This window comes from Mesoplodon bidens (assembly GCF_964165515.1).
Source record: "Mesoplodon bidens genome assembly, chromosome: 3".
NCBI classification, from domain to species: Eukaryota; Metazoa; Chordata; class Mammalia; order Artiodactyla; family Ziphiidae; genus Mesoplodon; species Mesoplodon bidens.
This window is the reverse complement of record NC_138178.1, coordinates 36,464,812-36,525,759: the sequence shown is the minus strand read 5'-3', so window position 1 is coordinate 36,525,759 and position 60,948 is coordinate 36,464,812. Positions and strand designations below refer to the sequence as shown.

At 48.3% G+C, this 60,948-nt stretch overlaps 1 protein-coding gene across 1 annotated transcript; it reads left to right on the top strand.

Moving 5' to 3' along the window:
* Positions 1-7,863: 7,863 nt before the first annotated feature.
* On the top strand, positions 7,864-56,921 carry ALPK3 (alpha kinase 3; the record flags this gene model as incomplete). Its single annotated transcript, XM_081227920.1, has 13 exons — positions 7,864-8,006; positions 16,996-17,117; positions 27,679-27,796; positions 28,402-29,629; positions 44,398-46,474; positions 47,126-47,273; positions 47,649-47,776; positions 47,931-47,966; positions 50,193-50,473; positions 51,033-51,121; positions 51,923-52,146; positions 54,485-54,533; positions 55,140-56,921. The coding sequence occupies 13 exons, from the start codon at positions 7,864-7,866 to the stop codon at positions 55,483-55,485; spliced, it is 4,989 nt and encodes a 1,662-aa protein (XP_081084046.1). The 3' UTR covers positions 55,486-56,921.
* Between the last annotated feature and the right edge of the window lie 4,027 nt (positions 56,922-60,948).

The following is a 60,948-nucleotide window of genomic DNA, read 5'->3' as shown; positions in this document are numbered from 1 at the left end:
GTCAGTAGCACCATCTCGTTTCATGGGTGGGCATGGTATTATTTATAGATAGATAGATATAGATAGACTAAAGTCTACTAGATATTACTTCTAAAACTTAATCCCATAGTCTTTGCCTGTATTTTCTGTGAAAACGGAGAAAGTTGATCATATCTGTGATGCTTGAAGTGAGTAATTTAGCTGCTCTTTGATATTTTAAACTAGGATGCTCCACTGTTTCCAGGCCTCCCTTTTCAGTTATAGCCCAGGGCACACTGTATACAATTCCTATTTTCCTCTGGGGTTTTCTAGTCCTTAGACCAAGTTGCTTGAAATTTTGCCCTAAGACCCATTGTGCATATAGACAAGGTTGCATATTTTTGGTATCTGAGGAGGAAGGTGAGTTCTGCTTTCTAAAGAAGCTCTTTGCCTGAGAAGGAGGTGTTGCATTTCTACCCTCGGCTGGATCTGAGGAGGGTTTTGGATATGATTTTTAAATGGGGAGAAGGAGAACATGAGGTGAGGGGAGTGTGGAGGTGATGGTAAGGAAAGGCACAGAAAGTTGTGAAGGAGCAGGCAGGAGAGTTAGAACAGGCAGAGAGTTTAGAACCTGGAAATAACACTTGACTTTTAGGATGGGTGATGCTGGTGGTGGTGGGGTTAGAAAGTAGGAGTAGCTGATTAGGAGGAAGTGTGGCAGGTGCTAGCAAAAATGGAGGCAGTGGCTTGGTTTGTCAATGGCATCCCTTGCGTTGAGCAGTAATTGCAGCAACTGTTGACAGGAGGTATTGGCATGTTTTAAAGAATGAGAAGATATAGCTGTTGTGGAAAAGGAGGGCCGGCTGAGATACAGAAGGACCGTTAAAAAAAGACTTGAAAGAAAGGAAAAGGACCAGTTCACTCTGCAAGAAGACCCGGAGAGGCCTGGGCTGGGATGGTGTCTTTCTAAGAATGTGGAGTTTGTGTCCTGGGCCTGACCACCTAATTGCTGCCTCCTGACCACAGAGTCACCCTCTCATGTAATGGTAACTTTATTCTGGAAAGGACCTACATTTGAGGCAGAAATTCCTGGCCCCTCTAATCGGATGTTGAATCAGAATAGGTGGACTGGGGAGGGCACCTGGCCAGGGCAGCTCTACACTTGAGTCCCAGATTCCCTGTCCAATCAAACCAGAATCAGGAGTGGCTTCTTGTTGCCAGTAATCCTTTAATTGGGGTCCACTTACCCCAGCACAGCTGTGGCCACATCTCCAATCCCTGGAGTGCCAGAGTGGCCAGCTCATCCCAGAGCAGCAAGACCTCGAGTCTCCACCCTCCAGGATTAGGGACTCGGCTGCCTTGGGCTGGGAGCTGTGGGAGCTATCCGAGGGAGGTCAGACAAGCAGTCTAGAGCACTGCCGATTGGCTGACAGGAAGGGCAGAAGTTTCCTATAGGAGGGCAGGGCCGGCAGAGATCTAGGGCTTTGTTGAACTCAGGGCTGAGACCTTTAAAACGAGTGGAATCAAGAGAAGGAAAAATAGAGCAAACTGGGGGGATGGACATGTGTTTGATTAACTTACTATGCTACTAATGACTTGCACTGAGATGGGCCATAGGTCTGGGGAGCTTTGATAACTGGTGTGGAAGCTGACAATGCTTCATAAGGAAGGTGTCATTGACCTCTGACCTCAATTCCTGTGCCAAAGCTTGTGAAAAAGGGTACTTCAGCCTGAGTCCACATAGGTGCCAGAAAAGCAAAATAAGATCTTGAAAGTCCACTGACCAGAGTGAGGTTGATGATAGTTGTACTTTCCCTTGAAGAGCTCACCTGTGAAGTGTGACATTCATGGCACAGTAGCTTAAGGTGGACATTGGCAAAGTGGACATGTTCAGAGAGGACCATCCAGCTTGGTGCGAGACCCTCAGTGCCATTTCACTCAAGGCGCTCTTGAAGGAACTTGAGGTTCCATCATGAAAAGAGATGTTTCATGATCACTTTTTTCATACCTTTGCAGGGCTATTATATCAAAAAGGAGTCTAGATTTCCTCTGTGTGGCCTCAGAAGGCAGAACAGAATTAGACTCCATAAAAGGAAGCTCCTCCTAAAAATAAAATGGGCCACCTGGAGGAGTAGCATATTTCTAATCCCTGGAGATGTCCATACACAGTCTGGGGGGGACCCCCAAGAGAAGTGTCCTAGAGAGTGCTGAGGCTTCACAGTGGCAGGACAAGGCTAGAGGTGGAGGCCAAGTTCTCTTCCTGCCAACCCTGAGTGGTCCCTGCCCCCATTTCCTCCCCTTCTCACAGCTGAGGCCACATGTGCTTCCACTCAGACTTCTTCCTACCCCCGGCCAGGGACCTCTTCTCACCCCTAGGAGCTCCATGGTGACACTCAGGCACTGGCATCTGGCCACTCTTGTTGGGCAGGCCTGGCTCTGACGTCTGCTTCAGCTCTCTGGTCATGGGGACGCTTCTGCTTTGTTCAGGAGGCCAAAGTTTGCACTTTATCACCCAATTCTGGTAACCCATTACTGCTTGAAAACGTGACTGGTTTCCTTTGATCTCTTTTGAGAAGTAAAGGTAGTAAAGGGAAGTGAAGATAAGGTAAATATTTCAGGGAAAACAAACGTGATCATCCTCACAGGTTGTGAGGAAGGAGGCTGGGCAGGGGAGGACAGGAAGAGCTGATAGAGCAGAAGTTTAGTGCAACTCAGGAGTGATATAGATAGCCTGTCCTCCTTCAAAGTGGAAGTTCTCACCAATGGTCTCACTTTTCCCTGTATTTTGAAGGAACAGTTGACCACTGCAAGCGAGGAAGGCAAGGGGAGGTTGGAATCTTGTTTGGAACAGTTGCTATAGGGAAAGGAAAAGGTCAGATTGGGGAAACGTAAAAGGATTGCCAAGCTGCCTGAGATCAGACTCTGGTTGGAAACCAGAAATGTTGGCCAGCCTCAGAGCAAGAAGCCCACAGCCAGACTCCAGGTTATGAACCAGCAAGGCAAACTTAGTAGAAGGTCAAGGGGCAAGTGAAATGAGATCCCTGAGGAAAGTATAGTTATAGTTAAAGTTATTGTCCACTCTACACTGTGTCTGTGTGTAGATGGGGATGGGATGGGCATCATAAAGAAGTCAGGAAGGAACTCATGAGCGGAGAAGTTATGGGGGAGTTGGAGTCTGGAGTTGCCCTAAAGCTGAAGGCAGGCTTGGTACATGGAAGGCTAACAGGATGGCATTTTAGAGGTGGAGAAATTCCTCTGACAAGGTTCAAGTGGTGGACATTTGATGGGGTTGCTAAAGGGAGGGGTGGTGAAGGTCTCTGAGAGGATGAAGCCAATGGACCTGCTGCCAGGTTGTTGGCTGAGTTATTAGAGAGGCAGGGGACCAGATCCTGCTGCACGGTGGCACTCAGTGTGAGGTGGCCTGAATTCAGTAAGTTCAGGTAGAAGATGATGAGAAATGTGGAATGGAGTCCTGATAGCTAATAAATATGAGGTAGCATATGCCCTTGGTCAGTGCTTCAAAGGAGGGTGGATTGTTCCCTTGGAATTTTGTTAGTATTAGAAGAGAGAGAGCTGAGTAGGAAGGGCAGGGATGGGACTAATTCAAAATAAAAGTCATGTTCAAACTCATCCAGACCTTGATGAGAGGAGCTAATGTAGTTGAGTCGGAATGTTCTGGGAGACCCTGTCGTAGTCTGAGAGTAGCTTTCCTTGTTACACTGAGCTAAGGATGTTAATTAACAGTAGCCCAAGATTTTCTTACCACGGGCACCCAGTTTACTCTGGGGCCCCAGGAAGCTCAAGACAATCGGGAGAGGGCATCCTGGCACCAGTAGCAAGTTCCTACAATGCTTCATCAGTACTCCTATTTAATAGCAAACACTGACTGCCTTGTATTATGGTTATTTCCAAACACAGAACCACAGCACGCGCTCCTCTGCGCTCTCATGTGCAAACCTCTATTAGAGGATTGATGGCGATTCTGTTTTAATTTTCTGTCTTTCTTTCAGGCTTGAGAGGTTCTCAAGGGTAGAGACTATAACATTCATTTCTGCACCCTCAGTACTGCCATAATGCCTGGCGTGTAGTAGTCAGCAGTGAGACTTAATAAATACTTGCTGAATCAACAGCTATGACCTTCAGGATCATAAAGGATCATGACCTCACTCCTGTTAACAAAGGAGAAAGATAAAGCTCAGGGATGGTGAGCCACTTGCCCAAGGTCACACAGCCACTCAGTGGAAGAGCAGGATTACAACCTGAGTCTCTGGATTTCTAGCCTAGTTCTTGTTAAACAACACTTTACATATCCTCTCTCTCCTGCTAGGCAGTAAATCCAGGAAAGAGACCGTGCCTTTTCCATCTCTCCATCCTTGAATGCCTTGACACTCCTTACTCAGCTGTGCCTGTATCATCATGAAAGTCTGCTTGTTAAGTTGGCATATAGCAAGAAGCTGGGAAGGACAGATTATACAATGGATGACAGGAGCAGAATTCAAAAAGAGATAAGAAGGAAAGGGAATGTGTGATGAAGAGCGTGAGATTTAACTTAAAAATAAAAAGGTGAAAGTTTGCACTTAGGATATAAAAAGACTTTACAAGCAGGAGTGGGAAAGACTTAGAGGAACAGTGGTTCATGTTGAAAATTTACAGGCTCTGGATCAGTGAAATAATTTGGCTGCCAAAAAGGTTGTTGCTGGGACTTCCCTGGTGGCGCAGTGGATAGAATCAGCCTGCCAATGCAGGGGACACGGGATAGATCCCTGGTCCGGGAAGATCCCACATGCTACGGAGCAACTAAGCCCGTGCACCACAACTACTGAGCCTGCTCCCTAGAGCCCGTGAGCTGCAACTACTGAGCCTGCAAGCCGCAACTACTGAGCCCACGTGCCACAACTACTGAAGCCCGCGCACCTAGAGCCCGTGCTCCACAACAAGAGAAGCCACCATAATGAGAAGGCGGTGCACCGCAACGAAGAGTAGCCCCCACTCGCCACAACTAGAGAAAGCCCGCATGCAGCAACGAAGACCCAAGGCAGCCAAAGGAGAAAAAGAAAAGTTGTTGCTAATTGTGTGGAGCCCAGACCCAGAGAGGTGCTAATTCAATCGTGGGCTGCTCTGGTTTGACCTCTGTGTATGTGTGTAACATTTTCAAAAGGAAATTGATAAATTGGAGAGTCACTGGGGTAACTAGCAGCACCATATCCACTGTCATGAGAAATGGCCTGAAAGGGAATTCTAGGTTCTTCATTGTACTAGGCAAGGCCTTCAGGATCTGGCCTCTGCCTAATTCACTTCCTCTCTGTTTGCTCAAGTCCTTTACACTTGAGTGACATGAATGCCAAGCTGCTTCACACCTCCATATCTTTGTGCATACTATTCCCACATCTGGAATATTCTGTCCACCTGCCCCCACCCACAAGAGTCTATTTGTGAGTGCCTACACAATTATCAAAACCCTTCTTCAGCTTTAGTTTCTTCCTTGTAAACTGTCCTAACCAAATCCCCAGACAGAACTAACCACTCTTTCTTCTATACTTTATGCTCCCCTATGCATGGCTTTATAATTGTACATTTCACCTTGCATTGTATTTCACTTATATTCCTGTCTCCCCTATGAGACCATAAGATTCTTGAAGGCACAGATCCTGTGACCCTTGCCTCTAGCACACGTGCTCTAGCCTGATACATGGGTAATCACTTAAACAAATGAATCAAAACTCCAAGCAGGCTTTCAGATATGTGCAGGACTGTCCTGTAGACAACTGAAGAGATTTTAATATGCCCACCTCCAGAGAGCCAAGAACAAGGATGAATGGGGGCATGTGGTCAAATTTGGCAAATTCGGGCTCAGTAGAAGACAAGCCTTTAGTATTGGTTAGGACTCTTAGATTCCACTAATAGAAGCCTAACTTGAATCGGCTTGAGCAAAGGGAGAACTTTTGGGGTATGGATTCCAGGAAATGGTTGAACTGCCAAACTGCAGGAAGGCCATGGACAAAGGCGGATCACAGGAACACTTGCAACAGGGCACCTGAAAGCCATCAGGACGCTGTACCCCTTGCCTTTGCTTCTCTCTGTGTCAGCTTCCTTCTTCCTCACTACAGACTGGCCTCCTCCACACAGCAAGAAACATGGCTGCTAAAAGCTGGGACCTTGCAGCTCACAGTTTTCCACCACAGAGGGACAGGTTTTCTTTCCCAATTCCAGGTGAAAACATTTTGGTGAAGAACCTTGACTGACACAGCTTGGGTCTGATGCTTGCCTCTGTAGTCAGGGAGATGGGTACCATGAATAGACTGGCTTGAGTCAGAAGGGAGGGTGCGGGGAGTGGGGGAAAGGGAACATGTGGGATCAAGGCAGTTGCTACTGGAACCACACAGTGAAAGTGAAGGAAGAGCCATTTCCAAAAGGAGTGGGGATGTGAGTGTAGCTTCTATAACAGAGGGGTTGTACTCCTTTGCTCCAACTTTCCTTCTTTCTTTCTTTCTGGTTGCATTGGGTCTTTGTTGCTGCGCACGGGCTTTCTCTAGCTGCGGCGAGCAGGGGCTACTCTTTGTTGTAGTACACAGGCTTCTCATTGAGGTGGCTTCTCTTGTTGTGGAGCACAGGCTCTAGGTGCATGGGCTTCAGTAGCTGTGGCACTCGGGATCAGTATTTGTGGCTCATAGGCTCTAGGGCGCAGGCTCAGTAGTTGTGGCGCACGGCCTTAGTTGCTCTGCGGCATGTGGGATCTTCCCGGACCAGGGCTCGAACCCGTGTCCCCTGCATTGGCAGGCGGATTCTTAACCACTGTGCCACCAGGGAAGCCCTCCAACCTTCTAATAATTATAACCATCCAGCTCCAGGTACTTTCTGGATGCTCTCAAGGATGTAGGAGACGAAAGAATGGGTAAACAGACTGTGGTCATTCTCAATATTTACAACCAGGTTTACACAGTGCTTAGAATTTTGCTCTCAGAAATTGTTGAATGATTGTTTTTCTGGGCATTAGGACTCAGCCCATTTCCCCCTTGGGTGCCGGGAAATCGAGACTGAACAGGGTGGAGAAGGAGGTTCAATTATTCTAGAGGTGTTTACTGAACCCCTAATCTACTAGATAACGGAGAGGAACATTCTGAGGAGTACTGGCCTTCTCCGGAACTGAGGTCACTTATGCAGGTATGTGGGTTTGGGTTTGTCTAAGTGCTGGATCAACAGCCACTGGCAAGGCCAGAGTCAGTCAGGGCTGCTGCCAGCAAGAGGGGCGGGTCCCTGGCTCCCTGGTCTCCCACTGGATCCAGGCCCCCAGGTTCCGAGCAGCTTTTCCGCCCCCTCGCGCCCCCGGCCCCCGGCTTCTTTGGCCTTCCAGGGCTTTGGGTCGCACACCCCACGCAGCTCCTTGGGTACTTCTGCACCTTCCCCTTGGCAAAGGCCGAAGAGCCTGAGCTTCCACACCTGCGAAACGGGGTGCGAGCAGGAAAGGAAGGTTGGCAGGAAGCCTGGGTCCTAGGGACCTGGTGAGGGGCATATGCTTGGTCTCCTTTCAAGAACCGCACCCCCCTTTCCCCTCTAGCTCCGGGAGGCCTCCCCGGGCAGCTGGCCCCGACGCCAGGGCGGCTGCGGGGGCGGAGGGGGCGCTCCACACACGTCGGGCAGTGGGCTGAGGGAAAGAATAGACGGACCCTCGGGCAGGGCCTGGCGGGGCTGACGAGGCCCCCGCGGCCCGGCGTCCCCCGGCGCCTCGGAGGCCGCGCTGGCCGGGCCGGGGGAGGGACAGCAGCAGGTGACGACGGCCCGGCCCGCGGCTATAAATAGGGGCGCGCGTCTGCCGCGGGCGGGAGCGGCGGCCGGCGGCGCGGGCCTGGCGGGCGGGGGGCCTGGAGAAAGGGCAGAGGCCGGCGGCGGGCGCGGGCCGGCAGCAGCATGGGGTCGCGGAGGGCCCCCGGCCGCGGCTGGGGCTCGGGCGGACGGTCCGGGGCGGGGGGCGACGGCGAGGACGACGGGCCCATGTGGATCCCCAGCCCCGCCAGCCGCAGCTACCTGCTCAGCGTGCGGCCCGAGACCAGGTGAGTCGCGCCCTGGGGGCCTGGCCGGGCCGGGGCGGCGCGTGGGGAGGGCGAAGGCCTTCGGATGGGCCCCTGGAGCGCGGGCCCGGGGCCTGGGGACACAGTCAGGCCGGACCGGCCCTCACGGCCCCTCACGGCCCCTCACGGCTCCCCTGATCTCTCATGGCCCGTGGGCCTCTAGCCTCCGGCAATGCGAGGCTCTGGGGACGAGGAAGGCCCTACTTTGGGGTGATTTCACAGGGGCCTGAAGGCTCTCCTTGTCTCCCCTACCTCACTCTCGCCCCTCGCTCAGCTACTCCCGGGCCTTGGATTCCACAGCTTGCGATAAGGAAAGCCAGAGAGGCTGACATTCCTGCCGGCTGGAAGGGAGGGGGAGAACATCCTCGGGGGTGGGCAGGGGAGAGGGGGAGGTGGGGGGCGCTAGGGGCACTGCCCTGAAGGGGGCTGTTTAGCCCCGGATTCAGCGGAAAAAATAAACTCTGCAGAGAAGGGTCTTCCTCTGGGCCCAGGACTTTGGTCTTCCCCGGGATCTCGGTGGGGGCTGGTGAGGTGAAGGGGTTGCTCGAGGTGCTTGGTCGGCCCGGCCTGAGGATTCAGAGCTTGTGGCTCTGAGGAAGCCAGTTTCCCTGCCCAGTCTGGGGGACTGGGATGCCAAGGGAAGGGGCCGAAATGATGAGCCCTTTACTTCTCTTCCAAGAATTAAAGAGGTGTGGATGCTTTGTTTTGGGAGCTAGGCTACCCACCCGTGTAAAGACTTGCAGACAATAGAGGGGCATTTTGGCACTCAAAGGCACCCAGACACACAGGGACACGTTCATTACCATGGAGACGGATACTTCCTGTCCCCTCTGGACAGCTTCGTTTCCCTCCAACTCTGGAGTCTATTCCAAAGGGAATTGTGATGGTTGGCTATTGGGTTAGTGGTTGTGTCCCAGCCCCAGAACTTGTCTTACCATAGGTTACACAGAAAACAGCCAGTCCTTTGAGAAGCTGTCTGGAGACTTCTTGTCCTCCGTTCTTAAAACAGCACAAAAACAGACATCAAGGACATTCAGGAAAAGTCCCAGGCACTTCCTCGTGGATTGGCTGAGTTCTGTTGACCTTGGAGTTGGAAAAGTTCAAATGTAACCGGAACCGGTTTCTGCATAAAACTCGTCAAATGGTGTCACATGTCTGGGGCAGGGCTGAGGGCTGGTGTTAGTGATTGAGTCAGACTCGACAAGGTCCCTGGCTGCCAGAAAGAATGCCCCTTCCTCCTAGCCACTGGCTCTATGGAAAAACTGGAATGACATTTGTATATTTACTCCAGTCCATGGTGAAGCTGATTGCCTTCCAGGAGCCTCACGCTTGTCTCACACTTGTCACAGTGATTGGTCTGGGCTTTGCCTCCTGTGTCTGGCCTTTGTCAATACCAGTGGAACAAGGAGAAGCCGGAAGCAGGGCCCTTCTCAGAGACAGCATTGGGGTGGCTTGAAAACCAGGCAGAATTGGGAGGGCAGGGGATCTGGGCTGTTAGGAAAAAGGCTGGAGAGTGGACACATGTCCACTCTCCAGCTGCCACCTGAGAAGTTGTATGGTAGATACAATTGCACATGTGATGAACGCAAAGCAGTGTGTCAGCCTGAGAACTGCAAGTGGGTTAGAAATGTCTGGCTTAAGTCCCTTTGGACCTAAGTGAGAATGTTCTTAAATGGAGACTCTTTTCATCAAGTGTTTGGAGGGGCAGGGCTGGGGCCTAAAAGAGTTCTTAATGATACCTTCATTAAGAGAGAGGGTTTTCTAGCCCAGGACTGTGGGCTGTGGTTTTGCCTCTGCCAGCTGGCCACAGACCCCCGCCCCGCCCCCGGTCCTGAGGGACAAAGAAGGCTAGGTTTCTCTTACCTCTGGAAAAACCTCTGGCCAAAGAGGGGAGACTGCGAAAGTGAATGGGGCTGTGTTGGGTACTTGGGGCGGAGGCAGTTCACAGCTGTCTATCAAGGCCTGATTCCTGTGTTAGAGCAGGCAACCATAGAGTCTTCTGTCTCTCAGAGCAACCTGACTGCCTGTGGGTGTGGGAAGAGGGCCCAAGAGATGGAGGAGAAAGAGGGTCCCTTGAGGACTTTGCCAGTTAACCCTGGCTCCAGCCTAGATGAGCCCTGAATATCCAAGAATTCTGATCGAGAGGCAGGTTCTGTCCCACTCACTCTTGACTTCAGTGTTTTCAGGTCTACCTTGATCACAGAGCTGGTGAGTCATCATTCTCATGGGATCTTGGGAGGGTAAGCTGCCCCTGCGAGCCGATGGACAGCTGGGCTGTGAGCCAGGCCACCAGAAGCCTTGGCCCATGTCTAGAACCTGTCTTCCTGTGCATACCTTTCCTTCCTCCAACCCTGGAGGGATTTCCACTCCATAGTCAGCTCAAGGATATTTCCAGTACCCCTGGGATCAGAGGTTCAACATGCAAGTAATCCCCCCCAACTGTAGGCCCTCCCTCCTAGGGCATCCAGCCTCTAGGACCTCACCCCTATAGGAAGGTGGGGCATGGGTAAGCTAGAGTAGGTTAAGGAACCACAGTCGGGTGGATGCAGTTAGTACTAACTTGCTTCCGAGGGACACTTAGAAGTTCCAGAAATCTCTGACCCCTCATTTCTTGGACGCTCTGGTCCAAGTGGGCTCAGAGGAGCAGCAGAGCCCATGATATTTGCTATAGCTTTGTGACACCTCTTCTGTTCTGCTTGGGTCAGGCAGGTTGTCTAGGGCTTTCAGGGAAACTGAGGCAACAGGCCAGGACTTTCTGAGGGCCTTTTATGTCCCAGAATATGTGAAAGCCAGGAAGAATGGGAGGCCCCAGCTACCAGGGCCAATCCTGGTCCCCTGCGCTGCCGCCCCCTCTCCCCGCAGGCCTACTTTTCTCCTTTATGAAGAGACCTTTCCTTCCTGGGCCCTGAATTTCCATTCTAAGAAATGAAGGTATCATTAAGAACTCTTTTAGCCTTTCTACCCTAACATTCGATGCCTCTAATTCTGACCCACTCACAGTCAGTAAATGGGGAGTTCCCTCCCTGGGTGAGAGCCCTGAACCTACCTCTGGCCCAGTCAGCAGCGCACAGGCACCTTCTGAAGACAAGGTGCCTCCACAGCCCAGGCCTCCTCCTGACACGGCTAATTATGTAAGGGTGAGGCCTAGAGAAAGCAGGATGATGGAGCCAGGAAGCAGAGCATCACCACCAGCCCTAGAGAGATCCAGGGAGGGGCCCCTCTCCCAGTTCAGACCCTTGCCCACTTGCAGGTGGAACCTATCGTTTTCTGTCTGAATTAGAGAGCTGATTTTCTGCCTCTCCTTCCTAGGGAAGAAATCCAGACCCAACAAAGGGGAAACCTCTCCACTCTGAGGAGAAAAGCAAAGGAAGTTCATGGTCAGGAAAGAATGGAGTTGGGTAGTGCCTTGAAACCATGGGAGGTGTGCCCTCTTGGCCTCCAGAGGATTTTTTAAAGCTGTGAGCAAAGGCAGCTGCATTCTGGAGCAGCAGCTCCCTCTGGGGGGCAGGACCCTTCCAGGTTGAAAGAAATACTTCCCTTCTCTCCCTCCCTCCTCTTCCCTCTTTCTCGCTTTTTCTTCCATAAAACAGAGGTTGAAGACCCACTGTATGCCTAGCACTGTGCCAAGAGCTACAGAAGCGACAAGAGCTAGGTTTGAAGGCCGGGTAGGCAGGATTTAGATGAGCAGAAAGAAAGAGGGAGGGCTTTCCAAGCAGAGAGGACAAAAGTGAAGTCTCAGAGACCAGGAATGGACCTGTCCATGCCAGTTAGGCGACAGGTCTGGTTACAGTGGAACCTGAGTATTGGGAAGTAGAGAACCGTGTGTGATGGGGTGCGAGTAGGTGAGGGAGGGGCCTTAAGTGCCCAGTCAAGGAGTTGAGACTCAATATAATGCACAGTGGGGGGATTGTAGCTTTTTTTTTTTTCAGAGAGGTGGTGTGATGAGGGGTGAAGGAGAAGGGTATGGTGTGCTCATCCAATATAGAGCCACGAGGGTCTAGATCAGAACACAGCAGCAGGAATAGAAAAGGAGAAAGAAGGGCCTAGAATTATGGACTAACTGGACTTGGGAGGGAGAAGGAGGAGTCCAAAATGGCGGATTTACAGCTTCAGGAGAGTGCTGGTAGTATGCACAAACCCAGGAGCACTGGAGTGGAAGCCATGTTTTGGGGTAGAGGTTGAGTTTGGTTTTTTTGGTTATAAAGATACAGGCTGTCAGTGGTCAGAGATGCACACAGAGTTCCATTGAGCAGACTGGACTGCTGATAACGAAGGGAGAGCTATTCTCATGGTGGGGACAGACTGAAGGGAGTGAGTGTGGTTGGGTGGCCCCTGAGATCTCCCAGAGAGCAGTGGAAGATCGTGGCCCTAGACTCCACTGGAGATATTTGTGTTAGGAAAAGTGGAGGCAGAGGCAAAAGTTGACTCATATCAAGTGGGCTGGATCTCCACTAAGGGGCAGCTCTGTGTGAGTCCTCACCCCTCAGTGGCCTACACAGCCCCTAGCTGGTGTCCGCTTTCAGCTGCCCCGGGGCAGGAGGGATGATCAGGGCCTCTGAGTGTAAAGGGCCTTGTGCTGGTCTGACCAAACTGGGTGCCTCCTGGCTCCTGTTGAATTAACTGCTTTGTTCTTCTCCTCTTCTTCACTCTCCCAGCTGGTTTGCCTTGTGTGGTCTCTTTAACCATACTTTAACATATTAATGGGTGTTCTCCAAGCCACCTGTCTCCTTCCCAGCCTGTGAGGGGATTTCCAGGAACGGAGGTTCTTCTCCCCATAAAGGCAGACGGTTGAAGCAGGAGCTGCCCCCAAGCTGGCATGCTGCGGAGTGGGGAACCCTGCCAGGAAGCTATAAGTGATTCAGGGACCTGGGACACACCTTTCTCAAAGCTCGGCCCCTGGGGGCCTTCTTCCTGCCTAACCATTTCCCTGGACTCTGTTGCATTTAACGAGCTCTTGGTTTCAGATACATTGTGTCGGGTGGTGAGGCCACTTGCTAACTGGAGCAGGCCAACTAAGACAGCTGGTCCCTTTTAATAGAAAAGCCCCTGGGCCCCAGATGGTGGCCGATTAATACTTTGCCGACTGTTGTTGATTTCTTCTCCTCCTCTCCTTGCTTTTTTGACCTAATGATTCCATTTGCTGTTTTTGCTTAGCTTATCAAGCAACTGGTTGTCTCACCCCAGCTCTGGAAGGTAAACGCACCATTGCATTACATTTCTCTGACTGCTTTTTTTCTTGTGTCTGGGCATTGAGGGGCCTCTGGGTGACTGCTTTTGCACTAACCAGGCTGCATGGGGTGAGGGGAAGGTGGAGGGTGGTTGGGGAGGGTGTGAGAGGGCACTCACATGAGCATGGGTCTCACAGGGGCCAGAGTTGATGCCTGCATGCACCATCTGAAAGGGGTGCTGGGACCCAGAAATAGGCAAGGGTCCCTGAGATGCCTGCAACTGTATCTCTGTGCCCCTGGGAGAGGCACCATGGGACCAGAACAGAGAACCACCAGTCATGTGCCCCATTTCTCCCCGCATCCTAGGCTTTCATGGTTTTTGTAACCACGTATCTAGGTTTGACACCTTATTGTTTATCTTCTAACCATGGCTACTTCCTTAAAAAAAATTTTTTTTTCTCAGTCCCATAAGCTCTCCTTCTGTCATCTCTTTCTCCCAATTTCCCTCTCCTTTGGCTCCTCTCCACCTCTGCAGACTGTGAACCCTGTAAGGTCAGGGAATACCATGTTAGCGTATTCCTGCATTAACTTGTCCTCTGAATCTGCTTCAGAGACAGATCGGGACCTGAACAGGCCCACGGTCCGGGTTTGCCTGTTGAATGACTGTCCTCTTGCCTCCTTAGCTGGGGACAGCTCTCCACCCCTGGCTGAACTGACAATTATGATCAAAATGGGAACGTTTCCTGGCTACTTCCAACCGCTTGGGCTTCATCCCCGACTCTGGTAGATTTGGGGAGAGTTGGCTACAGTTTCTTTACACAGAGAAAGATTTCTGCATAGCTAACTGGTTTCGGAATAGCTAATAATTAGTGCCTACCATGTACGTTTCCTGTGATAGGCAAGAATACTGAGAGACCTTTGTTCTGGGTGGCTCACAGTCTGAAGGGGTAGAAGAGAGGGTATCACAACTAATTCAAAGCAGAGTGTGGTAAGTGCTCAAAAAGAGAGGGTCTTGGAAGTCTACTTAAAGCAAGGTAAATAACCAAACCTAAGGGCAAGGTTAGGTTCCTTTGAACATGTTGAAAACCGGTGGTGATTCTGGTGTTCTATAGAGACACATGATTAGGCTGTGATATCCTTATGAAGTCATAGAATTAGAAGGACCTGGAGGTGTCAGGGTAGGACCAGACCATTTTCAGATGCGTGGACTTCCTGGCTTTCCAGGGCACAGGAAGCAGCAGACTCAGAGTCCATCCCATGTCTGAGTGGTTTGGAAAATGGGAACAGAAAGTGGGTGACATTCAGTAGAATATGATAGTATATGCAGTGACTCTCCCTGTCCCCCCAAATGTACCCCAGATCCACTCTCCTAGAGGACATTCTTCTAGCTATACTTTTCAGCAGTTAATATAGTTAATAATATAGTTAGGACCTAGTCTGGAAAGTTTGAGAAGATAAGCATTCTTTCTTATTCAAAAAAAGTAATGAAATAACATAACTACCTGTTGTTGAATATCTAGTGTGAGCACTGCAAATTTTCTTTTTTTTTATTATTATTATTTTTTTTTTTTTATTTTTTTTGTGATACGCGGGCTTCTCACTTTTGTGGCCTCTCCCGTTGCGGAGCCCAGGCTCTGGACGCGCAGGCTCAGCGGCCATGGCTCACGGGCCCAGCCGCTCCGTGGCATGTGGGATCTTCCCGGACCGGGGCACGAACCCGCGTCCCCTGCATCGGCAGGCGGACTCTCAACCACTGCGCCACCAGGGAAGCCCTGCAAATTTTCTTAAAGCATAATGTTCCTGTTTTCTCACTTACCCAGTAGCTTATTTTCTTAGATCTGTCCAAGCGGCTTCATCCCTAAGAGTCTAAGCTGAATATGAGATCCAGGCTCATGTTCATGAGTAGGGTAGGATTCAAATTATGTCGGGAGGACATAATTAGGTATGTTTTGAATTCGTTGCAAAATCATAGAAGTCTGATTACTTTTGGCATGGCACTTTCCTTTAGAAACTGTTGGTTGGGATTTGGTATTCCCCAAAGTCAGAAATTGCTGCTAGTATGAGAGCAGCAAGAAACGCTTTCAGATGTAATTCCCGAGTGTCAGGGAGTTGATAGTCTAGGTCCTGAAAGACCCTCTATTTTGAATGGATTAAAAGGGGAAGGAGAGGACAGTAAGTTGTAAGAAGACAGTTCTTACAACCATCTAATAGGTTACTTAGGTTCCAGGTGAGAGTGTGGCCAGGGAGTGTTATGGCAGCCTTAACTGCAGTCCTGACTCAAGGGTTCAGGCACGTGAGAAGTTGGGATGCCCTTTCTGGGTAGTCTTTGTTGGGGAGGACTCCTGTCAACTGCTCAAAGGTCCAGGCATCTGCATTCCTGTACAGAAACCATGGCTGGACCCCCTCAGTCCAGAAGTCTTACTTGATTCCAGATACTCTTCCTGGGATGTGACCTTTCTCCTCAAACTCAAGTCCAGAATGATAACCACAGAAATGATAAATTGAATGTGGGGCCCTCCCCACAAAGTAGGCTTTAGCTCCTATTTGCTTGTGTTCCCACAGACTCTTACCTGCCCCTGGTGGAGAGATTACAGGCAGACACACACTGCCCGCGGGCGACTACCCCCTCCTCTGAGGCTCAGAGAAAGGCGGCTCTGAATGATTTGTCTTCCCCCCAACACAGTTTCTCCTGCTCCCCTTCACGTCACCCCTTGCAGTCCTCCCTGCTGCTCACAAGAGGGCGTGTGAGTTGGGAGGGGGAGGAGGGCTGGGCACAGCTTGTGCACCACACAACCTGGCTATGTGGTTACACGTCACGCCTAGGAATGCGTTGTGTCTCTGCTGGCCCATGGAAGGGTTTGGCATGGTGGTTTGCTCGTATGTGCAGGCAGGAGAGGACTGTAAATGCTGAGCAGTGCTGGTGAGTCTGTGCTGGGCTCAGCGAGCGCACAAATGCCCCTGAGTTCTGGAAGATGGACTATCACGAGGGAACTGGAAGCCCTGGCTTTTGCAGTGGTGAATCTGTTTGTGATTTGGCAGTCTTGCTGGTTGGTCCTGGAGCTGCCAGCCATGTATTCACTTGAGCATGTGGATCTAAGGGGGGAGCAAGGGAGCCATGACTGGCTTTCCACTGGAAGTCCATAGCCCTCTTTAGGCTGAGAATTCATTTGAGACTTTCTTTTCTGATACTCCTAGGAGCTAGAGGCCACCATTGGGTCTAGACCCCTGGCATTGACCAGCTTATTCTTTGTCTACTATGGGCCTATGCTCACAATTTCGGGTGCTTTTCTTCTGAGCCTAAGCTTTAGGAGAGGCCCCTGAGCTCCTAGGACCTATGTATACATGGGGTTGGCTGGCTTTTCCCTCTGTGGCATGAATGGAGGCTCTGCTTTGCTGGGGTCTGCATCTCTGAGGCTGGGCCTATCCATGTGTGTGTCTCCCCCATGCACGAGCTTCCCTGGATATGAAAGGTGGAGTGTGAAGCAAGACTCCACAATAAGGATGGAATGGGGGTGCCAGGACTGGTGGTCTGGCATGCTCAGGAGTCTGGTCCGTGGCCAGATGCTGCCTACTGTAATGGGTCTAGGTCAGGATCCCATTCAGCCCCTTGGTAACTTCCCTGCTCCCAACCTGGCCAAGAGGCCTAGGCTCTCTGGAGGAAAGACTTGCCCAGGTGCTGGAGCCATGGCCACGAGATGACGGATGGACATGGTAAGATTTAAGCTGCCTTGGACACCAGGGTGTGGCATAATGCGGTGGAGGTGGGAGAAAGGCTGCTCTGAATAGTTCTTTGCCTTTCCTAGGAGCACCTTCTGCTCCATCATTGCTCAGCTAACAGAGGAGACCCAGCCGCTATTTGAGACCACTCTCAAGTCCCGGGCTGTGTCTGAGGACAGCGACGTTAGATTCACCTGCATCGTCACAGGTAATGAGGCCATCTGTATGATCCATGCCAGGGCTGCTGCACAGATCAGGGTCTAAGGGGGCTGTGGGGACAGGCATGGAGAGGGGTTGACTGTGTGCACAAAACTGTGCAAGTTGACATTTGTCTTCTTAGCTTTCTCTCCAGTTTCATCTCCTTGTGTGGGCTGGGGTCCCTTTCTCCTCCCATTCTGGAGCCACATATACACCCTGCTCTTCTTCAAAACCTGTCTTCTGTAAAGGTTCCTCACCCTCAGGCATACATACACGACTGATGAATCTTATTCCAAGGAAAGAAGCTCTCCAGTCGAAAGAGGTGTTCAAGGCTACTCCTCAAATATCCCCATTTTACAGTTGAGTAGTTTGAAACTTGGGAGTCTCAAGCCTGAGAGACAATAATGTATAGTGATTCTGACTGCAGACCCTGGAGACAGACTGCCTGGCTTGGAATGCTGGCTTGTCCCCTTTCCAGTTATGTGACGCCGAGCACCTCACCTGCAAAGTGGGGACGATAATAGTATGAATACATGCAAAGCATTTGGAATAATACCTGGCATACAGTAAGTACCGTATAAGTGTTAGAAGTGAAGACTATCATGTGTGCATTTCACTGAACTCCGTGGTGGAATTTGAAGCAACAGTTTGGCAGAATAGGAAGCAGAGAGATACTCCTTGGAAGGGAAGGATAAAGGGGTGAGGGTACTGGGAAGCTGGCCCTGGGCATTGTATCCCTCCCCCAAACCTCCCAGCAGTGGCTCCATTGCACTAACCCGACCTGCTTCAGGGCCTGCAGGACTCACCAATGGGTGCCTACCTCTCCCAGCTCTGCAGCCACCAGGTCAAGATTCCCTCCAAGAGCCCATTTTTTTCAGTAAATCAAGGGCGTTGGTGGTTTCCAGCTATGACATGCCCTGATTCTGGGGAACCTGTCTGCCCCAGCCAGCTAAACATCTTCTCTGGGACTGGGTTCCCCTGGGCAGTTTTCACCTTGCCCAGAACCCTCTGTGCTAAAAGCTGAGAACACTTCCGAGGGATGCAGAGATGCACCTGCACCCCTTAACTTTGTACAGCATAACACCTTTTGCAATGTTTATCTGTTTCCACTGTTGTCAAATTCTTACAAAACCCTGTGAAGTCAATGCTATTATTAGTCAAATATTACAAAGGAGGAAACTAGAATAGGTTAGGTGACTTGCCAAAGCCCACAAACCTGGTGAAGAGGAGAAGCTGCTTTTGCTCTCTGCAGCATCTGATGCTGCTTGCTTATGCCTGCTCTGCTATGTTACTGTGCTTCTCTGCTTCCCCTCACTTATCTCCTTTATTTATTTATTTATTTATTTATTGGGGCTTCATCGCTGCACACGGGCTTTTTCTAGTTACGGTGAGCCGGGGATACTCTTGGTTGTGGTGTGCGGGCTTCTCGTTGCAGTGGCTTCTCTTGTTGTGGGGCATGGGCTCTAGGCACACGGGCTTCAGTAGTTGTGGCATGCGGGCTCAGTAGTTGTGGCTCGCGGGCTCTAGAGCGCAGGCTCAGTAGTGTGGCGCACGGGTTTAGTTACTCCGTGGCATGTGGGATCTTCCCAGACCAGGGCTTGAACCTGTGTCCCCTGCATTGGCAGGCGGATTCTTAACCACTGCGCCACCAGGGAAGTCCCTCTAATAGCCTTTTAAAATAACTTTCCACAAGATCATTGCCATCAGTACCCTGTCAGTTACTTTCCTTAGAGACATCCCTATTCTTCTATGTGAACTGGTGGCCTTTTAGGTCTAATACACAGCTGTTATACTGGGTCTTCCCTTTGCCTTTCTTCTGGGTTTGATTCAGTTTCCTGGATCTTATGTCTTCCTTTTTCTTGCCTTCTCTGGCTTTATTGAGCTGCATCCTCCAGTGGCTTCATCAGGTCCCAAAGATGGTACAATAGCAGGAGGCATTCTGATGACAAGCTCTCAAAAACCTATCTCTCCTTTGAGTCATTCTGCTCCAGTATGACTTAGTTATTCTCTGCGTCTGGTACACAGTCATCACCCTAGGATCTCCCTTCATCATCATCCTGTGGATTTCCTTTACCCCTCCTGTAATGGATTTCTTGTTTATTTGTATTCCACATTTGTCTCTTTCTTGATTTACATCCTTGTTTTGGTAGCTTCCTAGGAGGAGTACATGGTAAGTAAATGTTAGACAACTTGTGTCTGAAAATGTCTTTTTTTCCTGCTTTACTCTTGATGGAGAGTTTGGCTAGGTATAGAATTCTAAGTTGAAAATAATTTTCCTTCAGAATTTTGAAAACATTACTACACTGCCTGCTTCCAGTGTTTCTGTTCAGAGCAAGAAGACAGTTTGATTCCTGATTCTGTGCGTGAGACCAGTTTTCTCTCTGGAACTTTTAAGAGTGTTTTGATATTTCATAATGATGTATCTTGTTACGGGTGTCTTCATCCAGGGGCATGCTTGGATGCTTTCAGTCTGGAAACTGATGGCCTTTAGTTCTGAGAAATCTGAGATTATTTTGATGTTGATTTCTTCCCCCTGTTTTATCTGTTCTTTCTTGCTGGAACTCCTGTTATGTGCATATCTGCTCCCCTGGACTCATTCTCTTATTTTCTTATCTTTTCTTCCCTTTCATCTATTTGTCTTTTTGTTCTTTCTGAGATTTCCTCAGTGTTATATTTCAACTTTTCTATTGGGTTTTTAATTTATAAGAGCTCTTTTTTAATCCTTTTCTAAAACATCCTGTTCTTTTCATGAATGTAGTATTTTCTTTTAACTCTCTGAGACTTGTAATGTTAGTTTTCTAAACGTTTCCTGCATGGTTTGTGTTTCTTCGAGTTTGCTTTTTTTCCTCTTTAATTGTTTTGGTCCTTAATCTCCTGTTTATAGGCTTTCCTCAGATATCTAGGAATCTTTGGTTGTCAGATAATGAGTAAGAGCAGGAGAAGTTCTGATTGGAAGTTCTGAGCAAGTAGGAGGGGCCTGAAACCTTGGGTCTTCACTCTAGGGTGATCTGGCCACCACTAGAGTTGGGAACTGACAAAGTGAGTTTCTTTAGTTCCTTCCTCTTGGACTAGCCAGATTCCCTAGTGAGTATTCTTCTAGTCTCTTGCCTGAGTTTTCTGGAAGCTATGCAGATGAGAGGATTGGGTGAGCTCTCAGCATAAAGCATTTATTTATTTTTATTTTTTATTTTTTAAATAAATTTATTTATTATTTACTTTTGGCTGCATTGGGTCTTTGTTGCTGCGTGCGGCTTTCTCTAGTTGCGTCAAGCGGGAGCTACTCTTTGTTGCAGAGCTCAGGCTCTAGGCGCGTGGGCTTCAGTACTTGTGCCTTGTGGGCTCTAGAGTGCAGGCTCAGTAGTTGTGGCGCATGGGCTTAGTTGCTCCGTGGCATGTGGGATCTTCCTGGACCAGGGTTTGAACCTGTGTCCCCTGTATTGGCAGGCAGATTCTTAACCACTGCGCCACCAGGGAAGCCCAAACATTTATTTTATAGATTCGTTTTTCCATAGAATATTCATGCCCTCCACCGAGCTGGCTTACCCTCAGGGCAAAGTTTTACCTTTCCAGTTACTAAACTGCATCTTTGGACATGGTGGGAAGGAGCAGTTAGTTACACAGTGGTATGGAGTGGGTGAGGGGATCCAGAGATCTGACTGTTTTCCACACCTCTTTTTACCTTTCCTTCTTTCCCTTTACCCCCAGTCCCAGAGATATCTGGTTGCCAGTTCCTATACCCTTTGAGGATTTTCTGGTGTTCAAAGGGTAGTTCTCTGTTTCTCATTGGGTTAAGCTGTCTTGGGTCTGCTAAGTCAGTTTCTACTTGTCCATCTGCTTTCCAGCTTTCAAAATGTTGTTGCTCCTGTTGCTCTCCTTGCCCTTATTCTCCCATTTTTTAGTGGCTATATATATACTACATATATATACACACACACATATATACACACACTTTTTTTTTTTAATAAAAAAATCTCATTAGTGTAGCTTAGTGGGTTTGGGTGAGAGAGTGAAAATAGGTGGTATGCTCATGCTGCCTTTTTACCTAGAAGCCTGGCAAGTTCCTTATCATCTTTCAAGGCCTAGCTCAAACAGCTCATCCTCCAGGAGGTCATCTCCAGCATTTCCACAGAGAGCTCTTGCTCTGTCTTTCACAGTACAGCTTCTTGGTCCATACATCTCTCTCCCCAGTGAGACCGTGAGATCTGGGGGATAGAGCACACACCTGACACATCGTGCCTCTGGAGTAGGCACGAAGAAGGCGCCCAGTACATATTTGCCAGTATGACCACAGTGACCCTGACTGTGTGGACAGCAAAATCAGTGTCTTTTCCACTTTCCGCATTGCCTGTTCATTGCAGCTGCAGCTTTGGTGCCTTGACAACAGCAGCTGCTCTGGGGGCCTCCCTCCTTTCCTTCTTCCATTCTGTCCTTTGTAGCCATGGACTCTGAGAGCAACATGCTGAAGTTGACATGAGTCTGACTTACAGAGTCTTGGAGTATTTTACTGGATGCCCCCAAGGTCATCATGGGAGTAAGCTTTTCCTTGTCTCAAGCCCAACTCAAAGGAACAAACTTTTATCCCCTCAATTGCCATAATACCCATGTCTCATGATGACCAGCCAGGCCCGTGGTCTTCTGCTCAGGAGCACCTGCCATGATGAGATCTACGACTCTGCTGAGCAAGGCTGTAAGATTTCTAGGGCTCTAGCTATCTCTAACATCCACACCTTAGTCCACTGTCGTACCTAGTTCCCTCCTCCCCGCTCCTCATCCCCACGTATATAAAAAAAATCTCAGGTTACCTGAGTCTTTTGTAGCAGATTAAGAAAGAAGTCTGTGTGATCACCATAGTACACTGTAAATAAGCCTTTCCCAATTAACAAGGAGAAAAGGTAGACTGTAAGAGAGGGGCCAGGGGGAGGGGAAAGCATTATGCAGAAAGATCAGAGAACAAAGGAAACAGGGCTAGAAACTGGGTCTCCCCTCCGCCCCCATCTGGAATGGAGGATGGTGGATGGGTGTATGGCTCAGACTGGCCTTTGTATGAGACTGGTGTGGTGATCCTGGCTCGTCCCATGGAGGTAGAGTGACCTCACTTCCTCCCACCCTGCTGGTAGCACTCCTTGAATGAGGTTGTGATGAGTCAGTCTAAGCAGGGCCCTGCCAGGAGTAGGTGATGCTTTCGTGGTGGGTCAGGACCTAGTCCAGGTGAGGAAGAAGAGTCTGTGCCAGTGCCCCTGCTGGCTGAGCTCTGAGGGAAGCCCTTTGGGACTTGGAGAAGTGGTATATGACCCTGGGGTTCTCCCCTCTCAGAGTGGGCCTATGGGGGATAGCAGGCCTTGACTGGACCTTCTGGCTCCTGTCTCCCCCAGGGGCCCCTCTGGCCAGAGTGCAACTGTCCTCCTTGAGGCTGCCCATCTCTGTCCAGCATGGTGACCCCTTTCCCCCACTCTCCTCAACTCTGTTGTAGATTCTCTGTTAGCCTGTGTGTGTGTGTGTGTGTGTGTGTGTGTGTGTGTGTCAGGCCAACTGGACAGAGGGACTTAGCCTTTAGACAGAACCAAGTTCTTGAAGAAACTCTTTTTAGAGAAATAAGGCTAAGATAATGACTGCTGGGGGCAGAAGCTTACATATTAGTCCCAGAGTCCCCAGTGGAAAGAGCAGTGGAATAAGGAAAAGGACACCAAGGGCTTTGTCATGTGCCAGCTGTGTGACCCTGAGTAAGTTACTTGATTTCTCTGAGTCTCATCTTCCTTTTGTGTAAAAGGAAGGGATTGTGTAAAAGGGATTCAAACACCTGCCTTACCTGTTTTATAGAAGAGAGGGATTTGAATTTTGGCTCTTCTGTGTACCAGCTGGATGACTTTGGGCAGGAGCTTTAATTTCCTCTTCCTTAAATTGAGGATTAATAACAGTACATTCCTCATAGGATTTATGAGAGGATTAGATGAGATAATACATGAAAAATGTACAGGTCAGCATCTGGCATATAGTAAGTCTTCATTGAATGTTCACAATTGTTTTCACGGGTTTGTTATGAAGACCAAATGAAATTCTATATTTGAAAGCTCTTTGAAACCTCTAAATTTACATTCACCATTATTCTTCTCCTGAATCTGAGCTTCTCCCAAATGGGAATGGTGAGGATGAGGCTGTAAGTCTCCAAGCTGAGTTCTGGACTCAGGCCTGCTGGCCGTGGAGCAGAGGTGTCAGTGCAGGAAGGGGAAGAGGGAAGGCCTCAGGCTTCACTGCTGCTGTGGGCTCCCCTGGTCAGGACCAAGTGTGTGTGTGTGTGCGTGTGCACGCGCGGGCACGTGTGCGTGCCAGCCTGTGGGCACACACGGGCACACTTGTGTGTGCAGCTGGGAGTGAAGGACCTCCCTTGCTTTTGTGTGTTTCAGAATACAGTTCGTATTACCCAGGGGACAAAGAAATGTTTTCTCCCCGAATAAAGTTGTTTCCAGAATCCATTGTTGCCGTGGAGCCCTAAGCTGTCAGGTTGGCCGCCACCTAGTGAAGAGGCACCAAAAGGTGGCATGGGGGCTGAAGCCCCAGCCTTGTGGCTGTGGGGTCCGTTCAGCGTTCCCTTCTTGCCCCATCCCTGCCCTGTCTCTACAGCCTGACTGGACTCGGATGCCCTGGAGGCTGAGGCCTGACTGGGCAGATCATGGGGCAGGGAGGCTCTGAGCCGGGCCCTTGTAGGGATGAGATCACCCCATGGGATGGTGAGGACACGCACGGTGATGTAACCAAGGGCCTTAGCTCACTGTGGAAACATGGAGCTCGCTTTACAGTCAGGGCTGCCCAGAGTTTATTCCTGGCTGACCCAGCTGCAACCTCACCTCCCTTGCTCCCTACTCCTGTACACAGTCCCCAGTGTGCCCTCTGCTTTCCACCCCACACTCCACTGTTGTGGTTCCTTTGTCATGCATGCCCTTCCCACTCACCTCTTGTTTGCTCACTTATTCTCTTCCTCATTTACTCACTCATCCAGCAGATTTTTATTTTTATTAAGTAACTACCCTGTGCCAGGTGCCATCTTAGGTGGTAGGGATATGGAAGTGAAGGAGAGACGATGCTGACTCACATGGGACATAAGTCTAGGAGGGGAGACAGACAAGGGGATAGTCAGTTACAGTATTGTGATTAGTGCTATGAAGGGGAAGTACAGGCACTGAACACACGTTTTCTGAAATTCTACCCACTCTCATAGCCATTTCAAAAGCTGCTCATGCCATAAAGCCTTTCCTGATTCCCCAGCCAGAGGTGCTTGTTCCCTTCTCTGTACCCTGAGCCGTTAGTGCATTGCTTCATTCATTCACCTATAAATATTCAACGAGTGTTGATTCCATACCAGGCACTATTTTAAGAACTGGGGACATAGCAGAATGACACGGACAAGTCATGGAGCTGTTCTTTCCCCAGGGAGTTGGAGAAGATGGATGTAAACCAACAACCCCATCGGGGTATAATATGTCAGGCAGCAATGCATTCTATGAAGAAAAAGAAACATAGTAAGAGGGCTAAGAATTTCCAGGGAGACAGAGTCGCTGTCTCACACGGGGTGGTAAGGAAGGCCTCTCCAAGGAGGTAACGTGTGAACAGAGGCGGGAGGAATCCAGATGTGATTCTCACCTGCTGTTAAAGGCCAGCCAGCAGAGCCGTGTGGCAGGGGTACCGCAGGCAAGGCAGAGAGCGGGAGGAGCTGAGGCCGGTGCGCTAGCGCGGCCCACGTCGTGAGGGCCTTAATGACATGGGAGCTACTAGGGTGTTTTGAGCAGAGGAGTGCTATCACTTGACTTTATTTACTTCATTTTATTTGTTTTTGTTTTTGCTTGTTTGTTTGTTTTTGCGTTACGCGGGCCTCTCACTGTTGTGGCCTCTCCCGTTGCGGAGCACAGGCTCCGGACGCGCAGGCTCAGCGGCCATGGCTCACAGGCCCAGCCGCTCCGCGGCATGTGGGATCTTCCCGGACCGGGGCACGAACCCGTGTCCCCTGCATCGGCAGGCGGACTCTCAACCACTGCGCCACCAGGGAGGCCCCTATTTACTTCATTTTAAAAGGCTCACTCTGGCTGTGCTGAGAATGGGCTGAAGAGAGGCCAGGATGGAAGTAGTGAGATCAGCAAGGAGGTTGTTGCAGAAACTGAGGTGTCAGATGATGGTGATGGACCAGGTTGGTGGCGGGGAATGGCAAGAAGTGATCAGATGCTGGATACAGTCTGGAGGAAGGGCCCATAGAATCGTCTGATGGAGTGGACATGAGGAAAAGAAAAGAATAAGGGATTGCCTCCAGGTTTTTGGCCTGAGCCAAGTTAGAAGGATGAATTTGCCGTTTACTGATATATGTGGGACTTGGCTTGGAGAGGGGAATAAGGAGCTTGGTTTGGAACTTGTTAAGTTTGATACCTATTAGACCTCCAAGTGGAGATGTCAGGTATGCAGTCAGAAATAAGAACCAGGAGTTCAGGGGAGGTCTGGGCTAGAGATACAAATTTGGGCGTCAGGAAGATACAGCTATTTAAAGGCTGCAGGACAGGATTAGATCCCCTAGGTTTTATGGTTAGAGAATGGAAAATGGTTCTGAGGCCTGAGCCCTGGCCTATCTAACACTTATAGTCTTAGGTGGTGATGGTGGGGGAGTGGCGGAAGAAAGAGATTAGGAAAAGTGGCCAGTGGAGTAGGAAAGGCACCCAGAAGGAGTGGCATCCAGGAGCAAGTGAGGAAAAGGTTTCAAGAAGGAACGGTCAGTGCTGATAGATCGGGTAGACGAAGCTTAAGAAACACTAGTGGACTTGGCGATGTGTGACTCATGGGTGACCTTGCCAAGAGCAATTCTGGTGTAGCGGTGGGTACAAAAGCCTGATTGGAGGAGGAGGAGTGAAGACAGTGAATACAGACAACTCTTTCAAAGAATTTCTCTATAAAGGAGAGAATAGAGAGATGAGGACAGGAGCTAATGGGGGACGTGGGGTCAAAGAAAGTTCTTTTAAAAGAAGGGAGACAGTACAGAGGCTTGTATGCTGATGGGGATGATATAAGAGAGGAAAAGCTTGATGATGCAGGAGAGGAGGAATGATTGTTGGAGAGATGTCCTTGATGGGCAAGAGGAGCTGGGATGCAGTGAGGGTGTCTTTAGACAGGCATGGGGGTAGTGTATCCATAGACAGTAGGGAAGACAGAGAATGTGTACCCAGATACAGGTGCATCCCTCCTTTGTGTGGAGACCTGTCTTATCTTTTCTATAGTACAGTCGGTTCCCTGAGAGCAGAGAGCTATTTGTCAAGCTCCTATATCTTCATAACCCTTGCTTGGCAGTCAGCACACATCTAATCTATATGTATTTAAGGGAATATATGTTAGGAGTCTTTAATTTCTAATAAACATTGCAAATTAATTGGAGTCAGCTTAAGAAATGAAGCAGAATTTTTTGGTAAGGCTTAGATTGGCTTCTTATGGAATTGACAACTAGGAATGTAGCTGTGCCCAGGCAAGGAATGGAGCCAGTATTTGGAAGGATACTGGGACTCTCTCTGTCTTCTTTTTTTAATTTTGGCTGCACTGGGTCTTCGTTGCGGCGTGCAGGCTTCTCTCTAGTTGTGGTGTGCAGGCTCAGTTGCCCTGCGGCATGTGGGATCTTAGTTCCCTGAACAGGGATCGAACCCACGTCCCCTGCATTGGAAGGTGGATTCTTAACCACTGGACCACCAGAGAAGTCTCTCTCTCCTTTGTTCTTATTCTATCCTGAACATCAACTTCAGTTTCCATCTCACTGTCGACCAGCTTTGTCTGCTTCTCAGTCCATGTGACAGAATATAGCTGTACCCCTTCCAACTTATTTCCAGACACTAGGGTAGACTGTCTCTAAGTTCCAATTCCCAAATACTAGGTCAAAGAATTGGATTAGATTAACTGATTATGTGTCCATTACTGGACAAATCACCCAAGTGTCCAGGGAGGAAGGGACATGTGATTTTTACAGTTGGAAGCTCTTTGTGAGTGGGGCTGGAAGTCCAGAGAGGAGGGGCTGGGAAGATACCTCAGTCAGTTTCACAGTAGTGAATGGATGGGAAGGTAGGTGTGGATGGGTGGATGGATGGATGGATGTTTTAGCTGTGTCATCAAATAATACTAACAGCTCAGGAACCTGGAATGAGAGAAGGAGGGCTCTTGGCAGCGGTGTTGATGTTGGGTATTGGTGAGAGACCTCCGAGGATAGAGCCGTTACTACCGCTGAGGATGTAGAACAGGCCACTGAAGAAAGGAAGCTTATTAATACCAGCCAAAGCTTTCTGGAAACTCCTTGCTTCCCTTCTTACCAGAAGCTAGGAAGTTTCTCCTCTATATTTGCCTTCCAGCTGCTGAAGGGGAACAGTTTCAGGCTTTGACAGGGCCTAGCTTCTAAAAATAAGCTGAGCCATATGATAGCCCTCTTCTTCCTACAAGCCCCGGGGGCAGGTGGGCCAGTCCAGTCTCTTCAGGTGGTCTGGGGAAGCCATGGCATCCTGTTCTCTCCTCCCACTACTTTGGAACTGGTCTCCCTGCAACCCAATCTCCTGCTTCCCTCTTAGGATACCCAGAGCCACAGGTGACCTGGTACAAGGATGACACAGAGCTGGACCGCTACTGTGGCTTGCCAAAATACGAGATCACTCATCAGGGCAACTGCCACACACTGCAGCTCTACAGGTGAGGGAGAGGGGCCTGTTCTGCTCTCTCTGCCCTCCTGAAGGTCCTATGGCCCAAGTCTGTCCTTAGAAATGGAGTCAGCTGGATGAAGACGCCCAGGCAGGATCTGGGGGTGGAGGCGGGGTTCTGCAGCTAAGCTGAGCCACCTGCTGAAGCGTGTCTGCCTGCCAGTGTCTGGGATCTCCTGAGGCCAGGGCGGGAGTATTTCTGACAGCCAGAGAGCTGAGTGTAACCAGAGGGGATCCTGACCCATAGCAACATTTTCCATGAGGTCAGCTTCCCAAAAAAGCTCCTGTGTCATCCTTACTTCACAAGGGGCCGTGTGGGTCACCTGCTTCTGAAGGGAGCTCTCCTGGGCCCCAAGTCTAATCAGTCCTGGAACAGCATGACCTTGGCCAGCTCCCACCCTCTTGCCAGCCTCAGTTTCCTCAGCTGTAGTGGGGAATTTTGGAGGCGGTGCTGTCGGAGGTGGGGCGTGGCAGTCGAGGTGGGGCGTGGCAGTCGGGGCAGGGCTGGCAGTGGTTGGGGCGGGGCGCTCAATTCTGCGAGGCTCTGGCTGCGAGGACTGGGGGCTCTCACCTCCCATCTCATGCTCCTGCCTCTAGGTGTCAAGAAGAAGATGCCGCCATCTACCAGGCCTCTGCCCAGAATGCCAAGGGAATTGTGTCCTGCTCGGGGGTCTTGGAGGTGGGCACCATGACCGAGTACAAGATCCATCAGCGCTGGTTCGCCAAGCTGAAGCGCAAGGCTGCGGCAAAGATGCGTGAGATCGAGAAGAGCTGGAAGCACGGGAAGGAGGCCGTGGAAGAGGCCGACACCCTGCGCAAGCTTAGCCCCGACCGTTTCCAGCGGAAGCGGCGGCTGAGTGGGGCCGAGGTGCCAGTCCCCTCGGACCCCACCCGGGAGGTCGAGAATGGGACACCGGTGGCTTGGCAGGAGGGAGAGACGGAGCCTGGTCAGCACCCAGGTTTGGGCCTGATCAACAGTTTTGCTTCTGGAGAGGTGACCACCAATGGGGAGGCTGCCCCTGAGAACGGGGAAGCTGGGGAGCATGGCCTGTTGACATACATCTGTAAGGCCATGGAGCTGGGGCCTCAGAGAGCCCCCCAAAAGGAGTCTGGGGCCAAGAAGAAAAAGAAAGATGAGGAACCTAAGCAAGGTGTGCGGAAGCCAGAAGTAGAGAGGGCAGCTCGAAGCCACCGTTCCTCTGAAAACTGTGTCCCCAGTTCAGACAAGCCTGACTCCTGTGGGACACAGGGGCCCATGGACATGGAGCAGGTTCAGACCCAGCCCAGGGGCAGGGCCGCACAAGGGCCTGTATCCTCTGGAGCAGATGGCACCAGGAAGCCAGCCTCTGCTGTGGGTACTCAAGACCAGGCCCAGAATGCCCCTGTCCCAGGCCCAGACCAGGAAGTGTATTTCTCCCTGAAGGACATGTATCAGGAGAGCACCCAGGCAGACAAGCCTCAGGGGGAGGAGGGGGCCCAGACCCCCAGTGTGAGGACACCTGGAGAGATGCCCTCAGGGAAGGTATCCAGCAAAGCCAGAGGTGAGAGGGAGCCTGCTGTCCCTGGCCAGCCCACGCCCTCAGCCCCCGAGCAGACTAGGCCCTTCAACAGGAAGAGATTTGCTCCTCCGAAGCCCAAAGGGGAGCCCACCACCAGCTGCAAGCCTGATTCTTCCCCAAGTCAAGATTCAGAACCTGGGGCTCAGAGCTCAGGGAAGGCCCCACCTCAGGCCTCTGCCCAAGTGCCCACACCCCCCGCCCGGCGGAGACACAGCACCCAGGATAGCCCCCTGCAGGGGCAAGCAGGCCACAGGACTCCAGGAAAGGTAAGTGTGGGTGTTGGGTGCCTGGAGGCCGCTCGGGAAAGATGACCTCATGGAAACTGTTGCTGCAACAGCTCGGCAGCCAGTGAGCAGTGGGATATTTATAGAAGGGAGTGGGGTGAGGTGGAGTGCTGGCCAGGAGCAGGGGACCACAGGCCTGGGCCTCACCCCAGGCAGTCCCCAGATGCCAGGCGTGTGGGCAGCACAGCCTGACTGTGACCATCTCCTCTGACAACATGGAAGTTCACTGCCAAGGGGACTATGTCGCAGAGGGGGGTGGAGGAAGAGGATGTTCTTTGGGGAGGAAAGAGAATGGGGAGACTGAGGAGTGCTCTGTAGTGTGCAGTGAGCCTTGACCTGGATGCTGATTAGAAGACTGAAAAAATATCCACTGTCCAGAAAATTCTGACTTGATCTGGGGTTTTATCTAAGCTTTCGGAGTCAGGTATACCTATGTGCAAATCTGACTATCCTTAACATTGTGTGATCTTGGGCAAGTCATAAAACCTTAATAAAAACAGTGCCTACTTCATAGGGCTGCTGTGAGAATCAGAGTGCTTGGCCCAGGGCTTGGTGCGTGCTAAGAACGAAATAAACGGCAATAGGTCTGAGACATTACAGTGGTGGGAGGTAGAGGCAAACTGTTTTCCCTGAGAACAGGAGCGCTGGCATTCTTCTGGGGATCAGGTAGCCAACAGAGGACAGAGGTTTTGTGTGGAGACGGGAGGGGAGGGCATCCAGGTGGCAGCATTAAGGAGTTTGATGGGGAGAGGGGGCAGGGGAAGAGGGAAGAGGGGAGCGGGATTGAGAGGATTAACAGAAGGGAAACAGTTGATCCCGTTTGGTCAGCGTTTCATGTTTCAGGGGCAGAGGGCAGGCAGTATTTCACAGGAGTGTAGAGAGAAGGAGTGTTTTAGAGTGGGGCAGAAGGAAAAAGTGTATCAAGACTGGGGGTGGGTTGGATAAAATAGATGGGATGTACTTATACTAAGAAATGATTGGTTGTGGGCTTCCCTGGTGGCCCAGTGGTTGGGAGTCCGCCTGCTGATGCAGGGGACACGGGTTCGTGCCCCGGTCCGGGAAGATCCCACATGCTACGGAGCGGCTAGGCCCGTGAGCCATGGCCGCTGAGCCTGTGCGTCCGGAGCCTGTGCTCCGCAACAGGAGAGGCCACAGCAGCGAGAGGCCTGCGTACCGCCAAAAAAAAAAAAAAAAGAAATGATTGGTTTTTTGTCTGAAATTCAAATTTAACTGGGTGTCCTGTATTTCTCTTTGCTAAATCTGGCAACCCCAAGTGGAGACAGCATTTTGGCGGGAACTAAGATGAAATTGTTTCTTGGGGCAGAGGAAGCAGGAGCATGGGTCCCAGGAGACAGGAGGAGCAGCTGAAAGCAGTGTTTCACAGGGGTCAAGGCAGAAGACAGACGGCTTCTTGGAACAGTGAAGGGAAACATGAGGGACAAGCTGCTGCGGTACCTCCTGGAGGGCAGTGGGAAAAGGATGCTTCCTGGAGAACAGGGAGGGGCTGCCTTTCCCACAGAGAGAGCTGTCATGGGGGCAGGAGGGAGAGACCAGTTTCAAGGGTGGCCAGGGGAGATGGTTTTATTTCAGTGTGTGCTGAGGGTACTGAGGTTAGTCTGTGGGGACGGTAGTTCAGAGGTCTTTGGAGTGGGGTGAACCTCAAACTAGACTCTCTGAATCTGTCCATGACTCTCAGCCCCTCATGCCTGGTCTCAGGAGATTTCAGCAGCTGCAGTGGTGAGTTCCTAGGAGCCCAGATGGGGCCACTCCACATGCGGACAGCAGGGCATATGGTAGGGATGGCCCTCCTGGGCCCCTAGGGAGCACATTTGGGAAGAGATCTGGCTGGCGGCCAAGTCTGTGAGTGAATCTGGCTTCTGTGCCCACAGCGGCAGGGAATACCACAGCCAGAATGGCTGCATCCTCCTGACAAGGCCCTCCTTGCCTCTCGCAGGTGGGACAAATGGGCTGGGGCCCTGCAGGCACAGGAGAGGCTGTCTGTAGAGGTTCTGCTGTTCCTGCAAAGAGCTTGTGTGGCCTTTTTTTTTTTTTTTAGTACTTAAAAAAATTGTGAAATGTATCATACATGTGAAAAATGCATTTAACAACTATATGTATTTTTGAAGCTGTTGCTTTTTAGTAGCTGAATTTGATTGGTTTTTCGTATTCTCATTCTACCAAATCTTTTTAAAAAAATCTTATTTTTTGATTATGAAAGAAACACATGGCCATAGTAAAAAATATGGGGGAAAATTCTAAAAACTGAAAGGAAAAAGTAGAAATTCACCTATAATTCTACCATCCAAAGACATCTTGATATATCTACCAATTTTTCTGTATATGTATTTTTTTTTTTTTTTTTTTTTTTGCTGTATGTGGGCCTCTCACTGTTGTGGCCTCTCCCATTGCGGAGCTCAGGCTCCGGACGCGCAGGCTCAGCAGCCATGGCTCACGGGCCTAGTTGCTCCGCGGCATGTGGGATCTTCCCGGACCGGGGCACGAACCCGTGTCCCCTGCATCGGCAGGCGGACTCTCAACCACTGCGCCACCAGGGAAGCCCTGTATATGTATTTTATTATTTTAAAATTTGATTTACATTGTTATTCTGATTCAGTTTTATATTCTGCTTTCGTTACTTCTCATTATTTCATGAGCAGTTTTTCATGGTTCCTGAAAATTATCTGAAAAACTTCATTTTTTGTGGTTATGTAAGATGACACAATATGCATATTTTAACCATTTTTCTTCAATAGTGTTTATGCTTTTCTTCCTTATTCCAAGGTTAGTTAAATATATATCTGTATTTTTATAATTTTTGTTTGAATTCCTTCATTTGACTTTTAAATTAATCTGGAATTGATTTGGGTGTATAGCATAGTATCAATCTCTAGCTCAATTTTTGGTTAGTAAGTAATTTCCCCCAAATTCAACCTTTTCCTATTAGTTTGTGATTCTTTCTTTATACACTAATTTTATACCCACTAAAGCCTATTTTAGTTCCCATATATACATCTATCATAATCCATTAATCTGTTTGTTGATTCTTACAACAAGATGATCTCATTTTAATTGTTGTAGCTTTCATTTCTGGCAGGGCAGCTCTCTTATACTTCTTTTAAAACATGTTTCAGCTCTTCTCTCTTGTTTATTCCTCTAGGAAAACTTTAGAATCATTGTTTGAATTTTTCCAAACTCCCAGATAACATTGTTTTTTACCTTGTATCCTTATATTCACCATTTAAAAAAACTACATTTTCAAAAAAGTGATGAATTATTTTTACAAGATCAAAAGCATATTACATCCTTTCATGGAAGACTAGTCAGATTTGAATTTTGAATGGTCTTTTAGTAAAATTTGTTAGGTTTATATTTTTAAATATAAATAGCTTGATCGAGGTATAGTTTATACACCAATAATAGTCACCTATTTAAAATGTACAATCCAATGTACACAATTCACAGTTGTACAGCCATTACCACAATCCGGTTTTAAAACATTTCCATCACCCTGAAAAGATCCTTGTTCCTTTTTTGCAGTTAATCCTTGTTCCCACCCCCACAACCAGGCAACCACTAATCTGCTTTCTGTCTCTATACCATTGGTATTTTGATTGAGATTGCATTAAGTATCTTTACATATAAGAATTAATTTGGAAATATCAATATCTTAGTATTTAGCTTTCTTATCCAGGAGCATGATATTTTTTTCTATCATTCAAGCCTTCTTTCTTCTTTCTTTTTTTATTTTTAAATTAAAAAAAAAGTTTTGGCCGCACCACACAGCTTGCGGGATCTTAGTTCCCTGACCAGGGATTGAACCCAGGCCCTTGGCAATGACAGCGCAGAGTCCTAACCACTGGACATTCCCTCTTATTTTTTTTTTTAAGCTCTCTTATTTTCTCCATATGGGTCCAGCATGCCTCTTGTTAGCGTTAGATATTTTAAAGGCCTCTACTTCTGGGATATGCTGCTGCTGCTTCCCTACGCTGTCTTGATTTCCTTTCCTGGAAATAAGGGGTATCTCTGACAGCTCAAGTTAGGCTTTCATCTTGGATATGGATGAGGAGCAGATGCTAAAACTGAGGCCTCTTGGGTTGTTAACAATGTCCAGAGGGCTTCCCTGGTGGCTCAGTGGTTGCGAGTCCGCCTGCTGAAGCAGGGGACACGGGTTCGTGCCCTGGTCCGGGAAGATCCCACATGCCTCGGAGCAGCTAGGCCCGTGAGCCATGGCCGCTGAGCCTGAACATCCGGAGCCTGTGCTGGCCACAACAGTGAAAGGCCTGCATACCACAAAAAAAAAAAAAAAAAAAAGAATGTCCAGAGACCCTCTCCTTGAACCCAGCCATGCTATTCAGGGAGCTCTTTCCCTGGGCAGAAGCAGTCTTGCTTAAGGTACTTAGTGAATGGGAACTGGCCTTCAGTGTCCTCAAAGGCTACTTTTTAGTGCGCTAACCTGAGATCTTCTCTGAGACTGGCTTAGATCTCTGGAGCTGAGGTACAGGAGCATGGGGATATGGTGGAATGTCCCATCTGCCCAAATCCTCAGAGTGGGTGGTATAGACATGAGAGGGCTCTGCTGAACATCTTGAGACCTCACAGTACTTTACATCCTGTATGTCCTGAGGATGATCATCTCAATATGCGGAGAATCCCCTTGCATAATTAGGGTGCTTTGGTTTTCAGAGACTACGTGAATATAAGTATTTTCTGAGAGCTGTTGAAGGGAGGGGGGCTTGAGGAGAGACATGATCGTTGCCTTAAGAAATTATCTAATGAATCCAGGGGATTAGACTTGCACCAAACCATAAGCGCCAAGAGGCTGTGGAGAATGTTATTGCAGTAGGTTTCTAGGGATGGAGAGTGGGGTGGTCTGCAGTTACGAGAGAAGGCATCTGGGAAGAGGCTGGTTGGCAGCATGTGTAGGGTTTATTACTGGAAATACCATAGTAGAAAAACATCAAATATAATTTTTTTAATATAAAAGAATGCCCAGGGCTTCCCTGGTGGCACAGTGGTTGAGAGTCCGCCTGCCGATGCAGGGGACACGGGTTCATGCCCCAGTCCGGGAGGATCCCACATGCCGCGGAACAGCTGGGCCCGTGAGCCATGGCCGCTGAGCCTGCGTGTCCGGAGCCTGTGCTCCACAACGGGAGAAGCCACAACAGTGAGAGGCCCGCATATCGCAAAAAAAAAAAAAAAAAAAAAAAAAAGAATGCCCATAATATCCCCAGATAAAAAGAAATTAGATAGGTTAAAGAGAGGAAGGAAGACATTCTGGGAAGGACAAATAGCATGAAGCAAGGGTAAGTGGTAGGTAGGAATGCACACCTGCCTGTCCTAATCTTTTTTAAATTTTTAAAAAATTTTTCTTTAAAAATTTTTTTTTTTTTTTTACCATACCGCACAGCACATGGGATCTTAGTTCCCTGACCAGGGATCACACCCATGCCCCCTGCATTGGAAGCACAGAGTCTCAACCACTGGACCGCCAAGGAAGTCCCCTGCCTATCCTCACTCCCAGTCTTGGGAGTGAGACAGAAAGGGGAGAGAACTAACATTCTTTGAATATCAGCTTCCAGTAATGCTGGGTTAGATAATTCCAACCAACTTTCCTACTGAGGGCAACTAATAAAGCTGAGCAAAATATTAAAATGTCTGCTTGAAGACACTGGAGAGCTAACAAAGTGAAGAATCACTTGCCCAGGATCTGGGAGGATATGGAAATCCAGAATGGTGAGCTCAGCATTTGGCATAGCTTTTGTCCTGGGGTTGTTTGCCACACCAGAAGGGGAGAATGAGAGACTCAGCAGTATTGTAGACAGTCTCAAGGGACTTGGGGGACCAGAATTGGAGCCCATGGTCTCAAGAGTGGTAGCCCTGGTAAACCACCTTGTCTTTGGGTTGGGAACCCTGAAGGTTTGTACCATAGGATTAAGGGAACCAGAAGCAAATTACCCTCACAGGGATTGAAGCTTAACTCTGAGTTACCTGGGTGACCAAGAAATATCTCAATCCTTGAAATCAGATTAAGGTGGTTCAAGATACCTTGCTCCCAAGCATCTGGAGGATGATAACATCATCTTAAGCCACAAATTATTTTAGAAAAATGTTTCAAATATAATATTCAGCACCTAAATGAAGATAAGCAGGCACACAAAGAGAGGAAAACGTGAAAAAGGGGACTTCTCCAGCAGTCCAGTGGTTAGGGCTCAGCACTTTCACTGCTGTGGCCCTGAGTTCAATCCCTGGTTGGAGAACTCAGATCCTGCAAGCTGTGCATTATGGCAAAAAAAAAAAAAAGAAACATGAAAAAGAACTAGCAAAAACAGCAGACAATATATTCCAACTTTTGGAATTATCAGACGTGAACTATAAAACTAAAACTATACATTCTATATTCAAGAAGATAAAAAGGCAAGATTGAAGATTTCAGCAGAGAACTAGAAACTATAAAAAGTGGCAAAGACTTTAAAATGAACCAACTAGAAATCAGGAACTAGAAAATACAGTAATGAATGTTAAATTAGTTATCGTGGTTATGGTAGTTCCAGTTCTGGATAAGATGGAGTAAATACCATCCACCCTGTATCTCCCACTGAATGCAACTAAAAACTTGGGCCAAATGGATGGTGCAGCTACTTGATGACTTTTTTTTAATATATTTATTTTATGTATTTATTTTTGGCTGCATTGGGTCCTTGTTGCTGTGTGGGTCTCCTTGTGGTGAGCGGGGGCTACTCTTCGTTGCGGTGTGTGGGCTTCTCATTGCGGTGGCTTCTCTTGTTGCAGAGCACGGGCTCTAGGTGCACGGGCTTCAGTAGTTGTGGCTTGCTGGCTCCAGAGCGCAGCCTCAGTAGTTGTGGCACATGGGCTCTAGAGCGCAGGTTCAGTAGTTGTGGCCCAGGGGCTTAGTTGCTCCGCGGCATGTGGGATCTACCAGGGCTCGAACCCATGTCCCCTGCATTGGCAGGCGGATTCTTAACCATTGCACCACCAGGGAAGCCCTACTTGATGACTTTAATAAGCAAATAGTAGCAGACAGATTGAGAAATAAGACCAGAATTAAGTACCACTGATTCAGCAGTATTTACCCTTAAAAAAATCTAGTATTCCCTGGCCTGGTCTTAATGCAATCAGAAACTCAGAAATAAGCATCAGGATGAACAGAGAGAGCTTTAGGAGAAGCCCTTTTGAACGGGCTTGAGGAATAGGAGAGGAATCTCCTGGTAGTGACAGTAGCAGAGGCCACAGGGGTCTAAAACTTTGAGGGAGGACTGGAAAAGGGAATCCTAGGGACCCAGAAAGTAAAGGGTAGATCATGCACAGGAAGAAGTTTGGGAAAGTGACTTCATGAGCTGTTTATAAATTCCTGGGCTTACTAGTGGGAAGCAGCCGCATAGCACAGGGAGATCAGCTCGGTGCTTTGTGACCGCCTGGAGGGGTGGGATAGGGAGGGTGGGAGGGAGACGCAAAAGGGAGGGGATATGGAAACATATGTATATGTATAACTGATTAAATTTGTTATAAAAAAAAAAAAGAAAAAAAAATTCCTGGGCTTATTCTCACGCTGTTCATGCACGGATCTTGTTCTGAACATTGTATCAGGAAGAACTAAGAGACCATCATCCAAGTCCCACACTGGCCACTGGGTGGCACACACACAGGACAGATCTGAATAGCACTGCAAAGACTTTGAAAATGGAACTGACATTGAAACTACAACCTCAGAATGTTGAATGGAACTTGCAGCCTGAACACAACCAAGTAGATTGTCTGCTAAGACAAAAATATTAACGTTCTCTATAGGATTTATATAAGAAACCAGAATCTCATAATATTCAAAATGTGCCAGATATAATAAGTATTATTTGGCATATGAGAAAATCAGGAAAATCTCAACTTGCATGGGAAAAGGCAGTTAAAGAATGCCAGTGCCAAGATGGCAGATATGTTGGAATTATCTGACTTTAAAGCAGTGACAAAAAGTAAGGTTGAACACTCTGGAAATAAGTGGAAAGATAGAAAGTCTTGGCAAAGAAAAACAAGATATAAAGAACAAATTGTTCATTTTAGAACTGAAAAATAAAATAACTGAAATAAAAAAGACTTGCTTGTTGGGCACAACAGCAGAATGGGGACAATAGGGAAAAACTCAGTGCACTTTGAAGATAGGTCAATCAAAAGTATTCAATCTGAATAACAGAGAGAAAAAGACATGAACTGAGCTTCAAGGATCTGTGGTGCAATATCAAAATGTCTAACATTCATGTCATTGGATACCCAGAAGGAGAGAAGAGAGTATGGTGCAGAGAAAATATATGAAGAAATAATGGCTGAAAACTTCCCAAATTTGGCAGCCCCCCCCCCCACAAACTTACGGATCAAGAAGTTCAGCAAACCCCAAATAAGAAACACCCACAGAATTCCATGCCAGGGAACAGCATAGTCAAATTGCTGAGAACTGAAGACAACAACAGCAATAAAATCTTGAAAGTAGAGAAAAAACGGTGCACTATTTATAGGGGAACAGTAACTTGAATGACTGCAGATTTCTCCTCAGAAACAATGGAGGTTAAAAAGGAAGTGAAATAATTTTTTTTAACTGCTGAAAGAAAATGCTTTTCAATCTATAATTCTACATTCAGCAAACATATCTTTTAGTATTGAAGGTGAAATAAAGACATTCCAAGATAAAGGGAAACTAAGAGAATACATTGCTAGCAGACCTGTTCTAAAAGAATTGCTAAAGTAAATTTTTCAGACAAAGGGAAATGATACAAGGAATCTTGTAAATACCTGGGTAAACATAATAGATTATTCTTCTCTTCTTGAATTCTTTTTTTTAAAATTATTTATTTATTTATTTGGCTGTGTTGGGTCTTCGTGGCTGCGTGCAGGCTTTCTCTAGTTGCGGCGAGCAGGGGCTACTCTTCGTTGTGGTGTGCAGTCTTCTTGAATTCTTTAAAAAATGTTTGAAGGTAAAAAGTACAGATTATAACATTGTCTGCTAAAGTTTTTAATGTATGTAAATGTAACATATAGAGAGGGAGAGGGCAAAGGGACCTATGTGGTGGTAAGATTACTACATTTCACGTGCAGTGGTAAGATGTTGACTCTAAGTAGACTGTGGGAAGTTAAGTGTATGTATTGTAAGTCCTAGAACAATAATTAAAATACAAAGAAATACAGTAAACATCACAATATGTAAATTAAAGTGGAATACTAAAAATTTTCAAATAATCTACAAGAAAACTGGAAAGGGGAAACAGGAAAAAATAACAGAGGGAACAAATAGAAAACAAATAATAAAATAATTGATGTAAATTCAAATGTATAAATAATTATATTAAATATAAGTGGTCTAAACACATGAAGTAAAAGACAGAGATTGTGAGACTGGATCAAAAAAAAATTCCCAACTCTATGCTTTTTAAAAGAAATTGACTACAATTCCAATGATATACTTAGGTTAAAAGTAAAATAATAGAAAATATATACAATGCAAACACTAATCAACTGAAAACTGGACTGGCCATATTAATATCAGACAAAGCAGACTTCAGAGCAAAGAAGATTACCAGGGAAAAATAGTGAAGTACATAATGGTAAAAGAATCAATTCAAGAAAATGAAAATGAGTTTGCCCCTAACAACAGAGCTTCAAAATACATGAAGAAAAACTGGCAGAACTGAAAGGAGAAATAAACAAATCAACAATTATAGTTGGAGACTTTAACATGCCTCTCAATAACCAATTGAACTAGTAAACAGAAAATCAGTAAGAATAGAAAAGAACTGAATAGCTTTATCAACTAACTGGATCTAACAGACACATAGCATACTCCACATAACAACAACAGAATACTTATTCATTTCAAGTGCATATAAAACATTCACTAGAATAGATCATATCCTGGGTCATAAACAAACCTTAACAAATATAAAATATTTGAAATAATACAAAGTATGTTCTCTGACAAAAATGAAATTAAACTAGAAATCAGTGACAGAGGATAATAGGAAAGCCTCCAAACACTTTTAAACTAAATATCACACTTTTATGCGTCAGAGAGGAAGGTCTTAAGGTCAATTGGGAAATATTTTGAACTGAATGAAGGTGAAAGTACAACATATCAAAATTTTAGATGCTGCTAAATCAGTGTCTTGAGGAAAATTTATAGCATTAAATATTTATATTAGAAAAGAAGGTCTGAAATCAATACTCTAAGCTCTCATATTGAGAAACTAGAAAAGGAAGAACAAAATTAACCCAAAGCAAGCAGAAGGAAGGGGAAAATAATAAAAGAGAAAAAAATGAAATTGAAAACAGAAAAACTATGGAAAAAAATTAAACCAAAATCTTGTTATTTGAAAAGATCAATAATATTGATAAACCTCTAGCAAGACTCACAAAGAAAAAAAAAAATAAGAGAAGATACAAATTACCTGTATTCAGAACGAAAGAGGAGCTTGATTGTGGTGATCATTTCACAGTATATAGATAAATCAAAACACAAGTTGTACACTTTAAATGTATACTGTTTTGTCAATTATACCTCAATAAAGCTCTTTAAAAAAATGAATGAAAGGAGATATCACTAGTGACCCTGCAAGCATTAAAAGGATAATAAAAGACCATTATGGAAAAAAATGCACTCACAAATTCAACAACTTAGATGAAATAGAACAATTCTTAAAAAAAAAACAAAACTACCAAAACTCATGTAAAAATGAAACAACATAATTTGAATAACGCTATGACTGTTAAGGAAATTGAATTTGTAATTTCAAATCTCCTCCCCAAAATCTTTAGGGCCACATGGTTTCACTGGCAAATTATACCAAACATTTAAAGATGATGAAGCCTCAGTATGAGCCCTGGGTCTGGGTTTCATCAAGGAAGTAGATTCCAGGTCCTTGACAATGCCCTGCTCCATCCCTGTTAAGCCCCTGGCTTTGTATCCTGCTTCCCCAAACCAGCACTCTCTCCTCTTAGAGGGTTACAAGCCATAGTACTTGCCATTCAGTGGCTCATTCCTGTGAACCTCCTATGTGCCTCGGTCTGTGAAGGATGCAAAGGTGATTCAGACTGGTTCCTTAATCTCAAAAATTTTACAGAGAAGACAGAAAGACAGGATGGCAAATTAAAACTGCTAATGTTCTTTGTAATGAAATAGCCCACAGAGAACCAGATAGGTTCACCCCAGCTCACACAGTTTTTTATTTTTAAGAAATACATGACATTCCTCCTCACTTCTCCATACTATTCCAGATGCAGACACACACACACCCCTGCCCCACATAGTGTTTAGAGAGGTCAGTCTTTATAGTTATTGCACACCAAGTCTAACCCTGGGCCTGTGCTGGGCCCTCTTTGAAAGGGAAGAGTTCACAGATTAGCAGGTGACATGTGCATAACTGCCGCAGAGAATGAGGGTATAATAATAGAATTAGGTACATTTGCCATGGATACATAGGATAAGAAGCCACGTACGTTTTTTGGGGTGGAGAAGGGAACTCAGAAGCCTTCTAAAACGAGAAGAAACTTGAGTGAGGTCTTCAGGGAAAAGAAGGAGTTCTCTAGGTGAGCAATGAGAAGGCTGAGAATGTCCAGCAGGGAAAAACAAAATGGTTATAAAATAGCACAGTAATCAGCATGGTACGTTAGTGTTGTTGGATGGAGGGACCCAAGAGATGAGCCTGGAGAGACAGACCTGGGTTCCCTGCTGAAGGACAGGCCTCACTGATCACACAAGGGTCTATTTTCTTATTCATTTTCATTCTTAATTGGATTTTGTTAAATATGTGTCATAGGCACATGATATAAAATCCAAAAAGTATAAAAAGTATTTAGAGAATATTAAATCTTCACCCTTTCCCTACCGCCACCACCCCATCCCTCTTCCTGAAATAAGTTGCCATAACTGGTATCTTGGGCATCCTTCCAGAGCTATCTTCTGTACATTTACAAATATGTGTCTCTGTATTTTCCACATAAAGGTGGCATATGATACTTTCTGTCCTATACCTTGCTTTTTTATTTGGGTATTTATTTTATTTATTTGGGGTGTGGATGTACCATAATTCATTGGATCAATCCTGTATTGATGTAATTTAGGTATTTTCTAGTCTTTTGCTATTATAAACTATGATGCAACGAGTATCCTTGTATATATGTCAATTTGCACATGAAAGTATATCTATAGGGTAAATTCCTAGGAGTGGAACTGTTGGGTCAAAGAGTATAAGTATTTTTAGTTTTACTAGATAATGCCAAATTACTATCCATAGAGGCTGTGCTGATGCCTGTTTCCCCATACCCTGCCAGGCAGGGAGTATTCTTAAACTTTTTGCTCTTTTAGGCTAGGGCTTTTAGGCTTTAGCCTGTAAGTGATGATAAGTTGCTGAGAGGCTTTTAAGGAGGGGAGTGTTACAATCACATTTATTTTTAATTTTTGTATTATTATTTTTAATTTATTTATTTTTGGCTGCGTTGGGTCTTTGTTGCTGCACGCAGGCTTTCTCTAGTTGCAGCGAGCAGGCATTACTCCTTGTTGCGGTGCGTGGGCTTCTCATTGCGGTGGCTTCTCTTGTGGAGCTGGGGCTCTAGGCACGCAGGCTTCAGAAGTTGTGGCGCACGGGCTTAGTTGCTCCGTGGCATGTGGGATCTTCCTGGACCAGGGCTCGAACCCATGTCCCCTGTATTGGCAGGTGGATTCTTAGCCACTGCACCACCAGGGAAGCCCAGCTCCCAGGTGTTTTTGTCTGTTCGTGTCTTACTGGTTCTCAGAGAAGTTGGAGGAGCGTTTTTACTAACGTTCTTTGGTCAGTCAGACTTACATTTGATGGCTCCTGTTATTCACCAGACTCTTCTATTTTTTTCGTATTCATACCATTCATTCAGAATTCCATATGCAGTAAAGTAACTTTAAATTCTATACTTAATTTAAGTATAATTTAATTAAATACATATTAAGGTCTCATACGTTCTGTTTGCTTTGGTTTTGTGTGTGGTTCTTCTGATACTTAGAAATATTTGTATGTAGTAATTTATAATTTAAATTTTATGTAATATCATCCATAATTTTATCTGTTTAGTCAGTGTGTTTTACTTTTTTATGATGAGCAGTGATCGTGCTTCCACTTCCTCCCTACCTTTTTTCCCTTTCATTTTCTATCTCCTATTATCCCAAAGTTTTATTTCTAAGTGACTATCTTTGTATAGTTGAATATGCTGTATTTCTGTTACCTGGGTTTTCAGCTTTGAGTCATGCCTTTGATTCCTGGCTTGTATAAGTGATACAACTAAGGCAGTTAACTCCACTTGTCATCTTCTTCCCCCTTCCCCTTCTGTGCTAGTTGTATCGTTTCTGCATTGTCAGGGCATAAACAATGACATTCTGATCTGCCACTCTAAACTTTTTTGGTTTTAGTCTTGGTTCTATGGTTAAATATATGTTCAGCGTTCACCATCAATTCTTTTGCTGTGGTTTCCCCAGTCATCTTTTGGTTGACCAAAGTTTGTTCTCCAGTAGTTTCCTCCAGGGCCCCGGAACACTATTCCTTAAGTTCTTATATGTTCAAAATCTATTTTCTTAGCAATTTTCGTGTATTTTTGCTCATGTTTTTTGAGAACTGCGTCCAGTAGGCTGCTCCACTGTTCTTTTCCTGACTGTTGGACGTCTCCCTTGTATGTCTTCTGCTTGATTTCCACCCAGTCCTCCATGATCCTACAGCTCTTGCAACCTCCCAGAGTTTCATCTATCTGCTTTTGGCAATCCTTACCCATTTTTTTTTTTGAGACTGTAGGTTTTATTAGCCTCCATTTCCACTATCAATGGAATTTGCTTTGATTTTTCTTGTTTACTTAGTTGGTTTTGATTATATCCAACAGGAAAAGAGGCAATTTACTGTTTTATGCCAGGATGTTTAGATAGAAGGTCCTTTAATTATATTTAAATGTGTGACCATATAGTGTAACAACAAAGAACATGAGATTTGAAGCTAGACACACCTAGCTTCTAAATGAAACTCTACCGCTTACTATCTGATAATGGACAAACCATAGTCCTTCTTTGACCATCAGTGTTCTTATCTCTAAAATAGAGATGATTCTTGCAACTATTTGGTATTGTTGTGAGGAGTGAGGTAATACATATGTGATAAATAGGGGCCTAGCATAGTGTTTTGCAAATAGCGGGTGTTCAGAAGGGTAACGTTATAATGTTTCATGGATCTCCTGGCATAGGTGTCACTCCTAATGACTTTAACCCTCTCTGGATGGCATTTTGTAATTACCACTCACTCGGCATTAATGATGATGCTGTCCCTGATGCTGTCAAGGAGACCCTTTGGCACTCTCCCACTTCACCCATAATTCTATCCAGGGCAGTTAGTGCCACAAGAGAGGGACAGGTTGACTGCTTGGAGGCCCTGGGCAGAGGACACTCCCCTCCTAATGGCAGGGTTGAGGGGTGGGGTAGCACGTGATCAGGGGCTGTCAGGAGAGGCAAAATTTCTTCAGGGAGAGGTGGGGAGGGCCAGAGCTAGATCTGGATTCTGGATATTCCCTGGTCTAGATTGGGTGGGTGGGCTTGGGACTCTGTCACCCCTAGCAGGCCTGAGAAACCAAGTGGCAGGGTTCTCATCATGGCAGTTCTGGATGAGGTCAGAGGAGGCTGGGATGTTGGATTGGAAAGAGATTCTAAGGCACATGTAGTTAAGTTCTTGCTTCTGTCCGTGTGTTCTCAGGTCCAGGAGTCCCAGGCAACCATGGCTCCTACCACATTGGCCAGCAGCAACTCTGAGACGGTCTCTGCTGGTTGCATCACCTCCAGAAGTCAGGACATCATTGAGCCTATGGACACAGAAACCCAGGAGGACAGGAGAGCATCTGCTGATCAGAACTCTGGAGGCAAGAAGAATACAGAGGTGGATAGGAAGATGCAGGTGGATGGGAGGACGCAGGGAGTCGGAACACAAACCACCCAGAGGACACAGGCAGTTAGGAAGACACAGGTGGATGTTGTGACACAAGAAAGTGAGAGGTCAGAGTCAGGCAGGAATTCCCAGGAGGACGTGATGGCACAAGGCAAGGTGGGGACCCAGGCAGATGAGAGGACACAGGCAGACAGAAGGGTGCAGGAAGACAAGGGGACATGGTCGGAGGGGAGCATTCCCACAGCCATGAAATGTTGGTCAGAGAAGGCGTCCATGACCGGTATCAGCCCACAGTCCAGGGTCCCCAAACGCCCACCTTCAGAGGATCCTAGGTCCCCTCAGATTATTGCATGCTTTGAACAGACCCCAGAAGAGTTCTCCATCCCAGACAAACCTGATTTTATGCTCAGATCTGACGAGGCAGCAGGAGCAGCCTCCGGGAGCCGTGAGGAAACTGTGCCGGGTCCCCTGGCGGGGGGCCTCACGCGTAAGGCACAGCTGCCTCCTGAGGGCAGTTTGGAGCAGGTGGGAGGAGAGAGATGTCAAGGGCCGGAGCAGTCGGGTCCAGTTAAGGACAAGCCCGAGGAGGGCCTGTCCCAGGGCCCCAAGCAGGAACAGCCGGGAGAAGTGCCGCCTGTGGATCTGGGTGGCTGTCCTCCAGCTGGCCTGAGCCCCCAGGTGCCCACTCTGCCCTCTCTTCCTGGGGCTGGCCTGACTGATAACTCACAGCAGCGGCTGCCCAGCACCCCGGCTTCTCAGCACATGAGCACAGCTGCCTTCCTACCCTCTGGGGACAAGGCCTTGCTGAGTTCTGCCCCCCCACTGCACCTGGGGCCGGGCACCCCCAGCCAGAGTCACCCGCCAGGAACCAGGGCAGCAGACGCTGAGGGGGCCAGTGCCAAGGTGCCCGGTGTGGAAGGGAGGACTTCAGGCCCCCAGACCTGTGACCCTGGCCTCATAGACTCCCTGAAGAGCTACTTGCTCCTGCTGCTGAAGCTATCCAGCTCAGAGACGAGTGGCCAGGGGGAAGCTGCTGCTGGGGATCAGGCACCCTCACCCTCTCTGGCCCCCACCGTGGAAGTGGCCGGTCTGAGTCCCCGGACGTCACGGCGCATCCTGGAGCGTGTGGAGAACAACCGTCTGGTGCAGAGTGCGCAGACCCTGCTGCTGAGCCCCTGTACCTCCCGCCGCCTCACAGGCCTCCTGGACCGAGAGGTGCAGGTTGGTCGTCAGGCCCTGGCTGCTGCCCGGTGCGCTGGCCCCAGCCCCCTCTCTGTCCCTGCCATCGTGGTAGGTGAGGAGGAAGGCCCCAGGCTGGCCTCAGGAGGATCCAGTGAGGGTGAGGGAGAGGTTTCCCTTGAGGGGCCTGGCCTCCTGCAGACCTCCCAGGAGAGCGGCATGGGTGGGCCGCTGGGGGGCGTGGGTGGGCAGGCAGCCCCTGGGCAGGGACTGCTGTTAGCAGAGAGCAGAGCCCAGGAACCCTTCCGAGAGGAGGAGATCCCAGGGGAAGCTCTGACAGATCTCCCCGCAGCTACACCCGAGGAACTGGCTCTGGGGGCCCGGAGGAAGAGGTTTCTCCCTAAGGTCAGAGGAGCAGGAGACGGGGAGCCAACCAAGCCCGAAGAAAGGGAGAGCCCCTCGGCTTCCCCCCGGGGGCCCCGGAAGGGCCTTGCCCCTGGGCCCGTAGGGAGTCCAGGGCGGGAGAAACGCTCCCCTACTCAGGGCAGAAAGGCAGGCCTGCTGGAGGTGCCACGGGCAGAGGAGGAGCCGGCAGCCGGGGCCCTGGGCTCCAGCCCCAGAGCCAGCGACCTGGAAGCAGAGCTGGCCCTGGAGGAAGGCAAGCTGGGTACTCCGGCCAAGCCAAGGAGAGCCAAAGACCTGCTAAAAGGTGAGCAACAGGTACGGCTTCCCAGGAGCGGGCTGACCGGAGCAGGGCCCTGCTGGGGTAACCCTGCCTGCTAGAGGTTTAGCGTACCTCTTTAAAGGGTATTCTTACGTAATAATCCCGCAGGCTTTGGAATCGGAAAGGCCGCTTGGAGTTGGAAATAGTACCAACTTTGTAACATTGTGAGGGTTACATGGGATAGAATAAATCAAGTACTCAGCACAGGGCCTGGCTTCAATAGTATCCTAGCTCTACCATCATCATCACCACCGTAATCGCCTCTTTGCAGACTTGTCCCGCGAGTACAGAGTGGTATGGACAGGATTCAAACTCAGGGTCTTAGGTTTAGGAGCCTAGGCTGCAAACTGAAGTTCCTCTCTTGACTGCTGTCTGCGGCCTCAGCTGTGAGGCTCTCCCTGGCCTGGAGTGGAGGTGCCATACTATGTTCTTTCTAGCTAAGATGTGTGCTTTGAAGTCAGGGCAAAAGCCTCAGAGATACAGGTGGGACTCAAGTCGGGGCTGTGTGGAGGCTTGAATCCCGTTTTCTCTCAACCTGTGCCACCAAGGACACCCAGGAAAGCAGGGGTAGGGCCAGAGAGGGCACACGATGGAGGGGAAGTGGCTTGTTCCTCTCAACTGTGCCCCTGCTCCCAGCCCCACAGGTGATCCGGAAGATTCGGGTGGAGCAGTTTCCTGATGCCTCGGGCAGCCTGAAGCTCTGGTGCCAGTTTTTCAACATTCTTAGTGACTCAGTCTTGACATGGGCCAAAGATCAGCGCCCAGTGGGCGAGGTGGGCAGGAGGTAAGCCAGCTGGGTACCACCTCCAGCTGACCTGGCTCCCTAATAAATTACAGCAACAATACTGCGGGGGGCATTGTCCCCGCACTTTGGATCTACCTCCTCACTTAATCCTCACAAGAACCCTATGAGGGAGATGCTAGTATTCCCATAGTGAAGGGGAGAACACTGAGGCTCAGGGGTATTAAGTCACTTGCCCAAAGGCACACAGCTAGTGCAGTCCTGAGCTGTGTGATGCAGGCCCAGCTCTTCCCAGAGCTCTCAGAGACAGGGCTCACAGCATCCTCTGAGAGTGGGATCTGCGAAGCCTCAGGACCGCAGGGTGGCCCTGGGCTGTGCCATGGTGATGGCCTCACAGAGAGGGTCTCCTCTCTGCAGTGCAGGGGATGAGGGGCCAGCGGCCCTGGCCATCGTGCAGGCGTCCCCCGTAGACTGTGGCGTGTATCGATGCACCATCCACAACGAGCACGGCTCGGCCTCCACTGACTTCTGCCTCAGCCCCGAGGGTGAGTGTGAGCTCTGCCCCCACCCCACTCCCCGGGGTCTCTGCCTGGCCCCCACTGGGGGTGGGGCGGGAAACAGTCGTCTTTGCAGAGGTGGAGCTCTCTCTGGGCAGACCTGCCTGAGGATAGCGGCTTTCTCTTCTCTTTCTCCACACAGTGCTGTCAGGATTCATCTCCAGAGAAGAAGGTCAAGGTAGGTGCCCCTCAGGGGGAGGAATGGGTGGGCCTGTGTCCCTACCCTGCTATCTACAGGGGCTTCTTTGAAGACTTGGAATCTGTTCTAAATGCCATGTTTATCGCCACATACAGCTACCCTTTGCCTCCTAGTTTAGGATATGGCTTGTGGAGGAGGATGGGGGAGGACAGCTGTTTCAGAAGATGAGGGGGGAGGAAGTGGCTAAGGGGACATCCTATGAGGAGTTCATTCAGCCTGTGCCCTTTGCCCATGTCAGAGCCCTTGATCAAGAGCAGGACTGGCCACTAGGGTACTTCTCACCCTGCCAGCTCCCTCCCCGGAGTTTCTCACAGTGGTTTGTGGACTCCTGCATTAGATTCACACAGGGAGCTCGCTGAAAATGCAGTTATTTGAGCCCTACTGCGGATACTGTTAGTCACAATCTCTGGGGTAGGACCTAACACAATTGCATGTCAGTAGATGCCCTGGTGATTGTGATACACCCCAAAGTTTGATAAGCATTTTAAAGGCTCAAATATTAGGGGAAGAGATGTATTGTTCCTGCAAAAGACACTCTAAGGATTAGGACCGTGAAGGCGGCTGGTGATGGAAAGGTTTCTAGAGCTTCATTTGCCAACTAATACCTTAATTCCTTCCTTCATTCACTTATTTACTCATTCATTCAACTAGTGCCTTTTGTTCAGTTATCAAGTCAAATTTAATCAATATCAAATATAACCTCACCTAAAAACTAAAAAAGCCTAAAAACTTAGTAATAACACTTTATTATCATCAAATATCCAATCAGATTTTCCCAACTTTCTCATAAGTGTTGGTTTATTTTAATTAGGAACCACTCAGTGCTTTTGGCTAACAAAATCTCTTAAATCTATCAAATGTATAATAGTTCCTCCTCCCTCGTTTGTTTTCCCTCCTTGCCATTTATTTGTTGAAGAATTTCTTACATTTTGGATTTTATTGATTATATCACCATTTAACTTGTTGCTTCATTGATGTGCTTCCTCTAAGCTGGTAATTAGCTTGAGATGCTTGCTGCAATTCAGGTGCAAATTTTGGGGTGTGTGAACATTTCACAAGTGTGCTGTGTATTTCCTTTTGCATCCTATCTGGAGGCATGTGATGTCTGACTGTTTTAGTAATGTTAGGAATGATCACTGGGTTCATTCAGGTGTTTTCTGCCTGATCTATCCCTTTTAAACTTTAAAAAACTGTATCTGATACAACCCCTGTCATCATCTAGGGGGTTTAGCAGTCACTGATTATCACCTAAGTCCTTTATTTCATTAAGGTTTGCAACATGGAGTATTTTAATTCCGTCATTTCTTCTTTATTCATTAGCTGAAATTTTTTGGAAAAGAAGAAATGGTTATTTGGTAATCCTGATACATATAGGTCCAACAGAAAATGAAGGAAAAAATACTTTCTTTTCCTCCTTGCTTTTATTAGATTTCAGAATAATGAGTTGGTGCCCTAACATCCTCCAAAGGTCATGAATGAGGGAGGTTTTTTCCAGAGGGAAGGTTTTTTTTTAACTTATAATTATGAAAGTATGGATTTTTAACACATTTGAATGTTCAATGCTTTGCAATTATTTTGCTGTTGTTGTTGTTGGTAAGATTGTCTCGTTTTTCGCCAGTAGAAGCCTCTTCAGGTTGGCTCTTGTGTCCTTTTGACAAGTTGCCAGTTGTTTATGATACCTTACTTGCTTTCTGGTCCAGAGATGTTTCAGGTCAGTCTAGGACACTTCCTGCCCTAGACCTGGAATCAACCATTTCTTTAGGGAGTTCTGGTTCCTTTTAGTGGAAAATGGTATTTAGTGATCCCAATCTGAGCACTAGGAGTGATCACTGCTACTGGATTTGTCTCACAAACTTTTTGTTTCAGTCAAACACGTTGTTGAGATGGAGTCATTTATTCATTTGATCAAAACACTGAATTCTAAAACAAAGTAATTCTGATATTCTGTATTGATTGCTGCTTCCTCAGAAAACCCCTGCCTTCCACAGACACTGGCTGAGCCCCTACTCTGTGCACACACGAGCACTGTTGAATGACGGTGGTTTTACCAGATACAGTGTCTGCCCTCAGGAGGTCATAGTCCATAGGCCCCCCACCAAGTGCACACCCAAGGAGCAGTCATGGACAGAGTGGTGGGGTGCTACAGGTCCCACAGCAGTCGGGGGGGAGCTTCTAGTTTTCCACATTTCTCCTGTTCCCCTTCAGTTGGAGAAGAGATTGAGATGACCCCCATGGTGTTTGCTAAGGGTCTGGCTGACTCTGGCTGCTGGGGGGACAAGCTCTTCGGGCGCCTGGTGAGCGAGGAGCTACAAGGGGGTGGACACGGGTGTGGCCTTCGGAAGGCCTCCCAGGCCAAGGTCATCTACGGGCTGGAACCCATCTTCGAGTCAGGCCTCACGTGCATCATCAAGGTGTCCAGCCTGCTTGTGTTTGGGCCCAGCAGTGAGACTTCTCTCCTGGGCAGAAACTATGACGTCACCATCCAGGTACTGTCCCATCCCCCTGCCCCACCCTTCCACTCTCTCATCCCTCCCCTTCCCAGCCTGGGTCCTACTGGGAAGCCCAGTATGGAGGAGGAAGCCATCTTAGTCTCAACTTCACCTCGACGAGAGCCTGAGATGTATTCCAGGCTACATCTTTGGGGCTATAGTTTTCAAACTGTATTTTTCAGCAGAAAACTTTCTTCACTGCCCTCAAAGATATCTTTCACAGAAGCCTTATTCGGGAGTTAAAAGGGGAGTGACTGTGAGCGGGGTCGGTACCTTGCTCTCCTGCAGTGTGGCCCCTGGGGCATTGCCATCTATCACTAGGGCTCCAGGAAGCACACTTTGGGAACCACTTTGAAAACAAGTCCAAAGCCTCTTGTTTTACAAATGAGAAAAATGAGGTGCAGAGTAGGGAGGAGGGTAGGAATGAACCCCACCTCCCCCAGGGCTGGAATCCTCCCTGCAGCCTCTAGCAGATGGCCTTCCCACTAAGAGCCAGGCACGACAGAGACCCGGGATGCTTCCTTGCTGATCAGAGTTGGTTCTCTTCAATCCACAGGGGTGCAAGATCCAGAACATGAGTCGAGAGTACTGCAAAATCTTTGCGGCTGAAGCCCGGGCTGCACCTGGCTTTGGGGACGTGCCTGAGTAAGTGTACAGGGAGGGGGCCGTACAGTGTGCAGACCTGTTGACTTGAGCTTCTGCAGAGAACCATGATTTCACAGCCTCCTGGGGGCCTCCTGAGTAATGGTCATGTGTAAATGGGCCCCCAGCTAACCCCATGCTCAGCTCAATGGTTCCACAAAATCTAGAAATAAAGACCTCAAGATTCACTGCCCACTTTAGAAAAGCTTCTGCTCTGGTCTTCAGTCTCCTCCCACCCACCCTAATTCCCCACTCCTTTGCCCAGTTTTTGCTGATTGCAGAGTTTGGGCACAGCAGGTTCTGGGCCTCTCTGAAGGTGATGGGGTAGGCTAAAGCTTCCAGGCAAACTGGTCAGGATTCTAATGTGGTAGGTGGGCGGGGTCAGTGTGGATTTTTGTAGGAGTCAGCTACACATGGAAATTGTTTTCATTTTGAGACTTGGAACTTCAACTCTTCAGTATTAGGGTCTAGCTGGCATTGAGCACAGTCTGGTTGAATCCTCTCAGAGGTATTCCTTTCTGTTTAGCACATACAGGTCTTAGTCCCTCACTCAAGCACAGAGGCCTCCTGGGGCTACAGGGTTCAGTTCTAATCCCACTGACCTCAGAGAATGGAGGAGGCCTCCATTTCCTTTCCTGAACTCAGGGTGGAACCACCCCTTCCTTGCTGTCCTTCAGGCTCAGAGCTGAGAGTTCTGTTCTTGGAAGGGCCTTCCTTTTGGATCCAAGAGTGTAGAATTGAGGTGGAGGGAGGAGATCTCTGGGGCCATACTTCCTGCTCACTGCAGGGTGACACTATGTTTAGGATCATCCCACTGTATCTGATCTACCGGCCTGCAAACAATATCCCATATGCTACCCTGGAGGAGGACCTGGGCAAGCCCATGGAGTCTTACTGTTCCCGGGAATGGGGCTTTGCTGCGGCTCCAGCAGCATCTAGCAGCTCTGAGGCCGTGCAGAAATGCCAGACCTTCCAGCACTGGCTGTATCTGTGGACAAATGGCAGCTTCCTTGTCACAGATTTGGCAGGTATGAGGGTGTGAGGTGTGCATGTACATGTGCAGGAGAGCATGCGGAGGGGCAGGGTCACAGCTCTCGTTTACTAGTGTGCAGCGCACTTTTGCACATATTCTCCTTTGCTTTCACAGTAACCTTGTAAAGTGCATTGGACAGGAACCACTTAGTATGCAATGCTAATACCTATCAGGGCCTCATGGAGCCTAGTCTATAACTGCGGTTGTATTTAAAGGAGTACACTCCAGGCTTCACTTAAAATTAAAAAGGAATTTACTTCAAAGACCGTTACATGGGATCTAATTCAAACCCCACAACCGCGTTTTCAAAATCTCCCTTTCCTTCTTCCCTGCAGCTCTGCTCTGAACTTTCTTACTCTCTAACTTCCTAAACTCTCTCTTCCATCCCTGCACACATAGCTTTGCAGTCTCCTCCTTCCCCGCTCCCCCCTCTGTCTTTGGTAGCTTTTTATTATGTAAACAAACTTAGTCTCTCTTGCTTCTTATTTCTATTTCTCCCATTACTCAGATTCTCCCCAACAAAGGAAGGCCAGCAAGCATGAATTCTCCTTCCTTCTTTGACTACTCCTCTCCAGGCCTACTCTCTGTAACCAGACAGGGCAGGGGAGAGGAAAAGATAAAATTCTCTCTACAGTGAGAGGACTGGAGTGCTGGGAATATCACACACTATTACATTTTATCCCTGATGTAAATAAGTGAGAAAACCAAGGTCCAGAGATAGAAAACTGGCTTAAATGTGCTTTGCATTGGGGTTAAAGAATAAATATTAATACAATAAATATTGTATATACAACTCTATATATTGAAGGGAGGGGGGCTAGTAACACATTAAACCATTATCATTCACTGTATTTGTTAACTCATAAATTTTTCTTTCCTTCCTTCCTTCCCTCCAACATTACTAAATATTGGGAAGATAAAAAGGTGAATTAGGAATAGCCATTGTCCTCAAGAAGCTATTGATAAGTATACTAATTTCTACAATGAGATGATAACATAATATAGTAGAAAGACTTGAGAGTCAAAGAAATTCAAGCCTAGGTCTCATCATTTTCTAGCTGGGTCTCTGTTTTACAGAGAAGAAAACAAGCTCAGACAGGTTAGGTCATTTAATCTCTCTGAGCTTCCGTTTCCTTTCCCTCTCTAGGAATAATCATATCTTCCCTGCCTATCTCTCAGACTTGTTAAGAATATTAAATGAGACTGTATTTGTGAAAGCCCTCTGCAAACCAAAATTCTGTGCAGGTGTAAGGGATCATCATTATTATAATGCAAAATGGAATGTGATAAATGCTGAAAGAGAAATGACAAAGAAATTAATATTTATTGCATAACTACTGTTTCAGACACTAAGTTATAGTCCTACACATACTGTGATCTTCTCAATTCCCCTGCAAGATGGGCAGCATTATCTCTAATCGAGGATTAGAGATAGTAAGTGACTGGCCAAGCACACACAGCTCCAGAGTGACAGAGCTGAAATGTGAATCCAGGTGTGCCTGGTTCTCAAGCCCACATTTGTGCCACTCTATCATCCACGGGTACTCAGGCCTGTTAGTGAGAGGTAGGTTCCTGGAGGAAGGCAACCGGACAGTGTACAAACAGGGTAGGAGAGTCACAGACCTGACGCATGAATGCTAAGATGCATGAATGCTAAGATGCTGGGGTGGCCTGGCCGGGGTGGGAAATGTCTCCTTTGTCACCACTTGCCTGGATCTGTTCTTCAAGGCTGTCTTAACCTAGGAACCCATCTGGGCTTCTTGGAGTGCTTGCTTGCTGCACTTTATGAGTAGGTGGAAGCCAGTCTTATCCAGTGTTAACGTTTCTGCTGGCCCAGCCCTGAAATGCCTTCACATTTCCACCTTCTCCCTCTTGCCCAGATGGGCTAATCTGTTATGAGGAAGGAGAAAGTTTTAGCTCAAAGCCAGAGGCCAGCTCAGTTTGTGACCTAATCTCATCCAGTAGAGGCAGGATTGCACAGCTGGAAGACTTTTGGATCTAGGAGTAAGAAAGACTGAACTTTGATTCACGGTGGTCATTGCACACAGACAGTGTTCAATTATTAAATGAATGAATAAATGTGACTTTGCTGCAGTCACTTAACTTTGAGCCTATCTCCTCACCTGTGAAAATGGGAATAATATTACTACTAATAATACAAAGATACCCACACTGCCCATGAGACAGGCCAGGGTGATGCCCAGTGAGAGGGTACCTGAAGATGTGCCCTGCAATCTGGCAAGTTCCCATCTAAAGTGATATCCATCTTGGAGACATGGGGGCCCTAGAACCAGTCCAGGATGCCATCAACTCCCCACTCTCTTTCTTTTCAGGGGTTAACTGGAAAATGACTGATGTGCAGATTGCTACCAAACTGCGAGGGTGAGTGCTTCTTGGGGACAGAATGCCCTCTGAGAGTCTGCTCAGGGTGTAAAATGTCAAAGTTCTTCTGGTTCTCCATCCCTGAGGTGCTAGACCTGTGACCAAAGTGTCCCACTTGCACCCATGGCCATGTAGTAATGTCTCAGGGGCCACTGACCCCCACCTGCTGTGACCCTGGCCCCAGATCTGGCCCAGTAGCTCTTGACGCCCACGCACAGGACCACCTACATCCTGGGCTCTCAGCGTACCTGCTCCTCTTCCTTCTCACTTGTGAAAGCTCATCAGGGTGCAGATAAGCAGGGCCCTGTGAGTAGAGTGGTGAGCTGGAGTCTGCTCTGATTTATGTTAATAAGGCAGATCATCCTCACACTGAGTGATGTCCCACCCGATGAATTCCATGGGCCAGGGTGTAATGAGACCTCAGTTTAGAATTGAGGTTTTGGATGCTGCCATCTGAGGTGGCCCCAGGTGGACTCCCCAGCACCCTGAGGTAAGGTAGGATGTACCTTGGGCACGACACCCTGGTTGTGACCACCCCACAGTCTGCCCCCCAAGGACTCTCTCTCTGGGTGGGACTCCTACTCAGCTCTTACTATTTGGCTGCAGATACCAAGGCCTCAAGGAGAGCTGTTTCCCTGCCCTGCTGGACCAGTTTGCCTCTTCCCACCAGTGCAACAGCTTCTGTGAGATGCTGGGGCTAAAACCTCTCAAGGGCCCTGAGGCTGCCCACCCCCAAGCCAAGGCCAAAGGCTCCAAGAGTCCATCTGCCGGCAGGAGGGGCCCCCAGCTGAGTCCTCAGCCACAGAGGAAAGGCCCCCCCAGTCCCCAGGGCACCCAGAAGAGTGCCTCAAGCTCCAAGGCCACCCCTCAGGCCTCAGAGGCAGTCGCCACCCAGTTACTGGGACAGCCTCCCATCCAAGATGGAGGCTTCAAGGCCCAGGGCATGCGGTAGCCCCCACAGGAGGCTGGGGGCCTCCACCCAGCAGCAGACCAACAAGGAAGCAGCTCGAACCGACGGAGACTTTCCCAGTACAGGACTAACCGGAGCAGGCGCACTGAGGAGGCACAACTCGGGGCCTCTGCCCGCAGCCTCTCCTCATCAGATGCTTGGTGCCTGACACCCAGCCCGGTGGCCTCTCCTGGTGCCATCGTCCCCACGGCTCCCAGGCCCTACCTCCCAGGGCCTGCAGTCTAGCCCTCCTTGAAGTTTACACTGGCCACTGCTGGAGGCTCCCTGAGTCCTCTGCATGAATTCTGCAACCAACCCCTTGCCCCAGGCCCTGCCGTGAATGTTGCACTCTGGGGGCACGCAGGCCAGCACCTACGCTTTTCCCTTCACTTGGCCCCGATCCCTCCCTGTCCTCAGGGCTCCAGACTTCCTCTGCGGTGTCTGGCCTGGTGACTCTCAGGGTGTCTTTTCCTTCGAGTCATTTTGCCTCATTCATCCCAGCTTATCTTGCAACTAACCTGTCCCTGAGCCCGGATGGGGCTCAGGGCCCTTCCAGAGACTGTCATATCCTTGTGCAGTGGTCTTTGGTGATGTGTGTTCATGCTCTTCCTTCCCCCATCACTCAGGCACTCAGTCACCTGCTTCCCATGCTCCCTTGCACCCCGTCCCCCATCCCTGGCTTTGAGCCCAATTGCAGCCTGCTGCCTGCCTTTCACTGAGTTCTGTTTGTTCCCCTGCCCGAGGGCTTCCCTAGCCTGACCCCCACCCTACCCACCATACCTAGGTGAGGAGCAGACCCTCTGGCCTCTCAGCCCACCCCAGGACACTCCTCCCCTACTTCTCCCAGGCCTTCTGCCCGTGAAGTGAGAGCTGGCATGAGGGTTGCATCAGCAGCTGTGGCTAGAGGGAAGGTGTTGACTTTGTGGGACCTTGTGCTCCATACTGAAAGGAGGTGGGGTCACAGTGAATTTCACATCCCCCCTTGACCAGGGATAGAGGGCTGGGACTCTTCTCCAGAGGGCGTGCACCTGGGAATTGTAGGAAGAATGCAATCCACCCATGTGCAGGGTGGAGGAGTGTCTCTGTGCCTCAGAATTAGGACCCCTGCCCCTAACCATTAGCTCTTGACCCTGGGACTCCAGCTCTGGGCCTCAATATAGGCTCCCAAGGAATTGCTGTGCTCGGCCCAGCACCCTGGGCCCTTCCTGAGAACCCTTCCTTGAGGCCTGGGATGGGGTGGGTCTGGAGCTAGCCTGCTCCCCTTGGAATGCAATAAAGGCAGCAACTGTGTATCTTGCTTGCCCTTATCTGGTGTGGTTGTAGGTATATGGGGTCAGGGTCCCGTCTCCCCAGGTGGTTCTCTGAAGGCGTCCTACAGTCCCTGGACCCACTGGAAAAATGAATCCATGTTTTGGATCCTAGATTGGCATTCAGCCTCAGCCTTCTGTGGCCACAGCTAGACAGTCTGTGCTTCTTGTACTAATGGAATGATGGCTTGTGCCCCTTACGAGGGCGCTTAGGCCTTTGGAATTGCTCATTCATTTGGAAGAGGAATGCAAAGGAAGGAACCCAGGAAGGAAGAGCAGAGCTGGGGCTCTGGGGAAATGCCCAGTGTCTTTGGCTGCCTCCACTGGGGCAAGACCAGCCCCGGGACTGACCAGCTCCTGCCTCTCAGCTACTCACTGACTGTTTCCAAGCTGCAGAGGCTTCTCATTCCCCGCCCCACCCCATCACCCAGGCCTTTCCTTGCTGATCTTTACCCACCTCCATTTGACATTTCTGACTTTTCTACCTCCTTTTGTGCTCAGGTGACTCTGTCCACTTTTTCCTCTTGCTCCCAACTCTCCCAGCCTGCATATCCAGATTGCCTTGGTGAACTGAGAGCTGGAAAATTGTTGATTTATTTATTCATTCATCCATTCATTTGGCAGACATACTGAGCAGACTTACTTTATGCCAGACCCTGAGCTGACCACTGTTGGGAGGCAAAGATGCACGAGGTGGTCTCAAAAGAGGTGCTTTCCATTAGGTTTCTTGGGTTTTGAGCAACAGAAATGGACTTGGACCTTCATGGGAAGGGTGTTGGGGGTAGTTCACAGAACCAAAGGAATAGCTGAACAGTTGGCCTTTAGAAGGGCAGGAGCCAGGGTAGCTCCAGAGCTTGCCTCCCAGGAGCTGCTGCCATTGGCTCCAGTGGGTCTCCCTCCACTCAAGGTTCAAATTCCTGTGCTGGAGCTCAGGGCATCATGGACTGGGAGAGAGGTAGTTTTCCAAAGGATGGGGATTCTTACCAGAAGAATGGTGGAGAGTAGAAGGGTAGAAAGGACTTGACAGGCAACCACAGAAGATACCCTGAGAGAGAGAGAGACACACACACACACACACACACACACACACACACACACACACACACACACACACACACACACACACACACACACACACACACACACACACACACACACACACACACACACACACACACACACACACACACACACACACACACACACACCCTCTTCCCATCTGATGCACTACAACTCTCTCACAAGCAAATCACTCTCCGCTTGGGGAGACCATTCAAGGTAATAGTCAATGACTAAGTCCAGGGGTAATGACCAGGGCTACCATTCTCCAAAGTCCAGTGTCACTAATGATACTCTTCCCTCTTTTATCACAATCTCCTTTTGAAATTCTGCAACCTGTGGAAATTATATAACCCAACAAGAAGGGAAGTATGAGTAAAGGCTACGGTCCATTTCTATAACTGCTCATGAGAACTAGTATTTATGACTAGGGATTTTTTTGCCCTTTGGAGCGACCCAAATCTTCAGTTCCAAAGTCCAGTTCCTAAACGGTCCTGCCTGTGTGGCAGGCATTAGCCACTGGACATGGCAGTACCAGGAAGCACTTTAGGAAACCCCCACATCCATCTGTACCCTGCCCCCTTTTAAGTAGCCGCAATCATATTTTCCCTTGATAGAGTTAATCATCCTAGCTACTCCTACGTGTCACTATATTTACTCGTATCCTAGATATACTCCTATCCTAGCTCTGTGTGGCTCAGAGGTACAAGCAACCTGAGATGGCCAGGTGCCTAGGCTTCTAATTCACTTGAAGCATTACTATGAATTTTTGAAGATATGTTTTCTTGGGAACTAAAACCTCTACACCAGTCTGGTCCTAAACATCAGATATGAGAAACGCATTGAGATGTAGTGATAACATGCCCCTCTTCACCCTACTTCCTAGCCTGTAGGAGAAATAGCACCATGAATTGGTTGCCAGTTTGGAGCTTATGCTACATCTTGCAGGCCTTACCCAACCTTGCAGGGTATTGTTTTCAGCTGGTGCAGTAGCTGAGTTTTCAACAAACCATTTCACCATATTATCAAGCTAACTGCTTCTAGACTGTGGGGATCCTGACAAGATGAGCAAAGGCCATAGGCATCAACCCATTACTTTGCTATAAAGTGTATTCCCTGGTTGAATGCAATATGTGGGGATACCAAAATGTTGTTTACAACAGTTGATAATTCCATGGATTTTTTTTTTTTTTTTTTTTTGCGGTACGTGGGCCTCTCACTGTTGTGGCCTCTCCCGTTGCGGAGCACAGGCTCTGGATGGGCAGGCTCAGCGGCCCTGGCTCACGGGCCCAGCTGCTCCGCGGCACGTGGGACCTTCCTGGACCAGGGCACGAACCTGTGTCCCCTGCATCGGCAGGTGGACTCTCAACCACTGCGCCACCAGGGAAGCCCAATTCCATGGATTTTGATGGGAGAGGCATGATGGGTAAGGAAAGCAAATCCAAATCCAGAAGAAGGGCCCCTAATGGTCAAGATAAGTTCCTGCCCTGTTAAAGCCATAGCATAAGAGTAGATTGAAGCGAGCTCAGCCGTAGGGCAGGAGGAGGCGTTATGGGAGAGTGAGTGATGCCCACACAGAGCTTGCCTGTGCCTCCAGAACCCTATCCTGGAGCATTCACCTAATGATGGTGGCCATGCCTGATTTTGGCTGGGTGGATCCGGCAACCCCTGTTCATAAGGGCCAGCATGATCACCTGGTAGGCTGTAGCCAAGCAGTTAGACTCCCCAGAGCCCAGTGGCAAGTCAGAGGGCTGTGTGTCAAAAGGATAATAGTTACTTGTTGGCCGGCGTATCACTTGATTCCAAACTCTGGGTTCTCCTGCCATATTTTTAAAATCAAGACTTGTCACAATCTCCGTGTGGCTCCCCAGTGTGCCACAGACAGATCCCTCAAGCACCACTGGCTCTGCCAGGTCATGTAGCCTGGTGGCAGAATCATATGTGCTAAAGGCTTTTCCTGCTGGAGAGCCTTCACTTGCTCTGCGCCCTGCCCAAAGCTGGCAGTCTGCTGGGTCAGTCAGTAAATGGGTTGGAGCAAGATGCCCCAAACTGACAATTTTGCCTGGAATTGGGCCTTAGTGGCAAGGAATTCAAAACGTAGGAATTTGTCCTACATTAATGGAGGAACTATTCTGACCTCAACAGACCTCTTGATCCCCAGGAACTTTATCAAAGGAACAGACATTTGCATTTTCACATGCTTTATCTCCCACCTCTGACTCACATGTATATGTCTTACCAAAGCATCTTGGGAAACTGTTGATCTCCAGACCCTATCAGCATGATGCCATCAGCATGCTGGAACATTGCATTGCTGAGGTCAAGGTCCCTGTGAGGCAGGCAGTCTGTGGCACAGAGCTGGACAGCTAAGATAATATATATCATTCAGCAGGACAGCAGTGGAGTACTGCTGCCCTGCCAGCTGAAGACGAATTGCTTCTGATGTTCTTTGCTCATCAAAATCAAGGGAAAAAATGAATTCACTAGATAAAAGGGTTCATACCAAATGCCAAGAGCTGGATGAATTTGCTTTAGCAAGAAGACCATTTCTGGAACAGCACCTGCAATTGGAGTTATCACGTTTTAAAGTTTACAACAATCCAAAGACCTCCTGGTGTTTTGCACCGGCCAGGCTGTGCTGTGGTAGAAATCACTATGACTTCACTCTTAAATCTGATAGTAACACTAATTTCTACAATTCCCTCACAAATACGGAATCACTTTTGATTTACCATTTCAGTCGGGAGGGGGAATTCTGATGGCTTGTGCTTCTCCTATCCTATTATAGTCATTCTTACGCCACTAATCAGAGCCATTGTGGGGGTTATGCGTGTTTCAGAATATATCCATTTTAACTGTACACTCAAAATAATCTTTCATTGGCTTTGAGATTCCACTGGGTCCACTATGGCGCAAAATTTAGTCTATTAAACATCTCTATGGATTGGGAGACCACATGCTCTTCTATTGTACCCAGAAATTGGACTTGGCTTGGAGCCAGTGTCCTACAAAACCCCTCTCCCCAAGTCTGAGTACTTTCCTTTCCTTTCCGTTCCCAGATAAGTGAACACAGATCCCTTTGGGGAAGGCTGCAAGGAAG